At 44.6% G+C, this 71,467-nt stretch overlaps 1 protein-coding gene across 1 annotated transcript; it reads left to right on the top strand.

The window, feature by feature from the left end:
* Positions 1-12,458: 12,458 nt before the first annotated feature.
* On the top strand, positions 12,459-67,861 carry PRKCQ (protein kinase C theta). The gene is made up of 19 exons (XM_036401477.2): positions 12,459-12,545; positions 29,817-30,211; positions 31,342-31,467; positions 35,729-35,928; positions 37,123-37,183; positions 38,785-38,947; positions 39,580-39,611; positions 39,708-39,793; positions 40,844-40,973; positions 42,224-42,333; positions 42,468-42,585; positions 43,596-43,771; positions 46,858-47,031; positions 57,667-57,758; positions 59,169-59,231; positions 62,893-63,031; positions 65,667-65,855; positions 66,399-66,527; positions 67,501-67,861. The coding sequence occupies exons 2-19, from the start codon at positions 30,040-30,042 to the stop codon at positions 67,654-67,656; spliced, it is 2,316 nt and encodes a 771-aa protein (XP_036257370.1). The 5' UTR covers positions 12,459-12,545; positions 29,817-30,039; the 3' UTR covers positions 67,657-67,861.
* Positions 67,862-71,467: the final 3,606 nt, after the last annotated feature.

Below are 71,467 nucleotides of genomic sequence, written 5' to 3'. Positions count from 1 at the left end.
TGAAAATTGCTGCCCCAAAGAACTCAGAGATCCAGATCAAAAGAACTGGGGGAAGAAAGGCACACCACTGGAATGAAATTTCAAAATAGATGCATAGTCTGCATACCCAGTGCTAGGTGTGGTGACATTACCAAAAGTCAAGGCCCCCTGCACTTCATGACCTTCCAATTGCAGCACAGAGCTGATTCCCCATTACTGAACGTGCAAGGGCATAAGAAATAACAGGAATTAGGAGTTTGTGCAGTGACATTTTTAAACATTCACTGACTTTTAGGGAAAGCCCACAATGAATATTAAACAAACCCCTGCCTTTCCTAGGGCTGGTGGATAAGACCTGACTTTCTCAGTTATGTGAGGTGACCTTTCAAAATCATTTTTGTTGCTGCACCATTCCCCTGTTCCCCTGGCTCTGCAGCCTTATACACTCTGGGACTTCAAAGAATTAAGTCTCTTTTGCTGTTAATAAATGGAGCCCTGCATTCCCTCACCTGGAAAAGGACTTTTGATAAATGCTACTGTGCACAGAAGAGTGCTCACAAATTATAAGAGCATTTGAGTGGAAAGCAGAGGTACCAATATAAAGAATTGCTGGTTTCAATTGTTACATTTAGTGCTACAGCACCTTGATGCCTTACACAAGACCCAGATTAAGTCCAAATCTGCAAGGCTGTACTGGAAGATAAAACACAAAGCCTTCTTATCACCAAAGTCCCACTTGAGCCTTCAAAATAGATTTCAGGTACAACTGGAGTGCTGCACTCAGCTCCTGTGTGGGGGACCCTCTATAATGCAGTCATTTAATTTCAGGGCATGTTTGAGCTTTTTCTTATGCATCCTGAAGGAAATCATAGGATCAACCACTTGGGATGAGAAAGCAAAAAACAGATTGTAGTTTTGTTTTTGCTCTCCATCTTTTGTTTCTCCTCTCATTAGCAGGCAGTGCCAAGCAGACTTCCAGCCACCTAATCCTCTCTGAGAGCTCTCTCTAAGAATCAGACAAAGCTGGAGGTAAAAAATGATTCATACAGGGATGTGTTTGTCATTGTCTGGAAAGCAAATGTTCAAATCCACCAGAGACAAAAGAGCCTGAGCTGACACCCTGATGACCTACTTTTAATAACAAATGAAAGCTTCAGGACTGTGTGTTTGGGGTAAATGTGTGAGGCCCTAGAGCCCAGCTAGGAGATATCCTACAGGAAGGATACTCTGGGATATTTTCACCCTCCAGGTCCTGATCTTCTCCAGAAAGAGAAGATAATGCAGAAATACCATGGCTTTCATTTGTTACCAACATACAACAGGAGCACTGAGGGACAGAGAATCACAAAGGCTGGAAACAGCCTCCAAGATCATCAAGTCCAACTTTCAGTGAAGCAGCCCAGGATGTTTTTCATGCCAGAGGTCCAGAGTACTTGCAGCCAATTGTTAGGTTATCCCAAAGTTGCATTTCCATGGCTGTAGTGTCCATGTCCAAGGACAGTACATGTTATGAGTAGAAAAGTTGTCCATTTTTTTTAAAGGTTGCAGAGTTTACAAGTTAGACCAATTGCTGCCAAGCTGGAGTTCTAACTATTTGTTGTTAATAATTTCATGTTGTATTAAAGGAAAACTATTAACCTGTTGTTAATAGTTTTCCTTTAATTACCTGTTGTTAACAGTGAAAAATCCCCTTTATCCCCCTGCTGCTTCCTGGAAGATGGCACCTGGGACTGTGAGGAGGAGGTGACATCAGGGTTGGCATGCAAATGAGGAAACCCCTCACCAAATCTAGCAAGAAAAACCCCTAAAAACAACGAGCCACCATGGAATAAGGGATCAAAGTGATGTCTGGACGTGAGGAACAGAATCCAGTATCCGCTAAGACCCTTTTTACCCCTCACCCTAACCTAAATGATGTCGGCTGGAGAGAGGTTCATAAAAGTCAAACCAAAAAGTCAAACCAAAAAGTAAGGGAATCTCCTGATGCTTTTGTGAGGATAGAACTCCCAGCTCTGTCCACAGACCAGTGGACAAAGCTGCACTGTGCTTTCTTCTCCTGTGCCACTTCTGGGAGCAGCGGCAGTGTGAGCCTGGACCCGTTGGTTCTCCCCACCCGAGCTGATCACTTTTAATAAAGGCATTATTAAAAAGGAGAAAGGTCTCCTGCCCATGTTTATTTCAGCATACAAAGATTGTGATGCAATGCACAGGTACCAGTGATCAACCAGCCTTTCCTCCACATCTGTAGTGTCACAGAGCAGCTCCCTGAGCTGGTTTCTGCTGAGCTCAGGGATTTCTGCACTGCATTGAGGGCAGCAGCACCGGCATCCCCAAAACCACCCTGAGTGAGGTGACATCCTCTGTGTTCACACAGTGTCCCCACTGCGTGCTGCCCCAAACCCTCACCTCCTGACAGGAGCTCTGTGCCTCCCTCACAGCCCTCTGCTCTTCCCATGGCTTACACGGGGTGCTGGAGGTCACCTACAGCAATAATCTGTCCTTAATTTCTTTCCCTTTTTTGTCCCCCTGGTCTCCTAACAGGAGTGTGGAGGTTTCAGTGCTTCTGTCCCCCTTTGGGCAGAGTGGACATGAGTGTCACACCAAGATGAGTTAATGGAGTGGCCTTCAGCCATTTGTAGGAAAATAGAAACAGTGAGCACCACAGCCATGAAATGTCTGGAGATCTCCCATTTATTTTTACCTCTGCCAAAATCCCATTTCTACTGCAGCCAGCAATGCTGCAGATGCTTGGGCACCTAGGTGGGTTACAATCAGCTGTGGACAGTGACAGAGTGAGAGGATCATGGCTTTCTTTAACTTCAGGTACCTTCCTAAAGCTGGAATTGCTCAGGACATTGCCCCAGATGTCTCCTCCTGAGCCTAGGTGAGAACTCTGGAGCATCTACCTCTGCTGGTCTGAGGGCACTTGGTTTTCAGAGGGAAGGTGACGCATTTGACACCATCTTATTTTGTTCTTTTCCACACTGCTGAAAATTGAGTCCATCTTGTCTCTTTCTGTGTGTCCCAAAGCTGAGATCATTGATGGAAAAAGTATCCTGGACATCCAGTGTCTTCCAGGGAACTGAGGTTACTGTGGTGTGACCGTGTTCACAGGGGTCTCAGGTTGAGGGAAGAGACAAGGATTTGACTCCATGTTTCAGAAGGCTGATTTATTATTTTATGATATATATTATATTAAAACTATACTAAAAGAATAGAAGAAAGGATTTCTTCTGTCTCAGACAGAGAGTCCAAGCCAGCTGGGCTGTGATTGGCCATTAATTAGAAACAACATGGGCCAATCCCAGATGCACCTGTTGCATTCCACAGCAGCAGATAACCATTGTTTACATTTTGTTCCTGAGGCCTCTCAGCTTGTCAGGAGAAAAAATCCTAAGGAAAGAATTTTTCATAAAAGATGTCTGCAACACTGTGGCAAGTCATAATTTGGAGAATTTTACGGACATAATAGAAAGGATCACAGAATCACAGAACCACAGAACCACTTAGGTTGCAAAAGACCTCTGAGATCAAGTCCAACCTGTGACCACCAATCACCACCTTGTCAACACAGAACCCCAGAATCAATTAATGCAGGGTCACAGAATCGATTAAAATGTGTGGCAGTGATGTGACAATGGTTCCCTTAACCATTGTTCCCTGATGTGTTTCCACCAGCCAGCCCTGATGGTAAGTGCGCTCACATCAGAAATTTTTGTAGCACCGAGAAAACGTTTTGACCTTTCACCTTAACCACTAAGAAAAAGCAAGCCAGCAAACCCACTCCTCAGCCAAAATATTCACCACACAGAGATCAGGTCTGAAATGTTCCCGTCAGCAGCCTCTGCTCACCCTGACTTACATTAAGCCTGCAGCGGAGGGGGATGATTTCTGGGAAACTCAGAAGGAGCGTGTAGACAACAGCACCCAACTGAACAGCTCATTATTAGCACAATTTCACTGGGAAACAACAATCTGGCAGCACCTTTGTTTCTTGTGAACAGGGCACTCCACAAGAATTAATACGTGAGCTCATGTGAGAAACACAGAGAGAATTCAGAGAAATCAAACGAGCACCCTCCCAGATCATCTGTGGCTCTCAGCTGCCCGTGGTGGGTCACAGAGGAGGGGTAAAGCTCCCAGTAAGGGCTGGGCTTTGGCTGGCTGGTCCTAGAGAGGGGTGGCACTGGCAAAGCAAGCAGAGGGGGCAGATCAAAGCTCATTTTGCATCGCACAGAGGGGGAGCGGGATGGGAGTGGAGCAAGGGGCTGCTCAGCACCCTGGGTTGGGCTGGGGGAGGCAGAATGGGCTGAGTCAGGGTTAGCACCTTCCAAACTCTGTCAAAGTGTCAAAGACGCATTTCCTAAACTACTGATGAATTGTCTCAAAGCCTTTCTTGGAAAAAGCACTACTGAGAGTGTGAAGGCCTCTAAAAGCACCTGATACCATTTTGGTGAAGGGTTTGGTGCTTACATCTTCATCAGTGCTGTGTGCACAGCTACCAGCTCCTGATACATCTCCCCAAGCTTTTCCCTTGCTAAATCAGCTCTTCCTCTGCTGAAATCTTCACCATCTGCAGCAGTTTCCCTCATTCTTTAAGCAGAGGGTGGTGAGGCCCTGGCACAAGTTCCCAGAGAAGCTGTCCCATCCCTGAAAGTGTTCAAGGCCAGACTGGATGGGGCTTGGAGCAACCTGGGATAGTGGAAGGTGTCCCTGCCCATGGCAGAGGGCTTGGAAAGATCTTTAAGGTCCTTTCCAACCCAAACCATTCTGGGATTCTGTCATTAACTTATGCCACACCTCAGGAAAGATTCTCCAGTGGGACAAGTCTCCACCTTTCTCCTGTCAGGCCTGGCCTGTAAGTTCTCACCACGTGCCTTACAGATGTGTCCAAGTGCAGAAGACACATGGAAATCAAATTTAGCAATATACAGCAAAAAATTTAGCAAAAATACAGCAATAATCTGTCCCTTATTTCCTTCCCTTTTTTCTCCCCCTGGTCTCCTAACAGGAGTGTGGAGGTTTCAGTGCTTCCATCCACACTTCACTAAATTTTTTGCACCTTCCACTATCCCAGGCTGCTCCAAGCCCTGTCCCACCTGGCCTTGGACACTTTCAGGAATGGGACAGCTTCTCTGGGAACTTGTGCCAGGGCCTCACCACCCTCTGCTTAAAGAATGAGGGAAACTGCTGCAGATGGTGAAGATTTAGGCAAAGGAAGAGCTGATTTAGCAAGGGAAAAGCTTGGGGAGATGTATCAGGAGCTGGTAGCCATGCACACAGCACTGATGAAGATGTAAGCACCAAACTGACCTCTTCACCAAATTGTGCTGTCAGTTCTCACCACATGCTTTACAGACGTGTCCAAGTGCAAAAGACACCTGGAAATAAAATGTCCTGGGATTTTTATGTAATGTGCCTGATTGCCCAAGAGCTAGACATTGCCCTTCTGTGTCCCAAGGCTTCGATCTCTTGTCTATAAAGGAGGGGAGGCTGATCCTTTTCAGGAAAAGTAAGGATAAATGCATTAAAAACTAGGAAATAGTAATATAGTGGATGTGAAAACCTTTGGTCCTGCCTTAAACATCTTGCTCTCTCTGGCTTTCCCCATCCAGATTTTTTGCTGTCAGAAGCAAACAGCAATAACAAAAAAGTGTCCCTTTTAGGACTCAGCACAAGAGGTTTCTGTATTGGACACTCAGCACTTCCCAATTATGAGTGATAAACTGCTTTGATTTACTACAGTGTATAGCCCAGAATCAAAGTTATCAGGCAAAGCCTCCCGCCTCCTCACCATTACATGAGATGGGCAGGCATCTAAGATCCAAATTTGGTGTCTTACTGCTCTTTTTGGCAAACTCTTCCAACTGTTTTTCTGCTAAATTAGTACAGATTAAACAAAAAAAAATATTTTTGGATTCCCAGGAGGAGTTTTCAAACCTGCTGTGAGTGCACACTCACTATTTCAAATGCAAGAGCCCTTAACAGCTTTTAGTTTGAAGGAGGTGACTCCAAGAACCTCTGTCCCACCTCTGCAAGCATCAGCAGCATCCTCCAGCCATGATGTTCACTTCAGATTCCACATTCATTTCAGATTCAGATGCTGCAGATTCAATCTTGGTACAGACCTCAGTCATGACAGGACACCATGGCGTGAGCTGTTGGCAGAAAGGAACAAAATTCAGACATTCAAATCTAAAACTGAAAATGAAAAAAAAAAAAATCAGCCTCACAGTCATCTTGCCTTTAGAGTACCCTCTAGAGGGGTAAAAAGGATGATAAAGATAAATGTAAGCATACTGGAAATCTTGCTGTTCTCTTAACCTCTGTGACCTCCCTGGGCAATGCCTTCTACTGATTCCAAATGAAACCAACCAAAAGGTCTTTGAATTGGCAAGACAGAGGATGTATAAATACACAACAAAAGGATCCCAATGCCATTGAAATGGATTCTGCATTCCTGGAGGCAATCAGAAGCTGTCTGGACATGGTCCTGGACACTCAGGTCTCTGTGGCCCTGCTTGAGCAAAGAGGTTGGACAAGGTGACTTCCAGAGGTCCCTTTCCAGCTCAGAGGTTCTGTGTCTCTGTGATTTCTAAGCTGATTTTTGTCTGTTGATTTTGATTCAGGTTTCCCTGTGTTATTAATTAATGTCACCAAAAGAGACAGAAGTGGTCCTGCAGCCCTCCAGGACCAGGCACTTTGTCTCCAATTGTGGTCAAGAATAATATTTGGAGTGGCTTTGGAGTGGCTTTCCATGGTCCCCATTTCAGGGGGAATTATCAGGGGTGGTGCCTCTGTAGAAGTCTGAGGAGGGATATTATTTTCACACAAACAATGGGAGACTGTTCTCCAGGACAGCAGAGGAGCTCTCAATCACAAGTGACTTTGCATTTTCCCAGCAGTTCCAAAGCAGCTCACCTCTCGTGCAGTGTCACCTGGAGTGCATGCTCACCCACCACGAACCTTTTGTGGAGGTCCTCACTCACTCCCACCCCTCCACCTCTTTCCCCCCATCACTCTGATCACTCAAGTCCTTCATGTGGCCTTTTCCTGTGAAAATGATGCCTCTTACAGGCAAAGAGCAACCCCATTATTTTTTTGTTTTCTTTTCATTTGGTTTGTTGTTTTTTTTTTCCTTTTCAGTTTTGCTTTGCTTGTGTTTCTTACATGCAGGCAGTTGTGCTGCTCTGGCTGAGAGCACTGAGGTGATAGGTTGAGTCAGCAAAGTGAGGAAACCATAGCCTGGAGTGGCAGGAGACAAGCAGAGCGTGGAAACCAGAGGTGAAGGCAGGCAGAGGCTTTGCATCCCTCAGCCTGTGCCCTAAAATGCATTTTATACATCTCCTTAAATTGATTATCTTGAGTGCTGCTGACAAACCAGAGTACTGAGCCCAAAATGACTGATAAAAAGCTTTGAAACCTTACAAAATTAGAGATGAGCAAACTTTATGGGCTGGAAACACATTTAGCACCATATGCTCAGTTGATCCTTGGCGTGAGACTAACAACCTGAAGGATTGTTTAGCACCAGCACCACAGTTGATTTATTTCTCTTCATAGCTTGAAGGGGACAACACATATCTCCATTCAAGGAGTTCCAAGGAAGTCAAGTCAGGCTGGACCCTGTGGAAAGATTTACTCAACGTTTCCTGGTGAAGCCTGGCAGATGGGCATCGTCACACAGCATTTTGCAAGCGGTTTGATTTGCTCACTGCATTTCCTGTCCTCTTCTGGGCAGGCCAGGGAACTCCCCAGCTGGAATTGTGCAACCTCCAGCTGGGCAGACATCTGATGGGAACAGGGGATTTGGGAGCGCTGGACCTGCTGTACGGTAAAAGGGGTGAAGTGACCTCTCTGCTCCTTTCTAAGCAGTTTTGGTTTTTTGTCACTGCTAGAAGAGACTGAAATGTAAATTAAACCTCGTGGTAACATGCAGTGCACTCTTGTGGAAGAAGTAGAAACCTTTGAGGGTGAAAAGAAAAAAACCCAAAAATATAAAAATCTCTGAAAAAAACTTGACCTGCTATATTTTTTCTTTATTTTTCAAGCACATTAATTAATTCATTTCAATTCATTCAGAGCACAGACCAAGAAGAATATTATATCTGCTTTAACAGCAGTTATTAATTTGTTCCCTTATTATTTCCCTCACTTCCTCCTCTAAATTAACAATAAATTACAAACAACTACCCTTAAAAAACAAACAACAGAGCCCAAATATTTTGAGAATGAAACTCTTCAGAAAGGCCCACTGCCCAGGTGAAACGCTCAATCAGTTTTGGATTTATTTTTTTTTTCTTACTGAAAATGTGGGTGGTTTTCAAATACAGGAAAGAAAACACGATGGCTTGTGGTGATATTTTCCACCAGAAAGATGCAGCTTTAAGGGCTTTTGGTTTCCAGATACCTCCACCCACAGGAGTGGCCTCATCTGCTGTAGAACCTGATTAGTTGTAGAGTCGAGTTAAATGACAATAACAATGCTCAGCAGTTGTTGTGTGGTTCAGTGGAAGCTCTGTGTCAGCTAGGTAATTATCCTGAGTCTGGGTAATTAATATGGCAGCTGCCTCCCAGACCACAGAGCTTTAAATATGATAAAAAGCTGCTGTGGGGAAAAAAAAAAAAAAAAAAAAAAGGAGTGGAATGAAGTGGAGAATATGTTCTCTGTATCCCTGGTGGACAGGATGGAGTTGACCCTGTTTCTTGCAGGGGGTGTGGACTTGACAGCCTTTAAAGATCCTTTCCAGTCCAAACCATGCTCTGGTTCTGTGATCCCATAATGAGAAATGGGTTTAAATCCCAGCAAGGAAAGTTTAGGTTACACACGAAGGGCAGTGAAGGACAACTTTGGGACAGGCTGTGGCAGGCAGGTGTGGACCTCACCAGAGTGACAAGATGGGTGAATGTCCCTTCAGAAGGGGCTCATGTTGATTTATTTTCCCTTGCAGCAGGTGTTGGAATCCTTGGCTTGTCTTGCCAACAATTTTCCCTGACCTGAGATCTTGTTAAATGCTTTGCTGGGGGAAGATGCAGGCTCAAACCTTCTGCCAGATTGGAGGTGTGAAAAATGCATATTTTATGATTGGCTTTTTGCAAATATTCAAACGAGTATTATATATGTTATGTTAGAAAGTAATGCTGAATTAATTCTCTTAAGTAGTTTGGCAAATATAGTCTTGGGTTATAACAAAATGTTAAAATAGAAACTATGCTATGTAGGATACTTTTTTTCTAAAGAAAGGACTTGCAGCAGATAGCAGCCACAGGACACCTGAATCTTTCAGAGAAAGAGAATTTATTGCCCCATTATCAGAAGAAACAAACTTCTTCCCACCTCACTCAGCTCTGAAGACACTGTCAGGATTAGGAGGAAGAAGCTGACACTGCCCAGACAGAATCCTGTGTTTGAATGGAATTTATGCATCATGGATGAGGTGTATGAATATGCAACAGGTAATTGTTTTTAAGGGTTAATCCTCTGTTAACCTGGGTCCTTTTTTGGGCTTATATTGCCCAGAAAAGGTACCTGGGCATCCATAAGTCTTTGTTTCTATTGTCGCATATTGTCCTAATCCAAATTGTCCAAATGATTGTTACTCTAATTGTTATACTATTTTTATAGCCATTTTATTACTATTAAACTTTTAAAACTTTAAAAACAAGTGATTGGCATTTTTCACAGAGGTAAGTGGCCTGTGTGCCGTTTTGTGTGTGATACATGGACAGTAACCCTGAGCCTAAATATTTGCACATCTGCCAAGTTCCTATAGGCAAAGGCATCCCCATGGAGCCGCCTGCTGTGTCATGCTCTGACCCCCAGACACAGAATCACAGAATCCCAGGATGGTTTGGGTTGGAAAGGACATTAAAAACCATCTCATTCCTACCCCCTGCCATGGTCAGGGACACTTTCCGCTAGACCAGGTTACTCAGAGCCCCGTCCAGCCTGGTCCTCAACACTTCCAGGGATGGGATGTGACCCATGTGAGTGAAGCAATGGGGTCAGGGAGTGGGGGACAGACCATGGGGCTGCATCCCAGCTGGGGAAATGACAGTACACCACCCAAAGCTTGCACCCAGCCCAAGTGCAGGTAGATATGGTCCTCTAAACACCAGGTTCCTGTGCAAATTTCATCAACAGCATCAGCAACCAACAGAGCTGAAAACTGAAGCTTGGGATGGGAATACATGGAGTTTTGATTATCTACAGCTTGCCTTCAGCTGGGGTGAAAGAATCTATTCTTTTTATATACTTTTGGTATCAACAACCCAGTGTAATGGACTCTGATGCAGACAGGAAGGATGATGTGTTAGTTAATGGGGTGTGAGCAATTAAAAAGCAAAATCATCTGCCTCACTAAATGTCTTTTTCTCTCCTGCCAATGACAGGAATAGGTATTACAGACTAATTGTCTCAGAAAATAGGAAAGAACCACTCTTTGAAAGCAATTCATTTCCCCTCATTTCCAAAATCCCAGCAGCCTTTCCCTTTGCCTCACCTCCCTTTCTTATTTTAATGCATAATTTACATTTTAGAGACCAGCATCAAGGGCAAAATAATCACAATAATATAATCAAAGGGCCATCCCAGCCTGCTCTAAGTGAATACTTACAGGCCCTAAAATTTCTAAGCACCTCATTTGGGTGATCTCAAACAAAACATCTTTCACAGAACTGGCAGGTGTGGTGTTCTGTACATCAGCCTTTTAGAGAAACACTATCTGAGATTCTTCACTGGAGCTTTTGGAGCCACAGAAGGTGGCTGAACGTGATCTCATATTCTCTGTGGGTTTACCAGGGAGCTGAAGGACATCTTTAGGTCTCCTTGCTATAGCTGTCATCATGTTGATCTGTCTGCCACCAAAGCCCACAGGTCTCACAGAGCTGGTGTGGCCCTGGAGGATAGGGGAATTTCCCACTGTCTTCTCCAAAATCCCTTGCCACCACATTTCTGGGGTTTCCTTTCCTTCTCGTGGTTCTTCTCCCATGCTCCTGGGCCAGTTTCCTGCTCCAGATCCACCCATCCATGACCTCCAGCATCACATCTTTTCTGACAGCACAGGAGGAAACCACGATTCCTGTGGAGCTCAGAAGGTCTCCTAGGGAATATCCTGAGCAAAACTCACTTTTGACACCCTCAGCCCCTGAAAGGGGTGCACCAAACCAGTAACACCCATCCTTCTTCCACACAACAGTCTGAGGTTCCTAACAGAGCCAAGACATACACGGTGCAAGAGATGAATGAGGAGAGGACTTCTCTGCAGACACTCCCTCTGCACCCCTGTGGAAAACGTCAATCACCTGGTTTTAAATTTTAAAAGTTTAATAGTAATAAAATGGTTACAAAAATGGTAATACAATTAGAGTAATAATAATTTGGACAATTCGAATTAGGACAATATGAGACAATAAAAACAAAGAGTTATGGACAGTCTGGGTACCTTTTCTGGGCAACACGAGCCCGAAAAAGGACCCACGTTAACAGAGGATTAACTCTTAAAAACAATTACCTGTTGCATATACATACACCTCATCCATGATGCATAAATTCCATTCAAACACAGGGTTCTGTCTGGTTGGTGTCAGCTTCTTCCTCCTAATCCTGACGGTGTCATCCTAACTGAGTGAGGCGGGAAGAAGTTCATTTCTCCTGATTAATGGAGCAATAAATTCTCTTTCTCTGAAAGATTCAAGTGTCCTGTGGCTGCTATCTCAGTGTGAGTCCTTTCTTTAGGAAAAAAAAGTATCCTACATAGCATAGTTTCTATTTTAACATTTTGTTATAACCCAAAACTGTATTTGCCACACTACTTAAGAGAATTAACACAGCATAACTTTCTAAAACAACACATATAAAACTCATTTGAATATTTGCAAAAAGCCAATCATAAAATACGCATTTTTCACACTGGACAACAAAAAATCAGGTTGTCCTGTTTGATTATTTTGGGAGAGAGCTCCACTGCAGCCAGGGGCCCCGGCCCTAAGGGACACCGTGCCGAGCCCCGGCTCGGGATGCGCGGGGGCAAACGGAGAGGACACCGGGGACGGGGAGGGGCTGGTGCCGAGGGCGAGGAGGAGGAGGAGGAGGAGGAAGGGCGGCCAGGGCAGCCCCGGTGGTGGCTGCGGACGGCCCGGAGAGCGCTGCTTCCTTGCGGGGGCGGCGGGAGCGCTGAGCCGGGCTGGGCTGTGCCGGGCTGGGCTGTGCCGGGCGGAGCTCAGCAGAGCTGGGCTGAGCCGAGCTGGGCCGGGCGGAGCTCTGCAGAGCCGAGCTGGGCTGGGTTGGGCTGAGCCGAGCCGGGCTGTGCCGGGCGGAGCTCAGCAGAGCCGGACTGGGCTGAGCCGTGTTGTCCCGGGCGGAGCTCAGCAGAGCTTAGCTGGGCTGGGCTCTGCAGAGCTGAGTCTGTGCCGGGCTTAGCCGAGCCAAGCACAGCCAAGCCGGGCTGTGCGGGCGGGACTGGGCTCAAGCCAAGCCGAGCAGAACAGGACTGATCCGAGCCGAAAGGGACTGATCCGAGCCCAAAGGGGCTGATCCGAGCCGAGCCGCGCTGCGCGGGCAGCAGGTACCGCCGGCGGAGCGGGATGCGCGGGGATGCGCGGGGATGCGCGGGGGATGCGCGGGGATGCGCGGGGATGCGCGGGGGATGCGCGGGGATGCGCGGGCAGGGCCGGGCAGGGCAGGGCAGGGTGTCCCGCTGCAGGACAATGTGCCAGGGCCGGGTGGGACCTCCGAGGGTGAACCTGTGCAGCAGCCCCGGGAAAGTTGAAGGCACTGCTTGGTGCATTTCAGCGTCGCTTGCTCCGCTGTAGCCATCGGCGCCGCTGTTTCGGGGTTTTAAAGGTGATAACTTCGCGTTTGTCCGGAGAGTTGAGTTTTACTTGTCTTTTTACATTTAAATGAGAGTTTAAATTGCTTTCAGCTTCTCCACCTGATGTCTCTTGCGAGTGTTTGTGGTTTCGCCATCGCATTTTCCTGCCTTTAAAAGAGAGCGTTGTTTTCTCCCGCGTATCTTCGTGTAACAGTGAAAAGGGGGAAAGTGAGAAACATCATGAAACAACTACAATGAAACAACGACTACAAACAGTTTTAGTCAACAGAGTGAACAAACTGGGGAAGATAGAGAGGGAAAACCCTTTCTCCTGCTGGGCTCAGTGATGATTTGTAGGTTACAGCAGTATGTGATAGGACAGACAGACAGAAAATCGTTTCAGAGGCTTTGCTGCATCTCAGCGGCAGGGTATATCACTTTGGGGTCGAGTTTGTAATGTGCTAGGAAGAAGAGCTGCGGTAATTTTGGGCAGTTTAAGGGGAATGAACCCTCCATCCCTGCTCACTCCGCAGCGCTTCCTTTCGGAGGAGGGGACTGAAACCCCAGCCCGGCTGAATTCTCTGCTGCACATTGAGCTCGAGCACAGCTAAACTCTTGGGTGTAATCAGATCCTTTCTACAAGGCAAGTAACCAACTTCTCGCCTGTACTTTAATCTCCAGGAGCGTGATACTTTTCAGAGAAGAAAGTTGTTTTTTTTTTACAAGTTGTTTTATTTGGTTTTTTTTTCATTTGCACCGATGAAAGAACAGTAGCAAAGAAAAACCGACTTCAGCAGCTGAAAGCCACTGAATTGAGTCATGCTAACAGCAGATTATTTAGTAGGGTTACTAGGGCAGGAAGAGATAAAGTTTCACTCAACTTCTATTAAAAAAAAAAAAAAAAACAAAGGCGGGGGGAGCAGCAGAACTATTTGAACTATTTGCAGAGAAAAGGGCAATGTTCAAACTTTTGTATTCTTGAACAGCCAAGTCCTTGAGGCCCTGCACGTGTGGGTTTTTTTTTTGTATTTCTCTTTTTATCCTTTTTAATTGAAGAAAGGACCTCACATCCCTGTTGAGGCCACCAGGCATTGTGAGTGTCTGGGGAATGAGCTTTAGGAGCAGAGTTGAGGGACCAGCGAGGAGCACCTGCTCCAAGGAGGTTCTTGTCCCACCTGGATGTGGTGGAACAGGACTGCATCCAGCTGGAGGTACCAGGATGCTCCTAGGATGCTGCTTTCCTGGAGTTCACCAGGGAGCTGCCCTTGCCTGAACTCCTGGCATCAGAATTGAATCTGAATCCCAGTGTTGTTGCCTCTGTCTCTTTTTTGCTGTCTCAGCTGGACATGAGGCTTTGGTGTCTGCCAGACACCACTTTGGTGTCTCTTTACTTGCCAAGGCTCCCTGAGCCCTGCTGGACCCCTCATTTTCCTCATGTGACTCTTTACCTGTGTGGACATGAGATGAATTAAGCAAGTGATGCTCAGCCTGTGCAGAAGTTTTGGCCTGGAAAGAATCCCTGCCTTAAGATGATGCCACAGTTGCACTGGCACAGGCAATGCAGAGTTTAGTTGAGTTTCCCCTCACTTTTACATGTATTTTATGATTTGGTTTTTAAGGTCCTATTGAAGATTCAGATCTCCCTCCTGAACCTTATCCTGCAGCTCAGCAGCCCCCTGTGCCCAGGCTGGTTTTGTGCTCACGTTGCTACACTGGGGAAACCTTTTCATTTTCTTTTTCCACCCTGAGGAGAGCTGTGAGGGTTATTACACTGCCAGGGTGGAGCTAACTAAGCTCTTTTTTCCCTGCCTCAAGTGTGTTTCCTTTCAAAGAAAGTTACTTGGTTGACTCTCAGAGCTTCTCACAGGAGCAACATGTGCCTCAGTATCCCATCAGAGGTGGATGGAGACCTCAAAGGGAGGAGGGAGAGGTAAGAAAGGAGGGATGGATGGAACAAGAGAAGCAGCTTAGCTTTCCCAACATGCCAAATTTTTATTTTTCTTCCTTGGGATCTTTTGCAGCTTAGTCTCTGTTTCCATGTTGTTCTGAAGGAAGTGATATGGTGAATATAACTTCTGATGGCAACTTTTTGGTTTCTTCTCTTAATACCTGAGTTTAATTGCAAAGAGCTCTGCAGCAGCCTGGGAGGGAGGTGAAGTATGGAACACCTTCCAGGGCTTGGCCAGGAGAGCTGTTCTGCTCTTGGCTTTTTTAAGGCATGTGTTGGTGGATCCAAGTTAAAACACTTGGCTGCAACCTCTGCTGTTTCTTCCCATTTTGCAGAAGCCAGGATTTGTGTAAACAGCGTGTTGTTCTTTGCCTAAGCTTAGAGAAAGTGACTCTTAATCTAGAAAAGGAAGAGAAAGTCAATACAGGAGTATGAGCATCCTAAACCTGTGTGTGTGTGAAACCATGGAAAGGGTTAATCAGGGCCTTGAGCCTGCAGTCACAGGTGCCAGGAGCTGTGCACAGCTCCCTCCCAGGGCTGCTCACGTGCCTGTTCTCACACAGAAACGCTCCCCAGATCACTCTGGTGATTGACACTGGAAGCAGCCTGCAAACACTCACTGACAGTTTGTTTCCATCCCGTGCTGTTGTTCTCTGTTCGCCTCCTTGCCTCGCATCCAGCTCCTGCTTGGGAGGAAAACATTGGCAAAGGCAGCCCAAGCTGCAAACCCTTCTCTGTAGCCAATTGCACAGTGTTTTTATTGTATCATGGCTGGTTTGTGTCAGTTTTGTGATTTATCTGCATCGTTGCTTCCTTGTGTTAATATTGGTATTTATCGGGCTTGTTGGAGATTTTTCATCTCTCACACCCAGCAGCAGAGATAACATTTATTAACTGTGATAGTGAGAGTGGAAGGGACCCAAATTACTTTTCAAATCACACCCAGCTGTCTTAGCAATGGACAATTCCTCTGGTTGCTATCATACCTTTTAGTAACACCATTGCTTCTGAGTGATTTTCTGGGGCAGAGTGGTGAAATCCCTTTTGGGAGTATTTTTATTTCCACCTATGTGTAAGAACATGTGCTGTGTTTGGGGCAAAAATGCTGAGTGGAGTAAATGTACAGTTGTAAAGGATGTACCCAGGGTGAGGTGAAAAGAAGCTGGTGCAGCTTTCACTAAACTGTGCCTTGTCTCTGTCACCACATGTGTAGTGAGGATGTAGGGCTCAATTATCTCTCAAGTGAATTTCCTGATATTTGTCTGAGCTGAAGAGACCCATGAGATGTCAGGGGATGAGCTCAACATGATATCTTTCTGTTTTGTTTCTTTTTTAAATGGTCATTTCCACCTCACATTTGACCCATTTTGGGCTGGATTGTTTCTCAGCAATCAACTGCCTCAATTGTTACAGCATTTAATTTGCTTGGCATTCACTGTGAAGCAATGTATCCTCCTTTCCTGATCATCCCACTTATCTGCAGGAAATCAAAATGGAGTATTTGCATAGGAAATACCAGTGCTAAAAGACAAAAAAGTTTCTGGTTGATAAACAAATGAGGAGAGGGAGGTGATGAATCTTGGGCCCATGCATGGATGGTATTCAGCCTGATTCTGTTAGAATCATAGATCACAGAATGGTTGGGTCAGAAGGGACCCTAAAGATCATCCAGTTCCCCGCCCTGCCATGGGCAGGAACACCTTCCACTATCCCAGGTTGTTCCAAGCCCTGCTCAACCTGGCCTTGGACCCTTCCAGGGGTTCTTAATGAGAAATCTGCATTCATTTACCAAAATGTCACCTCCTGGCATAGGCAGGGAACCCAGAGTGATGAAGAAGATCAGTCTTCATACAAGGTTAGCAGACCATGGAGAGTTAAAGGAAAGTATTTGATGTGATGACTAGAGAGAAAGTTAGAACATCTTCCATGATACTTAAAGAAATCCAAAAATGGCATTAAAAAACTTTTTGTACTTATCACATGATAATTATCAACACATTTGTCAGTGGGAGGACTGTACCCATAATTAAAACTGCCCTGACAGGAGAGAGGGATGAGACCACAGATGAATCCATGAAAATAAGTTATTTCTATAAACATATATATATTCTTACCTACAGTGTGTATGAGTAAAAGCAAACTTAGTACAGATAATGGTGCATATGGAAGCAGAAAAGGTGAAAGAAGGAGATGGAAAGAAGGGGGAGGTGTTTCAGCCTTGTGTGTAGCAAAATTCCAGCTCTTCCTGGGCACACTGACCTGCTCCCTGGTGAAGGGCTCCAACAGCAGGATCTAAGCTGGAAGCATCAGGGTCTACAGGCTCAGATGGCTTTGGAGGACAAGAGAAATGGAGGAGTTTTCCTTTCCAAAGCACTGAAGATGGTCAGGGGTTTTTTAAAGTTTTTTAATGGAAAATATTTTGGTCCACAACAAAGATGTTTTGATTCTGAGCTGTTATTGTGTCTTGCAGGAATTTAGTTAAAGATGATGGGTGCATTTCCATTCAGTTGTTTCCTGCAAAGTGCAACATGACATCTTCATGTGGTGCAGAAAGGTGTTGGCTCTGTCTCCAGTGTCCATGGCAATAGTGATCAGGGAAGATGTGGATCTGTGGATAAATCTGGTTGGCAGAAAGAATGAGGATATGTGGGAACCTTAGGGATAAGTCATTATGATTCGTTTGCTTTATTAAAATATTTCAGACCCTGCAGCAAAACCCATCACTTTGCTTCAGAAAAATACCCATATTTTTTTGGTTGAAAGAAGATAATTCTTTATGCTTGCCAGAATTGTCTATGGCAACAAAAAGCACTTCTCACCACCTACTTCCAATGGGTTTCATCATTTAGAAAGGCAGGAAAATGATGTTTGGAAAGGTGATCCCAGACATTGGTTGTAACATGAGAGAAGGGTGTGAGTGTGCCTGCAGAAGTGGACCCTGAGCTGAGGAGGTAATATAGACCTCAGACTCATCAGGACTGCAATCTGAGGCAGGAAAACGCCTGAGTGGAAAAGAAAAAAAAAAAAAAAACAACTGAGAAAAAGATGGTAAGGACGTGGGTATAAAAGAAATCTGTGGTGAGAGGTGTGTGGGGCTGGAACAGCTCATACAAGCCTCCCTCCTGCAGGAGGATGAAGGTTTAAGGTATAGATTCAGCTGTGTTTATGTTGGAATTCAGGACATCCCTCTGGCTGTCCTGGACTGCCTAGCCCCTGCCAGGGGGCTCAGAGACCCTGGCACAGAGCCCAGGATGCCCCTGTGGTTTTGATTATGACCCATGGAGCAAATTACCAACCTTACATGCAGATCTGCAAGGCACAACTGTTTAAGTAGAATGATAGTGAATTTATCACAGGGTGAAAAATAGATTTTTGGGGTTTTTAGAATGGGGGTTCAGGGGGCAAGATGGAGGGATCTGGGCATGTCCAGCCTTTCTCCTTCTTCTTCTTGGCTTCCATCTTCTGCTGTGATGTTGGCACTTTTGGATTGGTTTAAGGTAGAAGCTCACTGTCTAACACAGGGGATAGGTATTGGGAAGATATTGTAAATATTGTACAGGTAGTTTTTAGTGTAAAAAGATAACACTGCCCTGAGGGTGGCCAGAGTGCCTCTGACTGTCCTGCTGAGTGGACCTCAGCTGGACAGGAGAAAGAATTTTATAGATAAGATACAACAAACAACCTTGAGACTGAGACTGAAGAGCTCTGACTCCTTCTTCAAGCACCAGGCTGGGAAGAGAGACTTTCTGACACATCTCAGGGTCACAGTGACCAGCAGAAGCCCCAAGATGTTCAGGTCTGGCATGTGTTACTGAAGGGCTTTGGTGGTAAAGGTCTGGCTGATGAAGCAGTGGGGGGATCAGAGCAATGTACAGGAGCAACCTGCTCTAGTCCAAAGTGTCCCTGCCCATGATCTTTAAGATCTTTTCCAACCCAAACCATTCTATGATTCTCTGACCTATGAGGCATTTGGAAGATCCAGGAAGAGTACAGCAGACAGCTTAAACCCTGAAGAACAGCTCTAAATCAAGCACAGATCCCTCCTCTGTCATCACACTGGGGTATTTTAGTGCAGAGCAGCCACCCACCCGGGCCAGGAAGTGCAATTCCTGCCCCAAATGTCATTGCACCACACAATTCTGGACAAGCAAATAAGCCCAGTCCATCCCAACAAGCAGCAGGGCTGTCCCACCACTGTAAATGCCCCCATTTGCTGAGAGTGTGGGTTTGGTGTAGCTCATCTCAGGGATACAGGGATTGAGTGTGGAAGAGGATTCTCAAAGCAGAATGGTTGGAGGGCTCTGCCTGAGTTGTTTTGTGAAGTTGTTCTGGGGGTTTTTTGTAAATAAAGAACCTTTCTGACAAATATACTCCTAGCTCTGGGCTGACAGCAAGGTTTTTCTTGGGTTTAGTAGGGGGATATTTTATCTCTGCCTGCCCTCATTGATGCAGTAACTCATCACTTTGTACTCAGTTCTTTCCTTGGGATCAAACACACAACAGAAGTTGCCTCACTTGGGCTAAATGACTGTTGGAGAGGCCCTAATCTATACAAACTACCCAGACATGTGGCCTTAATTTTATTTTTTAACCCAAAAAAAACCCCTGGAAAAGTAAAAGAGAGAGAATTGCTAGAGGGTGGCAGCAGAATTGTCACAGAATCATTGAATCACAGAATGGTTTGGCTTGGTAGGCTCCTGAGACTGTTCCAACCTCCCTGCCACGGTCAAGGACACCTTCCACTAGTCCAGGCTGCTCAGATCCTGGCCTGAACCCCTCCAGGGATGGGGAAGGAGATCACACACACTCACATAAAGGTGGAGTGACTTTCCTGAACCATGCAGGGGTGTCACAGCTTTGCCTTGGTACAAGCGAAGCCCTGATTCAGCTGGGTCTTTTAAAGACCTTTTAAATTATTTTGTAAATAGCAGATATATAAATATATATAAATAATATAACAATATATAAAAATATATAGATATAGATATAAATATATATATAGATATAGATATAAATATATATTTTTATATATTGTATATAAATAATATAACAATATATAAAAATATGTAGATATAGATATAAATATATATAGATATATATAGATATAGATATAAATATATATTTTTATATATTGTTATATTATTTATATATATTTATATATCTGCTATTTACAAAATATATAAATATATATAATATATAATATATAATATAATAATATATATTATTATATATAATAATATAATAAAATATATAATATATATATATAAATATAAATATATAAATATATAAATAATATAACAATTCCCAGGGATACTCAGGGACACCACAGCCAGCAGCAGGATGGCTGCCACCTTCCCATAGGGGCCAAAATTTGGGATCACCCAGTGCCATAAATCCCCAGGAACCTGGCTTCTGATTGTGCTGGGAGCAGAAGTTTAACTTCTATTTTGTTTCAAATCTAAACTTATACATGATTAATTTTTCACTTGGATCTGAGCATTTCCTTCTGAGGAGGTTTTTGATGTGGTGGTTTCACTTTGCTGTGCAGTTTCTGTGTGCTGGTGGGGCTGCTCCTCTTCCTCACCTAAATCAGGGACAGCTGAGGGTGGGAGGAGAGCCTGAGTGAGAGGGGAGGCATTTTGGGGCTGATATGTCAAGAACAGAAGGAGCAGCTGAGGCTTGTGGAGATCTGCTCTGACCTGTGAATGGGATTGGAAAAAGGTGATCCATGGAAAACAGAGACAAGTGCAGCTGTGGGAGTCCCTGCTGCTTGTCTTGCAGGACTGTGCATGTGCTGAGGGCTGAATTCACCCAGGTTTTCCCCTCCCACCCTTACAGTAACGCTTGCTATTTGTGTTTTGATTTACACCATGGGTGAAATAGTAAAAAATGTGCATCCTCCACCTTCCGTTTTCAGCTCCTCTGTCCCTCCTCCCCCTCATGCCAGGGGAGGGTGTCAGCTACAGACATTGTTATTAAAACTATTAAAACATTGGTTAAGTCAATAAAAACTCCAGAGAACAGCCCTTTTTCTCCCTGTCCCCCTCCATCAAAATGAGGTGATTCTCTGCAATGTGTTTTGTAGTGAAATTGGAAAGGATGGTGCTTTTACCAAATCTCTTCATTAGAAAATGCAATTCTACTGCTTCTGTCAGTTTTCCCAGTTCCTAGTTATTAGCATTGTCCTCCTGCCTTATTTATAGACCAGATTCAAACCCCATGGAAAGTAAATAAAGGTTTCAGTGCATTTTGGTTGTACTTAGGGAGAGCTGTAAACCATCCTGTCCTCAGCTGTTTTTTGTCTCTGTCTGCAATAGCCATGTTGGCTCCTGGGGGTTTCAATGCAGGAACAACACCCATGAGCTGATCTCTGAATTAACTGAGCTTCTGGCAGGTGAGAGCCATCCCCTCTGGTGTCAGAAGTGGGATTCTGTGTGAGGACACTCTCCTCCACCTGAACCAGGCTTCCCCCAGCCCTGGGGGAAGGAGGCATTTGAGGTCACCAAGCATTTGACCCGTTTCAGTCAGCAAGATGGAGATAATGGAAACTGAAAACCCAGCAGATCTCTCTTTCTGCTGTTTGTGGAGGGGCCTGGGGTGAACAGCCCACATGCAAATGGGTATGGAGGAGGTGGGAGAGTGAATGTCCAAAGGTGGGGGTCAGGAATTCGTTTGTTGGGGTGAAGAGGAGAGGGAAGGGACCTTCAGTGTGTCCCAGTTTGGGATTTTGTGAGTGTACCTGGATGTCTGGGTGTGTGAGTGAGCTTTTCTGTGGCCAGTGGTCTGTGAGGAGGAGCAGCACATTCCCTGTGCTCTGCACTGCTGAGGTGAAGCAGGTATTGTCTGCATGTCCATGATTTCCCTTTTCTCACAGTGGGAAGATGAACTCATGAAGGTTTGCTTAAGCAGCCATATGGTGATATAAAAAAACAAACAAACAAACAAAAAAAAAAAACCCAGAAACTAAATTAGAAACTAAAACAAAAACAAAACATCCCAAAAACCTGATTCTTGCTACTTTGGCCTAAAATTAATTTTCTCTGTGTTGTATATTTCATTCTTCATCCCACTGTGTGTGCTATATCCCTCCCAGTCAGGGACATAGCTAAGGGCAGAAGCACAGAAAGAAACTGGTGGGTAAATGATAAAGTTGATGTGAGTTCAATGGTGAGTGGAGTGGGAAGATATGGAGAGCTGGAAAGTCTCCCAGGAACTGATCTGGAGCTCTGACACTGAGAATAGGACACCAGACTATAAATGGGAAGAGGACTTTCAGCATAACTGGACTTTCAACATAAGCTTCTTTATTTAAGTAGAAGTGCAGTTTTAAATTTCAATTTAAATTGAATATGACTGAAGAAGAGGAAATGATATATCAGAGTTTATTTAAAGAGGTGGCTGGAGTCCAGTGGCATTGGGAGTGAGGAGGACACAGAAAGTGGAGTTGAGATGGTGCTGACAAGAGATGGCACAGATGTGGCACCTGAAATTGAGGGGAGCAACAACAACAACAACAACAACAAATTGGGGGTGATTGTGGTGAAGCCATGGCAGCAAAAATTGATGGAGCAGAGAATGGAGGCAGAGACTGTAGATCTGCCAACAGATCTACAGATCTCTTTCTGCTGTGCCAAAGAAAGATTTCTGATTCTGATATGTATTTATGTAATTATATATAGCAGAATAAACATGAAGTTTCAAAGGAGTGGAAGAGGCTGGATTACCTGAGTTACCCCGGTGCTGTTTGTTGTAAAATGTGAGCTGTGCCAGGTCACTGCAGAGTTCCTGGGAGGATTTCAGGCAAAGAGGAGGCAGCTGAGGGCTGTGGACCAGAGCTGGGCTCGTGGTGTTGGGGTGCCTAAAATGAAGGATCTGGATGGTCAAACATATTTTTGAAATTCCTATCTGCTGAACCTGTTAAAAAAACCATCCAGTGCTGCAGAGGAGTGAGGAGGAAACAATGGTTCTCTTTGAATGATGGTGCAAGCTCAGAGAAACACGGCACAGTCCTAGATCAAAATTAGTTTCCTAAAATACAAACAATTATAGAATGGTTTGGGTTGGGAGGGACCATCCCAACTCCACCCTAAAGATCATCTCATTCCAAGCCCCTGCCATGGCAGGGACACCTTCCACTATCCCAGGGTGCTCCAAGCCCCATCCAAGCCTGGCCTACATCTCCAAATTCCATTTTGTCACACAGAAATCAGGTGTGCATGCCCAATGTGGACTCCAGTTATGATCTGAGTCTCCTGAGACAAATTTGCCCATTTTTTGAGGAATGTGTGGTAACACCAAGTGCAGGAGAAGCTTCACTGCTGACAGATACCTCAGGGATGAGGTAGACACAGTCTGCTGGGTGGCAGAGGGGTGAATGAAATGCTCTTTTCCAGCCCAACATTTCTGTAATCCAGGGTCCAAATACCCTGAGCAGATTTCTGGATTAAACAGAGACCTTGAATACCTCCACTGCTGAGTTAGGTTCATCACAGCATGAAACTGTGCCTGCACAAGGAAGGATGTTCATAAGTCTGTACCCCTCTTTGGGATTTTTTTCTTTGTTTTTAAGAGAAAGAAAATAAAAAATAGGTGCAGATGCTGGCACTGGCAGGAAGTCAGTGCATTAAAAAACATCCTGGTACAAGATGGTGAAGTATTTAAGGAACACTCCACCTGTGTCATTAAAAAAAGCACCAAAAAACACCCAAAAGGCCAGAGCAAGAAATCTGTGAACCAGTGCCAAAATCATGCAGAAGTAGAGAAATTGCTGTGCTAATGAACAAGAGGAACAAAAGGAAAGGACATATTGTAGCTACATCTCAGTTTGGGATGTTTTTATTTCCCTCATTACATTGAAAAGCTCTTGAAAGAATTTGGTGTTCAGTGTTTTTAAACAGTGCTCTGCCACTTCTGGTTTGGTCAGTATTTGTTAGCAGACCACTAAAACCTGAAAATATAGTAATAAAAATTATAGATAAGTATGATAGGGATAATAATTTTGAAAACTTTTTTTTGAGCTTGTGTGGTCCAGTGTTACGGAAATGAAGCGATACAGGAAAATAAATTAACCAGGATTAATTAATTAACCAATTAATAAGTTTTCCAGGAAAATAAGGAAGCAAAATTGACAAGTTGCTCTTAATACACTGGACCCTAAAAATGCACAAAAAAAGATAAAAGTTTTACAAAGGAGAATAAACTGAATAGCTGGGCATTTTTCCAACAGTACAAGTGAGAAAGAGTGCTTTGTTTCAGGACCACACGTGACAAAAATTCATTAAATGTGGGGAAAAAAAAGGGATCTGACCTGGCTTGAGGGACAGGACCTGTAGAGGTTTCATCCAAATAAAGATTTGGTGGCTCTGCTCTGCTTCTCTTTCCAGTTTGCACAAATAACAAGGGTTTCAGCTTTAAACACCCTGCCAAGGTAGATAAATTCACATTGTCTGCTGGAAAACAAAAGGCATGTCTGAGAGAGATTCTCCTTCTGGTGTAAGAATTTGTATCCTCTATGAGCAAATCAAAAAGTGCTCAGGGCTGTTCCTGTGCACTGGGCCCTTTTTCCATTTCTAAGCACATTCCAGAGTGGATGGTTTTGGTGTGGGGTCCTCCCCCAGATGTTTTTCACTGTCTCTCCAAGCTGTCATCACTGCTAGACAGGAATGCATCAGCTCCTGGAGCAAACCCTAAAAGCTGGGTCCTTTTTCCCTGGGCAGCTGAACAGCAGTGCTAGAACTGACCTTGGCCATCTTTGTGGCAGAAACAGCAATTCCAGGGTGGGCTTGGCTTTGTTTGAAGTACCCTCTGTAGGATGGGAAGATGCACCCCTACAGAGGTTTGTATCCCTGTCCTGGGTGTCCTGGGAGCTGGGCTGGCAGCCCATGTGTGCAGTGCAGTTGTCTCTGTACATTCTTGTGAATCCACCCTTAATCTCTTCACAGGCAGCCAGGCCAGGATTTCCCAGCCTCTTTATCCCAAACAAAAGGCAGTTGCTGCACACCACCCCATCACCATCATCACCATCACCATCATCATCATCATCATCACCGCTCCTGCTTAGGACAGGCCCCACATCCCTGCATGCAGCTGCAAACTCACTGATCAAGCAGAGAAAAGAGAGGTTGCTTGTAGAGAAATCTGCTCTAAGGAGACCTCAGGCTGTGCTGGAGGAGATTGGGACGCTGCAGTGTGGCAGGGGGTGCAAAGCTGAACAAAATCCTTGGGCACAGCCTGTGTTCAGGTCAGGCTGAAGGAATTGTGGTGTGGAGACCCAAGGGGATAGCAAAGCACAAATTCCCTGGTTTTAAGGCCCAGCTACACATGTGTCCCTAGAAAGGTTGAGGACTCCATCCTAGGGTCCATGGATGAATGTAGCGACCACTGGCAGCAGCTATTCCTGCAATTCCCCAGTGGAAGGGACACCAAGCCTTCTACAGCTGTAAATCTGTTCACATGTGTTAACTCCACTGTGGTTCAATCATCTTTAAGATCTGAAGATAGACTTGAGGCTCTGTTCTTACCTTGTGCACCACAAATGCAACACAAGAAAACCCCTGAGCTCAGCAGTGTCCAGAATTTGCAGGGTGTATATAGGAGATAGATCTTGTTACCAATACACACCCCTCCCTCCAAACACAGCTCACAAGACATCCCAGAGGGTTTTAAACGAGAAATGTCCATCCCTGACACTGCTCCTAGAAAAGCCTGCAAACCTCATTTCCAGAGGGGAAAGAAATGCTTTGTCCAGGTCCTCTGTGTCTGCAAGGGATGGAAAAGCATCACTTTGATGCTCTGTGTCTGAAAGTGATGGGGAGCATCACCTCTGTTTTGAACTCAAGTGGTCCCAGGGAGTTTTGAGAGGCAACAAAAGAAAAGAACAAAAATGCAACAAAAGAAAACCTCTGAGCTCAGCAGACCCCAGACAGAGTTTGTAGGGTTTATATAGGACATAGATCCTGTTACCAACACACACCCCTCCCTCCAAACACAGCTCCACAAGACATCCCAGAGGGTTTTAAAGAGAAATGTCCTTCCCTGTGCCTGACACTGGCCTAGAAAAGCCTGCAAGCCTCATTTCCAGAGGGGAAAGAAATGCTTTGCCCAGGTCTTCTGTGTCTGCAAGTGATGGGAAAGGGTTTGTGTGGTTTCAAACCTCTGTTTGAAAGGGTTTGTTTTGATTTCAAACCTCTGTTTTGAAATCAAGTGGTCCCAGGAAGTTTTGGGAGGCTCTTCAGTTGCATGGAGTCTGATATTGTACCAATGCCATCAGAGACTGCTGGTCCTGGCTTGCCTCACTCTCCCTCCTCTGCCTTTGGGAGATGTTGAAGATGGGGTGGCTGAGAACAGAGAGAGGGAAAATCAAAGGGCTCTGCAGCTTCCCCTCCTTTCCCTCCTCTGATCCACATCCTTGTCAAAGGAAAGTGTGAGAAATGGCACCCAGAGGGGTTCTGAACTTCCTCCTTCATGGGCAGGCTGGTGTGATCTCCTTTGAAATAGCAGCTGATAGGGACACCTAAAATGAGTCACTCAGGGGACTCATTTTGGATCCCCATTCCCTCCTGTTTGCTCTGTGGGATATGAGGAGTCAGGGGATGGAGAAAGGGATTTCAGCCATCCCTGCTGGTGTTCAGGGTTGCTCTTGAAACCTGCAGAAGGCTTTGAGGTGTGTAATGCTCATGTGCAGGTCTCCACCAGCCTTACACACAGATCTCTGCAGGGTCAGGACCTGCCTGTTTGCTGGGAGATGCCTTGGAAAGGGGGTGAAAGAAAGTTCAGACCCTCCAACTATAACTCTTCTTTCCCTCTTAGTGATGCTGATCTGGAGATTATGAACTCGTTTTGCAAGCAGTTTTGCCTAAAAAAAAAAAGGAGAGAGAGTTGGAAATGTTCCCTCTGACCTTGAGAAAATGAGAGTTTGATGACATTAGGAAAGCAGCATCTCAAATCTAGAAATATTTCCCTTTTCAGTTGGCCCTTGTTCAGTAAATTGCCATGTTTACTGTGTCATACATGCATCCATTTTCAGTCAGTGAAAGGCAAAAGCACAAATCCCATCACAGGCAGCTGTCCTCCATCCAGATCTTCTGCTGACTGGGAGCAGGAACTCATTTCTTCCTCTCTGCTTAGCCACAATTGATTAAGGATGTTAAAGAGTTTATTACTTCCTAATATCATCTGGGAATGGATTCCATATGTTGTATTATTCTCCAGAGTGGGCAGAGCTGCTCCCCAGTGCCAGCACAGTGCGGTGCAGCATTGCTGAACCCAAATTAGGTTGTGTTTAAGGTTTCAGGAGGGGAAGGTTGCAGGTTGCCTCTCAGAGAAAGCTGCATTTCATCCTTGGTTTTCAGACACCTCACAGGATCCTTTCCACTGGGAAATTAAGCAGACACTCTCCATATCCAGTGCAGCTGTTTGTGGTGTTAAATTAAACTGCTGCTATTGCAGAGAGCCGTGCTGGAGCTGAGCTCTTGCTTAATCGCTTATGGCCATGGATGCCAGCCAAGCAGCAGTCCTGGAGTGGCAAACACTGGAAATCTGACCTGGAAAACAGATGTGTGGACCAAAGCCAAGGTGGTTTCAGGAAAGGCAGTGGGAGAAAAGAGAGGAAAGCAGGAAACCAGTTATCTGTCTGATTTATTGGGCAGCGTAAAGAAATCCACCCCAGAGCAGAGTGCTCACACGAGGCTGGTACAGCAGTAAACTCTGGTTTTAGCAAGCTTGAGCCAGCCTTTGCAAGGCTTAGGAGGGCAGCTGTTGGTTTATCAGTGCTGACTCTTGCTGTGCCAAACCCACTGTTTGCTTTGCAGCTGGTGGGAAGTTCTCACCTGTTTGCTGGAGGCTGCAGAGCATCTCCTGCAATAAACTGGTTTATGTCCCAGCACAGGTCTCTCAGATTTGATACATTGAAGGGATCCATTGAAATTTTAATGGTTTGAGGAATCTGATCAGCACCACATCTTGCAGTGAAGGTGCTTCATGTGAACAGAACGTCCCTAGATATTCACACTGGCTCTCACAAGAGGGAAATCTCACATTGGTGGTTCCAACTCAGGATCTCAGGGTGCCAATTTCCCTCTGTTCCTCTCTCAGGAGCCCAGAGGTCTGCCTGGCATGGGGATGCAGATGTTGCAGACATCTGGGTCTTGGTGAGATCTATCCCCCTGTGTCTCCACAGAACCTCTTGAGCTTTGAAGTGACCTCTTCTTGTCCCCCTTCTTGTCCCTCTTCTTGTCCCCCTGCTTGAGCTTTGAAGTGACCTCTTCTTGTCCCCTCTCCTGCCCAAGCAGGGACACCAGGAGCTGCCCTGGATCATGCCCAGATGGCTTTTGAATATTTCAAGAGTGAAGATTCCACGACATCTCTGGGGTACCTGATCAGGAGGTGCTTGATTGCAGAGAGCCAAAATGAAGAGTTGCACTGGAGGGGAGGGAGGGAGGGAACATCCAGCATTTAAGATGAAGGAAAATTTTAAATTACACTGCTCAGGGTGCTGATCCACAGACCTGAGCAGGTGTCTTGTAGCTCATCCAAGCTGTGATTTTTGGAGCAGTGATAGGAGTATTTAGCAGGACAAGAGCTTTCACAGTTCTACCTCTGTTGTGAATACATTGATTTAATTGAAGTGTGATGAATTGCAGCTCAAACATTTAGTCCTAATTTTGTTTCTTTAGTACCTGAGTCAATAGTGCCACCACATTTTACTGCTGAGGAGCCATCAAAAGATCTTTGGATTCTTTTAACAACACCCATGTGCTTAGATGCCCAACACACTGACTAATAATTCTGACTGCCACTCTGAGCTTTTAAAGGGGAATTTGGAAAGTCCTGGTAAGGGAATGCTTAACCCCTTGCCCTTCCTCCTGCTCCTGCTTGTGGAACAAGAGGTTCCTGAAGCCAGAGGTGTAGGAATTAGGGATTAGGAAGAGGATCATAATTTTTTCTTACCCAGCAGTGACCAGAAATGGTGGAGTATGGTAGAGGCAAAGAGGACATTTCTGTTCACAGCAATTAAGATGTTTGGGCTGTTGTTTTAGTCTTTGACCATCTTTAGCTTTCCACACTGATGCTACAGAATATACAGCTCCTTGGATTTCACCTCTGCTGCCAGAGACCCTTTGATTTGTTTTTCCTTTTGTCTTTAGACTTCATAGGCTTCTTGTGTTTTGAAACAAAGGAAATGTCTAAGTAATAATACATGTCTGCATTGCACAGAGAGAGAGAAAAAAATATATTAAAAATATATATATATATAATTTCTTTCCACCTGAAGAGATTTTTTTCCCTTCTTAATTTGATCAGGTTTCTCTGCTTCTGGCAGCTGAGGCAGAACTTTTAGCCTTTTCTTGCCATGGAGCACTCACAAAGCACTCACTGTACTTCTCTGCAGTGTCACAGGTCTCGCTGTGCTTGAGGATCTGTACAAATGCAAGTGACTCTCCAAGGCAGCTTCATCAGGCACTTGGCTAATGTGAAACCTCCTTCAGAGATGCTGCCCTCATCCAGAGGAGAACAGGATTGTCCTGATTGCCTGCACCCAGCCCCACTTGGTGCTTTGCCTTTCCCAGCTTCTGGGACTTTGGAGAAGCTCTGATGTTTTCCTGGTTGAGGGCAATCCCACATGCAGAGATCCATGACCTCTGCATTCCCAGAGATACACAACAGACACGAGTCACAGGACATTTTTCTCTTTCTCTGCCCCATCCTCTCTTCCCCCAAACTTCTGATGGTTTTCTTCTCTTTTGAGTGCAGTATTCAAGAGAGTTTTTGACTTTTTTGCTGTTTTCCTGAAAACTCAGCCTGGTTGTTGGCTAACACATCCAGGAGCTCAAACGGGAACGAGAGTCTTCAGATGCTGTTTATTGTATAAATTGGCCTGATGTAGAGTGGTAAATTTAGGGAAACCTTCTGGGAAGGCAAATTCTTTGTCAGAGAACACGGACAGTTGGCTTCATGAGCCATCTGTGTGAGAAAATGTTGGAATGTGAGTGCTCAGTGCTTGTGAATGCTCAGCCAGAAGATTTGGTGTTCCAGTCCCAGCAATAACTGCAGCAGTTTGTCTTTGTTTTATAAAACAGGAGGAAGGAGAAGATCTCATCAGATCAGGATACAAGTGGAATAACAACCTGCCACCTGGCCATCTGCTGACAAAAAGTTATTCTGGGATTCTGGGTTTTGTAGCAGCCCCAGACTTTTGTACGAGGGGCTGATGGAAACTCATCACTCCACACTGCTGGGGAAGAGAGAAGACGCTCAAGTAAAGGGCTACATCTTGGTTCCTCAAATTCTCCTCTCTCCTTGATGGTCTTGCCTCCTGTGTCCTTGAACAGAGAGCAGGTTTTGAAATCAGCCTGGCCAGAGGAGCAGATATTCATTCAGCTGAAAAAAACCTTTCCATGTGTCCACAATAGTGATGAAAAGAGAAGCCCCTCTCAGAGACTGAACTCATCTGTCAGGAAAATACCATTTGCAGGTAAGAAAATGCTATTCCCAGCAAACACAAGGAACTTCTTCCAAGTGAGGCTAGAGAAGCTTCCCTTCACAAAGATAATTTTTTATGTGTAAAATGCAGAAGAGACTTGGCTGCATCCCACACCACGAGTCATTCATCCTTTTGCTGTTGTGCTTGAACAATGTGTCCTTGTCAGTATATTTGACAGATAACAGCTGGTGATAGCTTTTAACTCTGGAGGTCCAAGACAGACATCTGCAGCTGAGTTCAAAGTGTCTCTTGCTCCCCATTGACTGGAAGAGAAGCCAGGAATGACAGGCTCAGACAATGAGACAAAAGTTGGGTGGTAAATCCCAGTTTTGGGCCCAGATGGTAAAATGATGGGCACTAGCTACAGCAGTTAGTAATTTCTGGTTTCAGTAAATCTTCTCTCTGAAGGCTTTGAAAGACCTTGCAGAGAAAGTTTTGTAGTTTTCAGCCCAAAGGTTTTGTAGTGTTTCCTGGCACCTTGATTATATTTGTTTCTGTTTTCAGCTGCTTAAAATAAATCCTGAGGTGCCGTCTTCTCTGGTGGGGTATTTTGTTTCACTGTCTATACAGTGTGGTTCATATGAGCTGAACTTTCTCTTTATAGCTTCACTTGTGAATATGGTTCAGCACCCAGGAATGCCTGAGCTCCTTCCCATGCCATATATAAATAGTGCACAGTTATTTCACAGTTTCATATTCAGCTTGCAGGCTTCCAACAGTATTCCCAAACCCCTCTCTACGCCCACAGCATTCAGGTTCTTGATGTGACTCAACATCAATTACAGCAGAGGTTCATCCCAGGCCAAGCAAGCTCCGATTTGTGACTCCTGTGCATTGTCATCCTCATTCCCAGCAGTCGGTGTGAAGTGCTCAGGGCTGCTCCTGTGGGTTTTCCCAGCCCTGTGATGAGTTCAGCTCCGTGGTTAAGCCAAGAGCTGAGTTCCAGTACCTTGGGCACGTCCAGCAGTGCTGGCTCAGTCCGTGGAAGGAAGTCAGAGAGGCTGCAGCTGGATGGATAACTAGCGGCCAGCGTCCGCTGCCCGACGGAGATAAGGGGTGCTCAAAACCAGGGGAAGTTTTAGACTCTGTCCCAAGTGTTGCCTGTCTCTTGTTTGGCACAGGACTTGTCATGTCTCCCTTCCTGAGGATTGGTTTGTCCAACTATGACAGTGGCCCTTACCTGCCATCCCAGGGGGAGGTGATTAACCCCTACTGCGCCGTGATGGTTAAAGAAGCCGTGGAGTCAGGTAGGTGGGAAGGGGTTGAGCATGGATGGGGGCTTCTATAATTCATGTCTGTGCTTTTCTGTGTCATTTCTTCTGTGTGGGCAACTAGAATGAACCATAAAATAGGTTGGCTTGGAAGAGACCTCAGAGATCATCCATTTCCAACCCCACTTTATAAAGATTGGTGAAGCACTTTGTGCATCCCAGCACAGCGCAAGTTTGGGTTTGGTGTGGTCTGCAAGGCAATCTGATTTTAAGATGGTGCCAAGCAAATCTGTATCTCCAATTTGAGGATATTACCAGCTGCATTACAAGCCCCAGCATGTGACAGAGCAGATGAGCCGAGCTGTATTTGGTTTCACCCTTCCAAGACCAGTTGTTGGTTTGTCAGTGGGACTCCAGACGGGTGAAATCTGAGTGCGCTAAAATATTCTGGCAGGGCCATCTTTGTTAATCACTTTTTTGGGGGAAACTGACAGACCCAGCCACTTCCATAATTAAAAAAAAAAAAGGTACTCAGCCCAGTCTCTGCAGAAATACTTAATTTATCTGTGTAATTGCTGTGCTGTATAAAAGGTTTGAAAATGAAACCTCCTGAGAAGCTGTTTGCTGTGTCTGGATCTATGGATTGTTGCACATTTATCCTAATTGAGCAACACTGATGAGTCCTCCTTTGGAAAACATTTATTCTATGTCTTATGCATGAAAATAATTCCAGTGAAAGGACGAAAAGTTCTCCAGTTGTGCTTTTGAAGAATCATGAAGAGCAGGACCTTCAGTGTTAAGGAGTTACTCATATTGGCTGATATTTAGCTTAAATCTTTGATAAATTTCTAATTTGACTGCTGTGATTCTTTGAAAAATAAAATCCACTCAGAAATCCCTATTTATTGAGAATCCCCATGACTGTAATCCCCAGAGGATCTTAAAGTAGTTTTAAAAAATTAGAATTTTAAAATAGTTCAGTATTTCACTGGGGTTCATTTTTTGTTTAAGAGTCAGCATTTATCACATTGAACTTTGTCTTGCCTTAAATGATACTTCAAATAATAATGGAAGATGTGGTGAATAGTAAATTCAAAAGGAAAGAAAATACTGCATGACAAGATATCCCTAAGATCTCACTTTTATCAGAAAATACATTCTATTTTAGTTCTGTGCAGAGCTTGGCTGTTTGCTTTAATGAGGCTTTTGAAAGCCATAACTCAAATTGAAATCTGTGTCAGTTTAAAAGTGAATAAAATCAACTTGGTCAGAACAGACCTATATTTATTTGTCTGACACAGAACTGAAAGTGTTTTCTGGTATCCGACAAACACAAAAGTATTTTCTAAGGGATATAATTTTACTGCTCCTCAGAGTCAGTAATCATTATAGCAATTATATTTATTTTAATTATTACTGTAATAATTATAACTAATTTTTATATTATTATTATTATAATAAATCCTCTACCAACAAGAAATAAAAAATTGTGTTTGACGGAACTTTTCTCCATTACTGAGGACTGAGTGCAGGAAAGTGACTTTCTGCTATTAGGAGATTTCTGTGTGCTGGGATGTAATTTCATCTGGTGATGGCTCAGAGCATGGTGGGACAGCCAGAGGCACTCATCTCATCAGTGAACCTCCTGGGACTGCGTCACCTCACCCTCCCCTCCCACGGTGGGCTGAAGCACCTGTGGGAGGTGTTAATCTGCTGGAGGGTGTTTAAATGTGTGGATGGACACCTTTACCTTAAGGGCACTGAGGAAAGTGAGGCCACCATGGAATCCATGCACCCTATAATTCCCAGGTAGTGATGTGTGAGCAATCCCAGCCTGAGGAACACATCCATGAGGAGTGTGGTGAATCACACCCTGGAAAAGCTCCCCCCTGACCACACAGACCACTCAGAGGTCTCTGTCTGACGTGCAGGGAGATGAGCCTGACTCCAAATTCCAGGAATGCTCACCATCCCAAGGAGCTGTCATGCTCTAACAGGCTCCAAGAAGGCAAAAGGTCTCCAGACAACCATTAACTACGTATATTTGAGGTAGAATCATGGAATCATTAAGATGGGGAAAGACCTCCAATAATTAATTAGCTGTTAATCCAATGCTGCCAGTTCCACCACTGAACTGTGTCTTACCCCTGCTTCATGATCATTTTTCTTTTGGTCATAATTTGCTCTCCAGCTCCTTGGTTTGACAAAGCACTTGCTATTCATTTGTAATGGGTTAAAAAATAACACATATATATATATATATATATATATATATATATATATACCTGATATACAAATTTTGGCTAAAATTTTGGCATGACCAAGGAGTAGGAGTGGACCAGCTGCACAGCCAGTGAGAGATGCAAATCATCCTGGCCTTGTGCGCTGACACTTGGCCATGAAAATTTTTTTAAGGGCAGAAATGATTGCTGAGCAGGGCAGGACATGCCTACATGTTCAAGGCCAAGGAACAGCCTGGTCTAGTGGAAGTTGTCCCTGCGCATGGCAGGGCGATGGAACTGGAGAGTTTTTTAAGGTCTCTTCCAACCTAAACCATTCCGTGGTTCTATGTTTAGCACTGGCAAATTGTGGGGTTTTTTGGTTTTGGTTTTGTTTGGTTGGTTGGCTGGGTTTTTACAAACAGAACAGTGGTAGATGATAAATGTGTTTCCAAAAACAGGGAATTTGGGAGTTTGGGTTCATGCCAAAGGCTGTCCCTTGTCAACCAGCCATAATAAAAAGGTCATTGGTCCCCAGGAATCTGAGAGTGTTGAACATCCTCTGTGGACACAGGGATGTCGCAACAAGACCTCAGTGAAGAATTTCAGAAGTTCTGGATAGATCTTGGGCAGCCTGTTACATTTTTCCACTTGCTTATTTTGTAAAAGAACCTTGTCACATTATAATGCAATCTGAAAAAACAAAAGCAACCAAAAAAAACCTGAAAAACAAACCACACCTCCATACAGTTGGAGGTGCTACAGCAATTTATAACTGATGACAAAATATTTCAGAAATTATGTGTGCCTCTGAGATATAAAAAGAGTCTGCCCTTTAAAAGTGGCTTCTGCCTTCACAAGCCACCTGGCCAGGTGCCATTTTGCCACCTGCCTTGGTGACATTTGCTTCATGAAGGCTCCTGCTCCGTGTTTGAACTCAGCAAAGCCTCCAGGAAAAGCTCTCCCAGCCACAGTGGAAGCTGCTCCCCGGGAAAGACAGTTGCAATTTCATTTTTCAGGAGCCTGGGGTTAGATTAATCCCTGGCAGAATTCCACAGCCGTCAGCGGGACGCACCAGGGGTGACTGTCTGATCCCGTATATTGGGCAGTTCATTCACATTCCAGGGCTTGTTTATTTAAGCCTGGTGTCCTGGAGTGCAACACAAATGAAAGCACTTGTTTTGCAAGTGCTGTGTTTCACATCTGTGGCTTTTTCACTGATGCAGCAAAGAAATGATGGTCCTTTACTGGGATTTCTGTTTTCCAGGATGCTGGAAAGTTTATGTCTCATTTTTGTCTCAGATTTTTTGTGAATTAGTCCTCTCATTTAGGGAAAATTTTTCTTCAGCATGTGTTACCTTCCAGCTGAATGTTTTTTTCTATCTGGAATTATTGGAAATAGCAGCAGGGTCTTTAGACAGGGGTCAGGTCTGCTGCTTTTTTCCTCTTATTCCTTCAGCTTCAGCATTTGATGGGTTGAATATTTGCAAAGAGTAAGTGTGATAGAGAATTTACCTTGAGTAAGCATCCAAGACTTTTACAGGGCTGTATGAAGTAAAACTGGCTCTGTGAGATAAATAAATCTGGCTGAGACTCTTTTCAGAGAGACCAGTTAGGGAGAACCCTCTGCAAACCTCAGAGATACCCATTTTTTTACCCATCGCCATATTAAGATGCTGTGAAGGAAGAGGAATTAAAGCATTAGGGAAAGTTTGTTTCATTGAAAACTCTACATCCCTGTGGGATAGTTACAGGTCTGCAAGACTGTTCATGCTTTAACATCCCTTAGCTGGCTACTGGGCTGGACATTAATCCCAAAGAGCACCCAGATTTTGGGGGCTTTGAAGCAAACCTGTCTCATTTTGCAATGCCCTGGGACAGGTGATAAACAAAGTAGTTGTGTGGGATGGGATTCACCTGATTAGAAGAGGGTGTTTATGGTGTTGGGGTCAGCATTAGAGATCTCCCCAGCAGAACTGGTGGGGTCAAGGGTGGGAATTACATTTTTAGGGTAAATGTCTGTATTTGGTCTCATGAACTGCCCTCACTGCATGGATTTGTGTTCTCCCTCTTGACAGAGAATGGCCAAGTGTATGTGCAGAAGAAGCCCACCATGTACCCACCCTGGAACAGCACTTTTGATGCCCACATCAACAATGGCCGGGTCATGCACATCGTGGTCAAGGACAAAAGTGCTGAAATGGTCTCAGAGACCACAGTGGAGCTCAAGGTGCTGGCAGAGAGGTGCAAAAAGAGCAATGGGAAGACAGAGATATGGGTGAGCATCACTCTCTTCTCCTGCAGGATGTGCTGGGGAGCTGCTGCAGGGTAAGGGGAGGTGTCCTTGTGTCCATGCCACGCAGCACAGTGGGGACTGGCTGGAATAATGTTTGGAGGCTACTTGGGTGTGACTTGAGGGAGAGACTTGTCAGAAAAGAAGAGCTTGGCACTTTTATTTTAATTGAAACCTGCCCTATGCTAGTGAGGATCCTGCTTCAGGTGAGCTGTGCCCACGTATTAATCTTTGCTGAGGAAACCCACTGGGAACAAATGTTAGTATGACTGGCTGAACATGAGTTATTTTATGTTCTCTGGGGAAACAGCTTTAAAAATTTTATCTGATATCAAGCAGCTGATTCACAGCTGCCTGAGTTCAGAGTTATGTCAGAGCAACTCCTTAAAAATCACTGAAGTTATGGTGGCGTAAATTTGAAGAGTCTTCACAAGAATGCTGAATGAGGGGTTCTGTTCCCTGCTAGTCCAAGCAAGAAAGATCCTGGCAGAAATCTTTAAAATACAGTATCCATCTTATACATAGTCCAGTGGATTCAGATTTCCAAAGGCACTTATGGATGATGAGTCAGGTAGGTAGGAATTGTCAAGTCCAGATGGAAGGCCCCAAAAAATGCCTGAATCACACAGAATGACTGGGTTGGAAGAGACCTTCAGGATCATCGAGTCCAACCCAGCCCCAACACCTCAACTGGACCATGGCACCACAATAATGAGCTTGTAGCATCCCTCAGGTTGACTGTAAAGGAGTTAGACTTGCAGAACTGAGTGCCTAAAACATTTCAGCATCACCTGTCTGAAGCTGGCTGGGTTTTTTGAACTGCTTCCACTTTCCCCTTGCAGGATCCATTGGGAGCAAGTTTTCTCTGTAGATAGTGGTGGTCCTAATTTGGTGTCAAAAAAGATGCCTACATCTTCTGTGGTTTAATCACATTCATCTTTCCTATCATGCTTCTCTGAATGTTTGATATGAGGTGATCCAGCCTCCTCTCTCTGTAGCTGCTCCTACTCTACCTTGCTGCCTCACATGGGTATGAGCAACCTGAAAATTAGCATTCATTGCTATTCATCAGTTGCCAGTGGGAAAAGGAGATCACTTGAAAGTCATCTGAAAAGATTTTTCCTTCTCTGAGTGACTGTTTAATGGACTTTTTTCTTGTTTTTCACTTATCTCAACCAGCTAGAACTGAAGCCTCAAGGGCGAATGCTGATGAATGCAAGATACTTCCTGGAAATAAGTGGCAAGTGATTCTGTTTGTTAATTTATGGCTGTGATTCCTGGGCTCTGGGGCAGACATGGTGCCTTCATTAAAAGCAATGCCTATGTTATTACTGACTGATCCATGACAACAAACATTAACTGCTTGAAACGAAAACTCCAGAAAAGTGATTTTTTATTGTGTGGTGACTATTCTTCTGTGATTTGCAAGGCATATTTTTTGGCTGGTTTACCACTAAATGGCAGATATTCCCATTATGCTAAACAAGACAGAACAGAGACATAAGGAGGCAGCTCCCTCTGAAATAATTCTGCTTTATGTACTGCAAGAAATTCATGGAGGGGCTGGAGCATGTCCAGAGAAGGGAACAGAGCTGGGGAAGGGGCTGGAGCCCCAGGAGGGGCTGAGGGAGCTGGGAAGGGGCTCAGCCTGGAGAAAAGGAGGCTCAGGGGGGACCTTGTGGCTCTGCACAAGTCCCTGCCAGGAGGAGACAGCCAGGGGGTGTCAGGCTCTGCTCCCAGGGAACAGGGACAGGAGGAGAGGGAATGGCCTCAGGGAACAGCCTCAGGTTGGCTATTAAGGAAAAATTCTTGTAGAAAAGGGCTGCATGCTTCTCTGTTGAAGGAAATGGGTTTAATTCAAATGCTTGGTCTTATTCTCCCATCTTTGTTGCCAGAATTCTCATACCCTCAGGTGCAGGGTGTAGCTGTGACGTGCAGATATCTGGAAGGCTCTTCCAATCATAGAAACAGAGAATCACTGAAAGCAGCCGTGGCCATGCTGATATTTTCTTAACCATCCCTACCTTTAATGTGGACTGGACTGCTGTTTGTGTGTTAAAAGGGGGTTAGGAATGCCAAGCATAGAAAATGCAAGTTGTGCTTCTGTAACAAATATCAAGATCAGCATCAGATCACACAGGGAGCCAGTTCCTACAGGTTACCTGTGTGACTCACTGTGCAGTGCAGGAGTGAAACTAAGCAGAGATTGATTTTCTATGTGAATTTCAGATTTGTAGGCACAAGCACATGTAGAAGTGCACGTGAAGTCAGAGTTGGTTTGTTTGCTGTCCTAAAAAGTTTAAATAACTGTGAGTAACAGCAAGGGCACAGCAAACAGCAAGGCAAGTGTTGGCATGGAAAAATAACAAGAAGAATATCCTGGGACATAAATATCTGCTTACTGACAAATGTATATGCACACAGAAAAGATTCTGTTAAATACCCATAAATATATATATATACAGACATGTGTTTGTGTCCATATATCAGTAATTATTTTATGTAATCCTTTTACGGCATGCTTCTTCAGTGCTGTACAAAGTCAAAGTTTTATGTTTAAATTGCCTCTCCTTGGGAAATTTTTGTTCTAGGTTTCAAGAGCAGTGCTATGAATACTCAAGAGAGCTCAGTATCCCAAGTCTAAAGTCATTCAGTGTAGGAATGGTGGATAAAAGCCATCCAAATGAGACTTTTGTGGGTTTCATAAAATGATATTTCTTGGAGCATTCGTTACCATGAGTGAATCATTAGCTTCAGTCATGTAGTATTTGGGCAATTTGCATTTTCTGAAGGCACCTGATCAGGACAGGGTACACTTAAATACCTTCCCTCTCCTCCCAGATGCAAAGGACCTGGCTGACTGTGAGACTGAAAGCTTCTTCTCCTTGCACCAGCGCAGGGGAGCCATCAAACAGGCCAAAATCCACAACGTCAAGTGCCACGAGTTCACAGCCACCTTCTTTCCACAGCCCACCTTCTGCTCTGTGTGCCACGAGTTTGTCTGGTAAATGGAAAAGGATCTGGGCTTCTTCTCCTTTTAACCCCAGGAACCCTTTCTGGTGTCACTGGGCACTTGGGAATGTGGCTTAGTGTTGGACATAGAAATGGGCAACATTTGGGCAACTTGGGCAAGATCTGGGTTAATGGTTGGACTGGATGATTTCAAAGGTCTTTTCTGGATGATTTTAAAGGTCTTTTCCAACCTCAAAGTTTCCATGATTCCCTGTTAAGTATCTGTGCTCCTCCTGTAAGACCCTTGGCATTTTACGTGTGGAGTTATTGCGTCACTTTAAGGATGTGGTTTGCAGTTGTAATTCCAGCTGTAAAAAATTCCCCTCACTTTTTAATTTATTTTTTTACAAATATTTTTGGGTTTGGCAAAATGCACAGGTATTTCTCATCGGTCCAGTTTTCTGTTTGGGATATCATGAAATTCAGGATGTGGATGTGTGCTGAAAAGGCTGTGAGCACCATAGAGAATCACTCCCCCATTAGATTAAATACGGATAATGAAATTAAATAATCTCTACAAAGAGTGATAAAAAGCAAAGCTCCTTCTTTGATAATTATTGCTCTCCTTTCTTCTACTGAGGCTTTCAGACAACTCAGGATTAACCACTGCTCTGTTCATTTCAGGGGTCTGAATAAACAAGGCTATCAATGCAGACGTAAGAAACTTTCTTTTGTTTTCTTATTGTCATTATTTACTTAATCTTTTCTTAAGAAATTTCTTTATTAACACCATGACACCCTTGCTGTTGCAGAATGTAACGCTGCCATTCATAAGAAGTGCATTGATAAAGTAATAGCCAAGTGTACAGGATCAGCAATCAATAGCAGAGAAACGATGGTAGGTCGCATTACTATTATTATTTGTTATTTTATTTTATTTTATTATTATGATTCCCTTTAAAAAGTCTTGAGTGTCATTCAGATCTCTCCTACACCACTGCAAAGCAACTTCTGATGAAGCAAAAGGACCTACTGAGCTAAGGACTCTGTGACCTCATCTGTGCCCTTTGCTTTTTATGTTCCCAGTGATTTCATTACCTCCTACTTAAGATTTACTCAAATGCAGCTGCAGAATAAGCAGTTGCTGAATCAGAACTGACATTTTTCTAATGCATAAAGTATAAGTCAGAGTGAAGTCATGGACACAAGGTGGAGATTTACTGGAGAAAACTCTTCACTATCCAGTGTTAGGTTGGACATGAGGCTGAATTTTCAGATTTGTGCCTGAACAAATCTGTGCTTTTGTTATCTGAAACAGTCAGTGGGAGATCTGATGTCTCTGCTGTTATTTGCTTTGTTTTTCTCATGCCAGTTTATTCTAAAATTTTCTTTTTGGTCGGCAAAACCAGATCTTAAACTCCTGATAGGACTATTCCCTTTACTTTGTAAACAAGATCTGTTTACTCTCAGTCCCACCCTGGCTCCTGTTCTCCTACAATTTTTATAGATGAGATTGCTCTCCCTTCTCTTCTGACATCTCCAGGGTAGATGTAACCAACTTTGTCATCACCTTTCGTACTAAAAGAATTACAACAGGCTCTTCCAAGGAGTGATTCATGACAACAAATGTAGACATCCATTGCAGGATGTGGTGAATGATTTTTAAAAGTACCAATGTTTTCCCACTGAGCATTAGGGGAGGCTGGGAATGTTAACGAGGCACAAGCTGTTTTTTGGTCAAGGCCAGGGGTGAAATCACCCAATTCCCTCTGAATTGCAGTCACTATGTATCAAAATTTGTGTGCCTGACAAACAATTTCTGCTTGGCAGTCACACCAAGGATAAAAGAGCAGTAGACAAACCAACTTCTGTGGCACACATTTGGTTTTCCACATGGAGCCGAGGTGGAAATGAGGAGTGGATTTTCAGCCTGGCTTTTGTCTTGCAGTTCCACAAGGAGAGGTTCAAGATCGACATGCCCCACCGCTTCAAAGTGTACAACTACAAGAGCCCCACCTTCTGTGAGCACTGTGGCACCCTCCTCTGGGGGCTGGCACGGCAGGGGCTGAAGTGTGACGGTGAGTCCCCGGCCAAGGTGGCACCAGCTGAGCGTGGCAGGGGTCGTTGTCTTTGGAGGGTGGCAGTCTGAAAATCCAAACTTCGTTTATCGCCCTTCTCTGCAAAACCAGTATGAGGTGACACCCTCTCGGGTTTCTGTGGTTGAGATGACCCCTGAGGTATTAAAAGTCTTGTTTCCCAGCCCCGTGACCGAAGAAGAAGTTGAGATTCCTCATCTCTGCTTTTCAGGGTTTTTATTTTCTCTTATCTATGACATTCTTTCTCTGACCTGCTGAGGTCTGTCCAGCAGGTTGGGTTGTGGCACTGTCCCTGCCCTTGGGGTGGTGTTGGCTTTTTGTACCAAGAACTACCTGTACTTTATTTACAATAATTTTCCAATACCTATCACCTATGTTAGACAGTCTGGCTCTACTCTAAACCAATCCAGAAGTGTCACCATCACAGCAGAAGATGGAGGACAAGAAGAAGAAGAAGAAGGAGAAGAAGGACAGGACATGCCCAGATTCCTCCATCTTGCCTCTTGAACTCCCATTCTAAAAACCCCAAAATTCTACTTTTTCACCCTGTGATAAATTCACTATCATCCTATTCAAACCCTTGTGGCTTGTAAATCCTCACACAAAGTTGGTAATTGTTTCCATGGGCTAAAATCAAAGGCACAGGTGTTTTTGACTCTGTTCCAAGGTCTCTGAGCCCCCTGCCAGGTTCTGGAATCACCCAGGGCAGCCAGAGCAATGTCCTGGGTTCTGACAGCACCCAGGAGGGTGAAGGAGTGGTCTACAGGACTGTCCTTCAAGGAGGATCATTCTTCAAGAGTGAGGACAGCTGTCCATGTGCTGAGAGATATTTGATCCATCAGGATGATGATTTGCTTCCCAAAGAGACAAAGAGCATCACAGTGACACTGTTCATCCCCCCAAATCACCCCCAGTATGAACCTGCAAGCTCTATTTCCACTGTCAGACCCAAGACATTTCACTGTCTTCATCATCCCAAACCAATGGGAGGATCCTGTTTATCTCTGAGATGATGGCTTGTAGTTTCAGTAGCCTGTACCTGCAGAGGCTGATGGATGTGGAAATGCAACCCCTGGCCAGAGGAAAATACTAAAATATTCTCCATAGGGAACAAAAAAACTACCTGAGTACCATCTCAAGGACTCTTCAGGTGGCTGATCTCTGTCCCTGGCCAACACCTGCTCCTGCCCACCCCTTTACAGCCTTCATTGTCCTTGTGTTCTCTCTTTCAGCATGTGGCATGAACGTCCACCACAAGTGCCAGGCAAAAGTAGCAAATCTTTGTGGAGTGAACCAGAAACTGATGGCTGAAGCTCTGGCAATGATAGAGAGCGCTCAGCAGGTAAATAGTTGAAGCATTTTTAGATGCTCTTCTAGATTTTGGCTTTTGTGAGTCACACTCAAGAAGTCACAGGTGCTGTTCATAAGCTTGGCACGTGATTTTGGCTCAAAAATTTGCTGGTTTCTGTGCCCCAGGCTCGCTGCCAGCGCGACAGTGAACAGATCTCCAGGGATGGACCTCTGGAAATTGGCTTCCCTGTTCCTGTGAAGGATGTGACACCACTTCAGGCCTTGTCAGCATCAGGGAAAAAAGGTAATTCCTCCTGGTGATACAGGGCAGAGCTTTGTTGTTGTTTGGTTGGTACCTGGTGAGTTGGAGGTGACACGAGTGGGGAATTTATTGCCAAGTTCTAAACAGGATATTTGGAATCCTTCTGATGGCCATGGCCAATTTTCTTTCTGATTTCATATTTCTGGGTGGAGGTTGAATTCCAGTAGCTTTGAAAAGCACTGGTAGACCTCCACTTCACTCACCAGGAGCTGATCTAGGTGTCACAGCCCTCTGTGGTACAAGAACAGATGTTTAGGAGGTAAATGAGAGACTGACTGTGCCCTTTGGACCCCAAGGAGAAATAAATGATGTCCCCATCTGTGTTTATTTGTGTTCTGTTCTGCAAGTAGAACTGGCTGTGCTGATGTGAAACAGTAAAGCCTCAGGTGGTTTCACATCTGTTTCACATGTGGGTCAGTTTGCTGAGTAGTGTTCAGTGTTTTAGAGCAGTTACAGCAACAGGATAAATCCAGAGGGACAAAATCTCTTACAAGTTCTTATAAATTCAGGTCAGTGGAGTATTGGAAAAAGCTCAGAGTGATTCCACTCCAGGCTGGCTGGAATGGTTGATCTGGAATGCTTCACATCCAGAGCAGGAGCACAGTATGAAAATGCCACCCCACCTTTTCATCTAGCTTTGCCTAGGGTTTTGAAGAGACCTTGAAAAATGAAACTGCGTCATAATGGCAAGCAGCAAGATGGACTGGAGAAGACAAGTGGCCAGAAATTAAGGATTTTGTGCCATAAAACAGAAAGATGAAGGAGTTTGTAAATTTTAAAAAGCTACTGAAGAAGATGCAGCTTCCTCTGGAGTAAAGTTTCCTCTGGAGAGAAAGCAGTGTGGGAGCAGAGCCAGCTACTCAGAGATGGCCACCACACTTCCATTTGTTTAAAATACCCTTTTAAACCTCTAAGCAGAATACCTGTGAGTGTTCTGGGGATTTTCTGCTCCTGTCCAGGGGTTTATTTGAGTGCTTTGATGTGTGTTGCAGAGCCACAAGGCATCTCCTGGGAGACTCCAGTGGAGGGCACAGTGAAGGGAGAATCTCTCATAGAGTCAGACTTGGGAGAACAGTCCCAGGAACAGCAGGAGCACCAAGTGCAGTTAAAACTGACCATTGAAGATTTTGTCCTGCACAAGATGCTGGGGAAGGGCAGTTTTGGCAAGGTAAGCATTGGCACTGGGACACCACTGTGTGCATTTGCATTTAGTGCTTTGTGTGGCACTAAATAACATCTGCTTTGAAGGGACACTTAGGGAAAAACATGGAATGGAATCATTTGGTTGGAATGAATGGAATCATTTAGGTTGGAAAAGACCCCCAAGGTTTTTGCATCCAACTGCTAACCCAGCACTGCCAAGTCCACCACTGTGTCCCCAGGTGCCACATCCACGTGTTTTTTGAACATTTTCAGGGATGGTGACTCCACCACTTCCTTGGGCAGCCCCTTCCAATGCCTGAGCACTCTTCCAGTGAAGAAACTTTTTCCAATATCCCATCTCAACCTCCCCTGGAACAACTTGAGGCCATTTCCTCTTGTCCTGTCCCTGTTCCCTGGGGTCAGAGCCTGACCCTCCCCGGCTGTCCCCTCCTGTCAGGAGTTGTGCAGAGCCACAAGGTTCCCCCTGAGCCTCCTTTTCTCTAGGCTGAGCCCCTTCCCAGCTCCCTCAGCCCCTTCTGGTGTTCCAGCCCCTTCCCCAGCTCTGTTCCCTTCTCTGGACACACTCCAGCCCCTCAGTGTCTTTCTTGTAGTGATGGACCCAGAACTGAATACAGGATTTGAGGTGTGGCCTCACCAGTGCCCAGTACAGGTCACTGCCCTGGTCCTGCTGCCACACAATGGTTGTTAAATCTCCAAGTCTTCAAAGAATCCTTGCCCTGGCATGGCTGAATCCTGAACTCCATCTTCTCCTCACCTTGTCCTTCTCCCTGTCCCACTAGTTGCTCTCTCATGACAGGACAGGAATGCCCCAGGCAGGGTTTCAATTTCCCCTTCTGTGCAGGTTGATGGATCCAGGATATCCCCAGAGAGCTGGTGGGAGAGGTCTGTGTGCTCTCCCTCTTCACAGGGAGGTGGAAGCATGAGCTGGGAAGCTGAGTGTGGATCAGCTCTGCTCTCCAGAGCAGCAGGTCCCAGCTGGGAACAGTAGCTGCTCTTTCCAGCTCTGATCTGTGCTGCAGCCCAAAGCAAATTTTGCAGCAGCCAAGAATTTGTGCTTTTGAAACAAGAGCCACCTGTTTTCAGTGGGTTCTTTAATTCTGGTGAATTGTGGATTGTTCTTCCCCATTGCAGGGGACTCGTGTTACTCAGTGCCAGCACAGAGCTGAGAGAAGCAATTTCAGAGGGACTCCCCATTGTGTTTTCACAGCCAATAAGGAGGAGTATGGATCACATTGCCCCCATCCCACATCTTTCCAAGGGGGGAAACTGTGCCTTGACAAAGGGCTGCTTTTTGTCTGCTAAAAGATCTGGAGCAATTGCTGCAGCCAGTTCCTCAACTGGTGAAATATTTCCTGTGTTGGCCTTTCATACTAAAAAGTAATAGAATCATAGAATGGTTTGGGTTGAAAGGGACCTTAAAGACCATCTAGTTCCAACTCAATGGACAGGAAAATTTTCCACTAGAAAGTGTTGTGTCCACTTGTCGTGTCCACAGTTTGCATGGGAGCCAGAGCTGAGGCATCTCACAGCTAAACCAGAGTACCCCAAACCAACATTCCAGACTAACCTGAAATCAAGAGTGTGGGTATAATATAGAAACATTTTTATTGGAAAGAAAGGATCTGTGGAGGTCTTCTTATCTAAACCATTCCTCAAAACAGGTCTCATGAGATGAGGTTGCTCAGGTGCTCATCTATTCAAGTCCTGAATGCCTCCATTGAAGCACATTCTGTACCTTGTTCTAACCCTCATGCTGACATGGACTCTGCAGGTTTCTGCATCTCTCTGAAGTGCACACTGTGGGTGTGGAGAGGATGGGCCATTTTGTGCCTTTCTGCAACAAAAACTCACCCACGAGTTTCCTGTGCTGGTGTCGCTCCTGGTGCCCTCATTTGCTTGGAGAGAGATTCACTTCCCCATAGAGGGGACAGGGTGTGCACATCTCAGTGCCTGAGGGGTCTCTCCAGCTCTGTGTGATCCTGGGAGGCTGAGGGGCAGATCCATGAGGAGATCTCCCGCCACCCTCTCTGGATGTGGTCTGGCATCGCTTCCCTGCTCCTTGGAAGCCACAGCACAGGTCACAAATGCAGCACATTCATTCCCCAGGAGAGCAGTGCCCAGCACAAACATGAGGGTAAAAAGGGTGCCTGCAGCATCAGCACTGTGAGCATTTCTGTCATTCAGTGCAGAGACAGAGGGAGGCTCTACTCTCTGTCTGGTGCTACAAAGTGAAATGCAGCAGTAGCCAAAAGGGTAAGTAAAACTTTTGTCAGGGCTAAAACATGTCTGAGCTTACTCAGTAAATAGTGTCTGGCAGAGAACTTCAAAGACCTCTTTGAAGAGGTCTTTAAATAAATCTTACACATTTATTCAGTCTATAGAAACAGGGTCAGCAGGCTGTTAGTGTGAAGATCAGGAGTGTCACTGCCTTCCAGGAGAGACTTCTTTGCTCTGTGGTCTCTAGAAAACCCTTCTCTACTGCTCTGGGTTTCATTTTCCCTGCCTATAAAAATAGACAGAGGTTGTAACTCCTCTGAGAGGTGTTTTCCTATTCCCAGGGAAGAACTCCTGCAAAAGCACAGGGGACCCAGCCTGTGTGCTCAGACCTGAAAACTGAGAGGAGGGAGAGAAAGACATCTGATACAAAGCCAGTCTAATTACTGGTGGACATCTTTTTCCACCTGCTGAAGATCTGGTGCAGGGTATTTGCATTTCAAATGCTGACAAAGCAATATTCTGTGTTTTATTATTTGAAGTCAGAAAACAGGAAATGTATCTCAGGAGCATTTGCATGAGGATGGTTTCTGTCATCAGAGGTGTTTGGCTCTCTGGCATGTCCTGTCCATCCAGGCATGTAGGACCCTTCCTCTGTAATTGCCAAGAACTTCCCATCCTTCTCCAGGACTCAACTTCATAAAACTATTCTGGGTGTGGGGAGCAAACTCAAAGTCCCTAATGGCAGAATGGGGCCTTAAGCATCAAGGGTTTTAAGGTGTACGCCAGTGAATTCCCAGGAGCTCAGCTCCCATCCTCACATGGCTGTTCTGAGAGGAGATAATCCCTCTTCCTGAGCAGCTGTTTCCATTTCAGGTGTTCCTGGCTGAGCTGAAGAGCACAGACCAGTATTTTGCTGTGAAAGCCCTGAAGAAGGACGTGGTGCTGATGGATGATGACGTTGAGTGCACGATGGTGGAGAAGAGAGTCCTCTCCTTGGCTTGGGAGCACCCATTCCTCACTCATGTCTTCTGCACGTTCCAGACCAAGGTAAGACAAGCATCTGCCACCTTCTTCCACAGGCTGAGGATGCTTTACTGAAATACAGATGCTTGGTGAAGGGCTTGAGCCTGCTGGGGTCCACTTGGGACATGAAGTGGTGCTCAGGGAAGGGATCTTCAGATTAAGCACTTGGTAAATGGCTCCAGGAATTTAATCTATTTTCCCCATATCATTCTGGGGATAGGATGGTGTATTTGAGGATTATGGCATCCAAGAGTCATTGAGGTAAAATCTGCTGTTAAAATCTGGTACCCTGGGCCAAGGATGTGCCAAGGCCACAGCCAGGGTAAGGATGTGTCCACACTGATGTGTTATCTGAACCTCTTGGCCCATGGAGCCTGGTGCTGCAGCTAGCCTGGATCAAAGCCAACTCAAGAAACCCTGGTTTTGGAGGATAAACCTGCTGTCATTCACTTATTTACCCCTAGATGTTGGTAAATGGCAACAGACACTGATGGTTCTGCAGTTCAGAGTTCCTGAAATCTCACTGAAGTGACATTTAAGTAATCCACATATTTCCATGGTCCTACATGCCAGCAACTGCTCAGCTTCCCAGAGCCACAACCAATAGCCTTAACACCAAAGCACACACAAGGCATAGAAAGAAACCATGGAAGTTTGGGGGTTTGTCTTTGTCCTACCTACTCAAACCATTCCTGAGAGATGGTTGATATCTCTTAGCTCAAATTCAGAGCAGCACTGGCTCATGGCTGCTTGTTCAGGGTTTTGTTTGGATGCTCCCAGTCCCTGCTCAGCTGCCAGATTTGGTGGCACAAGGCCCTGCTCAGTAGGAGATTCTTCTGCAGGGTCAGGAGAAACAAATACAACCTCTGTGGTACATCCCAGTCATCTGTGGGATGTGGCACCTCTTTAAAGACAGGTTAAATTTATAACAGAGAACGTCTGGGAACTGCTGTAGGTGATGTGACACTGAGCCCAGGCATTCATGTTTAACCCCTTGAGGACTGACAGTGGAATAATGTGTCCTGGGATGGGATCCTCGCCTGGCAAGGAAAGGAATTAACTCCCTACTTGAGGAGGGCTGGTTTTCAGAGGAAAATATAAATGCCACAACTCCAAAAGCAAAGATCAAGATTTAATTGAAGAGATAAAACATTCACAACAATCACAGCTCTGTGAGGGAGCTTTTACTCCAGGGATTGCTGCCTGTATCTCCAGAGGGATGCTGACTGAAGCCAGCAGCAGAACCATGTTGTCTGTGCTCCAGCCTGGTCTGGGAGCTGGAGGTTGTGATGGTGTTCACAGGGGTCTTAGGATGAGGGAAGAGACGAGGATCTGACTCCATGTTTCAGAAGGCTGATTTATTATTTTATGATATATATTATATTAAAACTATACTAAAAGAATAGAAGAAAGGATTTCATCAGAAGGCTGGCTGAGAATAGAATAGGAATGAATAACAAAGGCTTGTGGCTGACCAAGACAGTCCTGACCTGCTGGCTGTGATTGGCCATTAATTAGAAACAACCCCATGAGACCAATGACAACTGCACCTGTTGCATTCCACAGCAGCAGATAACCATTGTTTACATTTTGTTCCTGAGGCCTCTCAGCCTCTCAGGAGGAAAAATCCTAAGGAAAGAATTTTTCATAAAACATGTCTGCAACAGTAGGTCAGGTTCAGGACGGTACAGCAGGGACAGTCTGCAGCTCTGGGCTCAGGCAATGCAGGCATGCAAGTGTCCCCTTCCCTCATGAGACCACGGGCAGAAGAGGAGAGGCCAAATGGAGTCATGTCAGGATCCAGGTGGGATTTACTGACTGTTTAAGGGGAAAAAGTGAAGGATGGGAAAGCAATGAGCGCCTGAAAAATTCATGTGTTCCAGGCTCGAAAAGCCAGATGATTTTTTTTCAACACTTCAGGGCAGCAGCACAGAATTGCCCTCCTGTCATGGAGAAAGAGTCCCCATCCAATCTCATCCCAAGCCATCACTGCCTCTTTAGGTCCTGTGTGATCTCCCCATCCTGGCTCCACAGAGACAGGAGCTGGGATGGGGCTGCCCAGGCCAAAGCTGCTCTGGGCTCGGGTTGATTTTCAGCTCCTGTATTTTCTCCCCTGACCTTTGCAAGCCAGCAGGGATCACTCAGGGCAGGAAAGTCACCCAGAGCTGGGAGCTGTGACAACCTTGGATGGTCCTCCAGGGCTCAAAGCACTGTGGCTGTCAGAATGTCTTTTATGGCAATCATTTTAGGATCATGGAATGGTTTGGCTTGGAAGGGACCTAAAAATTACTTATTTCCAACCCTCCCTACCATGGGCAGAAGCCACAGCACCTCTGTGTAGAGTCCCTCTATGGATATTAATATTGAAAATATGACATTTTTTCATTTCTTGGAGTTTCACTGGATAGATAAGTAGTTTCAAACAGAAACACATGTGCCAATGCCTTCCTGAATCCCTCATGCTTTGGCTTACCTGAGCTGCTCCAGGTGCTGAATGTCTCTGCAAAAGACAGCAAAAACAGGAATATTCCTGCACCAAAACAAGGACCTCAATAGTCCACATGTTTCTAGAGGGGAGAAAAAAGTCCTTTAATCTGTTGGCAGCTCTCTGAGCTCTGGGATGAGTTTCTTTCTCACCTCCACCCAGATAATGAGTGACTGCTCAATTATATAAATCTGGATGGCTCTTCAGACACGTTTTAGATGGCACCAGGCACTTAATGCTCCTCTCTGTTCCAGTAGAGTCTGAATGGTCAATGCTTTCAAAGCTCAGAACACTTTTCTTGTGTTATTGCATGAGAATAAACGCAAGCCCACAGTGTTTGGGGGTTTTTTTTGTCCAATCTCTTTTTGAATTTTTCTGTTTTATTTTATTGCTGTAATCTTTGTGTCCAGATATTCAGCTGTCATAATTACATACTCTGAATTTTAACAATAAACTCAAAGAGCTATTCTGCTGTATTAGATTTAAAGGGATGCTGTTATGTTAAAGAGGAGGAAAAACATGTTTATAACTCTGTGAAATCCCAGAATCAGTAATGCCAAAAGAGTGATTAGGCATCCCAGAACTTATGTTTTATTCTTTTTTGCATCTCACTGATCTTCTGCCATGAAAATCGGCTTCCCCTTTTTGAAAGTCACTTTTATTTCTGTTTCTTTACTTCATTGACCAAGTTTTATTAACACCCTTTACCTAAATGCAAATTAAATCTTGAGGCATTTTGACTTGCAGCACAAAATAGCAACAGAGAAGATTATCTCACCCCAAAAGAGAAGTAATCGTTACTGCAATTTAAAAGAAAATATTACAGAAATGTTTATTTTCTGCTTTACATATGTATTATATGTTTTCTCTGGTGGTGAGCCTTTTTCACATCCTCTGTTGCCCTTGTGTGCGTAATACTGACTGAAAAATCTCTTACACTGGCAGGAAGGAGAAAAGAATTGCAAACCAGGAGTGTGATCCTGATTTGAAAATTCTTTGTTTTCCATGGGTATTTTCAGATTCTCATTAAAATATCTCCTCAGAGGTTACTTAAATTCCTGATTTTTTTTTTTTCCAAGCATGATTTCAGTTTTCTTCTCTCTCTGACTGGCTCTTGAGGGGCAGGGCTGATTTCTTTGCCCTGAATAATGAGCATGGGGTTGGCATGGGGACATTTCACACCCTTTGGATGTTCAGCTCCTCTGCCTGGTGGTGCCAGGGCCCTCCTGAACAGCCCCAGCTCCATCCTCCTACTTTTTCTTGGACACATCTGTCCATCCCTGTAGTATTCAGAGTACTTTGAGCTTGGAAAAAAAAATCTGATTCAAGGCCAAATTTGAAGCAGCTGATGGGAAATTTCAGGAAAGCTTTGAGGATTTTGCCTCTTGCAACCAACAGGCAGGAAAACTGGCAAGGTCTCGTGGATCCTGGCCAAAATTTCAACGTGGTTTAGCAGAAACAGCAACATCTCAGCAGAGCTTTGGGATTCCTGCAAGGTTGTGCCAGAGGAGGTGTGAGCAGCTGTAATTATAACATCAAATGTATGAAGTTTTTGTAAGACATTTCTAGGTGATGTCAGCCCATGTGGTGTGAACTGGGGGAAGGCATTGGCCTGGAAAAGAGGAGGACAGCTCAGCAGTGGGGTTTTTGAAGTAGAAGATGATTGCCATACTCGATACACATATTATCATTGCCTCCCTATTGTCCAGCCTGAGGGAAATCAGCCCAAAATGCATTCAGCTTTGCCTGAGATTTCTAAAAATCTGCAGTCTAGCTGAACTTTATCCTGAAAAAAAATTACTTCCTAAAATAAAAACATTTTTTTTCTGTTTGTCAACTGCTAAAACATTTACTTTTCATGGATTTGGCTACTTTTTGTTTTGGTTTTGGTCTGGTGATTTTTATTTTTTTTTAATCCACAAATCTTTCTCTAGCCTTGAGAAAATCAGTCTCTCTGCAAGATTCTGCTGGACTCTGATAGGGAAAACCACTTCCTATTGCAAGACCTGGGCTGATGGTGCCTCAGTTTATCAGTGAGTGATGGGCTCTGTCTGCTCTGAGTGTGAGTAAAGGTCTTGGGATCTCAGAGCTCAAGTGGAAGCCAAGCCTGCACCTTCCTCTCTGCAAATGTGTTTTATTTATGTGTATAAATATATCCCTGTGCTTTGTACCAAGCAGATGGGCACACCTCGCTGAGCATCCCAAATGAGCAGCTCAAACAGCCAGGAATGCTGAGAGTGCAAGGATTAGAACAAGGAATAAACACTGAGAGAAAAGGCTGGACTGGATTACTGGGCAGCTGTAAGAAATGCTGCCATCTCCAGAAGATAGGCTGATATTACACAAGAGAGGGCGGGGAAAGTATTTAAACCTGAGAACAGAATCAAAGCTTGGATTGCTCTGGTGCAAATTCCAGTGCAGGTGAAGGAGTAACCCTGTGTTAACTGTTCCTCGTGACAGTGGACACAGAGAGGACTGCATTGCCCTCTTTCCCACTGGATGGGATGCTCTGATGGGATTGCAGCACTCAGTGACGTGGTGGAAAAGGCTTGAGAGGCTTTTGGGTGCCAGCTATCCCATGAAATAAAACAGATCCAAGGTGTGGATCAGCACCCAGACTATGCTGACCTGTATGAAAAGGTGAGACCAGAGCCAGCTGCAGGAATTGCATCATGTCCAGCCTTTCCCTTGGCCAGGGACAGGCTAGCTCAGTGGGAATGCAGGAGGATTAGGTCACTTGATCTGGAGCCTTCTCCACATGAAGACATTTGTTAAGTTAACTAATCTAAACACAGGTAAAGCCACACTGTCCTGCAGCATTAATTATTCTGACATTCATCCTCCTGGAATCCCTGGGAAGAAGAATTTTTGCTCCTCAGTAAATGATGTTAAATTGTGTATTTGTATGTATGCGAGCACTTTCAAAATGCAAAGAAAACAAAAATCTGAAAATCTCTGCAGAAAAGTGCTCTGGAGGGCTTCCAGCTGGTTAAAGGATTTTAAGAGCCTGTTAAAGGATGTACCTTCAAAAGATCAATTTAAATGCTGCCTGCTTTATGCTCATTGTTTATAAAGCTGAAAGCAGCTCTGATAGTGCCTATTCATTCTCCCAGCGGTGCAGCAGAGCAGAAGCAGGTTGGTTTAACCCCATCCCTGCCACGTCCTGGAGAGGCAGAGGGAGCAGGTGGTTCTGTGGGGAGGAGCTCAGCACAGGCACGGAGGGACTGAAAGGGCAGGAAAGTGAGTTCCTGCAGTGATCCAGGCTCTCAGCACCTAGCAGGAGTGGCTGGGCTGGGGAGCAGTGTTATTTTGTGTGTAGGAGCTGTGTTATGCTGTGCAGGACACTGCTGCCATGTCCGTGTGTTGTACAACCTCGTGTTGTAGGGCTCTGTCTGCTGCAGGAGAAGTATTTCACCCTCCCACAGAAGGATTTGTGCTGTTCCCAGTGCTGCAGTGGAGAAAGCCCCTGAGAGATGGTCTAGAAGTAGGGAATGGCTGATTATCTTGGTTTGGAAGGACAGGTATCTGCTAAGGAAGGCAGGAGCCTCCCCTAAAATGGAAAATGTAAGCCCTCCCCACCCCTCCAAATTGCTATAGATTTTAAATTAAGGGGCTCTCAGGAAAAAATATGGGAGCAGGAAATAACAGTTCTTTAATAGGGAAGAAAAATAAAATGATAAAATAAACAATGCAGTACACTAGAACAACACTGACAGAGTCAGAACCCAACCTGACACCCTGTGGGTCAGGGTGTTGGCAGCAGTCCCATTGGAATTGTGGCTCAGCCCTCCTGCAGTGTCAGGGGTGGTTCCGCTGGAGCAGGGATCCTGGAGAAGGGTGCAGTCTGCCTCTGAAGATCCAGTGGAAGGAGAGGCAGCTGCTGTTCCTCTGGGCAATCCAGTGGAGAAGCTGTGCTGGTGTTCCAGAATCTCCAGATTATATCCAGGTAGGAATGCTTGGCTCCTCCCCCTGGGCTCACATCTCCCAATGGGATGCTGTAGTTCTTATCAGCCATGCAGTGACGTTCAATAGCTGTTATCAGCAGATGGCCCGTCCCGAGGGAGGAGTGGGTGTGGTCACTCAAAGAGAGAGAGATAAGGCAAATTGCCCACCTGACAAAAGATAATCTGCCATAGAGATGGCAATAGAAAACATCTTGCATTGCAATCTGGAACACTGATACATGGATATTTGTTGTCATCTTATTGCAGGGGTTCCATTCTGTTACCTCCTATCAAAAAAGTTTCACACCTCCTTGGTGTTTCTTGTGGGCATCTCCTCAGAGCACTGACTCTTTCTCCTTCACAAAGCAGCCAACTGACTCCAGTGCCCTTCTCACCCCGCCACCCCACTCTTTTATAGCATCTTCTTCTCACTGGTCACAGCTGTGGCCTGTTGAAGTCAGGCCTGTTCCTAATCTTTGATAATTGGCCCAGCTGCAGCTCCTTAGGGGTAAGATTACTTTCTACACTGTCTTTATTTTCTTATATTCTATGCCCCTACAGATATTCTTAAGACAACTGGTGTTAAATACGTCAGGAAATCTTTGGACAATGCTCTCAGACACATGGTGTGATTCTCAGGGGTGTCCTGTGCAGGGCCAGGAGTTGGACTTTGATGATCCTTGTTGGTCCCTTCCAGCTCAGAATTTCTGATTTTATAATTCACCTGGTGCAGTGTCCATCCCTGAGTGCAGGAAGGGCCTTTACAATCCTCCTTGAGCTCTGTGGTCGCTAAAAATGGTCATGAGGTCTGCAATGAGACCAAAATTTTTCTGTTGTGTGAAAAGAAAAGTTTGGCTTGAGAATTTGCTATCCAGGGATGCTCCCACAGGTGGTCAGCAAGTTATCTGTCACCTGCCTGCAGGGCAGAGGGGCTGGACACTCTGTCCAAGCCTCCTGCAGAGCTGTGTGGGTCTCACCACTGAGGAACAACATTCCTGCTTGTTTGCTCAACATCCACAGGCAGGACTGTTGAATTTGCAGGCAACTCCAACATGGGAAGAGACGAGAACCTTGACTCCATGTTTCAGAAGGCTGATTTATTATTTTATGATGTATATTATGTAAAAAGAAAATGATATATTAAAACTATACTAAAAGAATAGAAGAAAGGATTTCATCAGAAAGCTGGAATGGAATGGAATAGAATGATAATAAAATCTTGTGACTGACGAAGAAAGTCCGAGATAGCCGGACTGTGATTGGCCATTAACTAAAAACAACCACATGAGACCAATAACAGATCCACCTGTTGCATTCCACAGCAGCAGATAATTATTGTTTACATTTCATTTCTGAGGCCTCTCAGCTTCTCAGGAGAAAGGATCCTAGCAAAAGGATTTTTCATAAAATATGTCTGTGACACAGGACCACTGCAGGGGATAAGGGCATGGCAGAGCCTTGAGAATCAGAGAATGGTTTGGGTTAGAAAGGACCTTTTAAAGGTCATCTAGTCCAGCTGCCCTGCAGTGAGCAGGGACATTTTCAACCAGACAAAACCCCCCTGCCTGCTCCAACTGCTGACAGGCTCCAGAGCCTCCCAGCAGCAGGCAGGAGCCACCAGCCAACTTTCCCAGGACAAGGGGAAGTGAAGCCGGAGCCTGTGTGCAAGAACGTCCCCCGCACCACTCCGACCCTTTGACCTCCATGTCTCCCTTGACTTTTCAGTGGTTTCAAGAATGGGTTTTGCCACTTCCCATATTTAATGTGTTCTGTGGCTCTGCAGATCCCAGAGCTAGGAAGCTGACTGCAGCAAGTTGTTGCACTTGGCCTTTCTTGGTTACACCTCACCACTCACAATGACGTAGGGCTGATGTCAACCAGTTCTCCTCCACGAGCTGTTCCAGGAATCTGCACTTCTTAAGAAGCAAGGGGAACTTCCAAGCCCTAGAGCAGGAAAGCCAGAATGATCCTGACTGTTTTCAACAGGATTTAAGTACCACTCTATAGCACCTGATATATCATAAACTTCAGTACTAAACATTCCTAAGTTTGTATTCTCCAGCTCCATAGCTTAAGGAGCAACAGAGTTTGTGTATGTGGATGTAAATTAATCTGAAGGGTTGCTCCACCTTTTCTTCCCTCAAGGATGCTGCCAGAGTCCCCAGTTTCCAGTCAGAGTCCCTGGGTTCAGTTAAACAGATACATCAGATGGTTGCTCAAGTTCCATGAACAAGCAGAGCGTGACTGCTCATTCTGCTGGATAAATGTTGATTTCAGGTTACAGTTACAGATGTGTGATGAGGTGTAGCCAAAATCAGTGGACTTTGCAGGAGAACTGAGAGGTTTTCTGCTTCCCAGCCCACTAAAGCTGAGTCTGGCCCATTTCAAGACCCATGAGGTTTCTTCAGTCCCAGCAGGACACACGTGGTTGCTGGTGTGTTGTTGGCTAAACCCCATCACCTCCCTGTGTACCTTCCCAAAGAGCATCTGTTCAAGTATTTTCCTGAATGGGCTGCTGAGCTCATGTTGCTTCCAAGATTTATACATTTCTTCACTAAATTTCCCACCTTCCTCTGGCCTTTTTTGCTTGCTGAAACTCATTTATGTGCACAGCCCCCTGCAGATGCAAGAAACACTGAAAACCTGCACCCATTTGGTTTAGTGATGGAATTTGTATTCTTTCCCCAGGAGGCCAGTTCTGGCTTTGAGCTTGTTGGATGACAGGTGGGGTTTCCAGTGAGTCCATTTAAATAGGAGTGCTGTAATTAAGAGGATCTGGCTAAAGAAATTGCACAAATTAGAGCAGACAGCTGTTGTTTGAAAGGAACAAGCACTTTTGTGGTTTTTTAACATAGCCAGCTCTTGGCTTGCTGCCAGAGATACTTACATTAGATCTTATGGATAAAAACCTTCAACTGTTAAAAATATAACTGAAAATAACTCTATTTCCCCCCCCCCCCCAGAAAAAATGTAATGGGCAATAGGCAACACAAGGAAAATATTCATAAACTTTATAGCATAGCCTAGAGATGACTGACTTCAGGTGTGTACAGAACAGAGAGAGGCTTTTGAGGGGAAAAATACCACATCCATTTTGTTTTATTCCTGCACTTTTGCACAAAAGGTGAGATTCCCAAAACAGAAGTTTAAACTGGGACCATAGCTCAGTGTGCAGATCCTTTTCCTTCAGAAAAAAGGTGTCCTTTCTGCTCTGTAGAGACAATTCAGTGTGGAAAGGATCAATCCATGCCAGCTTCTGCAGGGTTCTGGTGGTGAGTTTTGGCTGATGAAGCTGTGAGAGATCAGTGTCGTGTACATGAGCAACCTGGTCCAGTGGGAGGTGTGGACTAGTGGGCTGGTCTGGAGAGGGTTGGAATTTTAGGGGTCTTTAAGGTCCCTTCCCACCCAAACCGTTCAGTGATTCCATGATTCTGTATCAAGGACTGGAAAAGAAACCTCAGTGATCAGTTCTGCTTTTTATATAGAGAGAGATTCTATAATTTCTATGTGCCAGGAGTAGAGTTTTTCACTGCCCTGGTTGAACAACTGATGGATGGTTGCAACTGGGGACAAGAACTCGTCCATGCAGGTGCTCAATGGGTATCTAGAAATATGATTAATTCATTACTTTCCCCACCAGCAAGTTACATAGAGCAGCTTTCAGGGTTAAAATCAAGCATGTGCTTAAAACAAATTGCTGTGTCTGGCTGGTGTCTCTGATGACTTGAAAAAGTCAGACCCAGGTGCCTCCACAGAAGCTGTGCAGGAATGCAGGTGACACCAGCTTGAAGTCACTCCATTGGATGGGTCCTGAACTGGGATGAGGACCAGAGGAGAGCTGGGAGGGATTTTTTCCTTTTCCACCAGAAGCTTGTCCATCTGTCCTTCTGCTGTACAGGCACTGTGAAGTCACTGACCCCTTCCTGTGAGCCTGGAGCTCTGCTGGTAAAAATCCACAGCCCCAGCTGGTTGTGAAGTGGCTTTGCAGTGTTTGCTAATGGTGTTTATAGAAATCAGAGCAGGGAGTGTGAGTATGGGCTTAGGGAACCAAGAGGAGAAATGAGGAATCTAAAAAAGGAGCTGCTTTTCTTTCCAAAACCCTCACAGTAACACTTTCCTTCCTCTTTTTGAGTGCTTTCTGAGCAGTTTGATTTTTTTTTTTTTAATATTTAAACTTTTCCCTTGCTCCTCAGCACCCTTTATTTATTCTCACCTTGTCTCCTTCCCTAGGAAAACCTCTTTTTTGTGATGGAATACCTCAATGGAGGAGACCTCATGTTCCACATCCAGAGCTGCCACAAGTTCGACCTCCCCAGAGCAACGTAAGACATTTACCATTGCCTTTGGGCCTGACCTGATTTCATTCCCAGCTCTGCCACTGCCCTGCAGAGGAAATCTTGGGCAGATTATTTGACCTCTCTTCACCTTGCCCAGCTGAAAAGTGGAGATGATGCTTGTGCTGGAAGCCTCTCTATCCCAGCTGTCTCCAAACCCAACAAAACCATGCAGGACATCCTCCCAGCTCAGTGAGGGACTGGAGTGAGTCACTTCCCATCCTCTTTTCCCTCCCACAGAAGACTTTTAGACTCCATCCACACAGCTGGCTTCACTCAGACATGACCTTGCTTCTTTACAACACTCTGTAGCCAAGCTGCAGGATCTGCTTAAGCTGAGGCTCCCAGCCCGGTGGTCAGAGATGAAGCTGTTGTTTGTTAGAAGTAATGGGATTTTCCTTTTTTTTCCCCCATAAAGTTCAAGGGGATGGGGTGAAAACCTATCAAAAGCACAAAAGGTAAATTTAAACAAAAAATTAATATACCAGCAGAGAATTAAATATGTATTTAGTTTTGATTAAAGTAAATAGAAGAATTAGAATAAATGAAAGGTGCTTTTGATCCTTCTGCAAGCAAAAGGTATTTTGAGAGTCAATGTTTAAACCACTATAGGAATTACGTTTATTTAATAATTTAATAATAAAAACCCCACACCGTCTTTTAAATCAGTGTTTGATGATATTTTTCAAATGCACTTGAATGTCCAGAATTAAGGGCTAATGCATTGAAGACTGAAGGAGCAGAGCTGTGCCGCACTGGAGGGGCATATGATCCTCTGGTTTCATTCCCTTCTGGGACAGCACTTTCATTCTTCACACTGATGCTGCCGCTTTGACCTTTGGGTCAAAATGTGCTGAGAACAACAACTTCAAGCTCAAAACAAACTCCAGAGAAAGGCCACCAGCCTGCTGGATAGCCCATATTATGGATAAGCTTTCAAAATCAGAAAAAAATTTCTTCCCTGAAAGCGTGGTCAGTCATTGGAACAGGCTGTCCAGGGAAGTGGTGGGATCACTGTCCCTGGGAGTGTTCAAGAAGTGTGGATGTGGCACTTGGGGATGTGGTTTTGGCAGTGCTGGGTTAATGGTTGGACTCGATGCTAGAGGGGTTTTCCAGCCTAAATAATTCCAGAATTCCAGGATTCATTTGAAAAGCAGGTCATAAATCTGGGCAGGGAGCGTGTCTGTGCTCCCCGTCCCAGATTCCCCCCTGCTTTTCGGAATCTCACGTCACCCATCAGTAAAACACAATCACCCCAACCCTTCTGGAGACACTCCAAACCTTCTGGGAACATCATAAAATTTTGGCTCTTGTGGGGACAAGGTTTCCTTCTTTTTGGGTCTAGTTGTAAAAACCTTTGGGAAGCTCCTGTTCTGACCTGTGCCTTCTGTCATTCAGGTTTTATGCTGCTGAAATCATTTGTGGGCTCCAGTTCCTCCACTCCAAGGGCATCATATACAGGTAATTTAACCCTGTAGTGTAATTAATATTCTAAATGCTAAACCTTTTCTGCTTTTCCCTGCAAGCACCAATGGCAGCTGAGAGGCTGTTCCTTGGCTGTACTTACTGGCATTGCAACTCCCTGCAGATTTCCCTTCTACATAGTTTGGGTGTTTTATTTTGAAGAGAGACTGTACAAAAGGCAGTTTTGATCCTTCTTTCAGAATCCAGTTCTATTTCAGTTAACATTAAAACAAACCCTGGGATTTATTTTTTACATTTTGCATTTATAGAGCCATTCACACAGCACCCACTGTAGGCACCTGGTTTAAGCTTTCAACATATCAAGGTCAAGTCAGACACAACAAATTTGGTACATCTGCTGTGCTGGTTACCTTGGGACAGTGGTGACAAGCTCAACCCAAGTAACAAAAGCAGGGAGACAGTGATATATCTTAATTTTGGATTAATTTTGTGCACAGTAGGGAGATGAGATTCATCTCACCATCATGAATCTGAGTTGTCTGTTAAGTTCTTCTTGTAGTAAGCAGAGAGCAGAGGGAATTTTTAGGTTCATCAGGCCTGTGTTAAAATGTGTATGGGAAGTGCCCAGTTCTACCAGAAATTAGGCCACTGTCTGATTTCCCATGGCCAAAAGGAGGAACTGAATTTCTGGGGAGTTCTGGTGAAACTCAACTTCGTGGCAAAATTCAGTTACTACATTGCAGCCTTCTTTAAAGGAGAAAACAAATAACTTGTCACAAATAAATGAGCAAGCTCCCTACAGCAATGATGTTTTGCTGAGCCCAAAATGAGCTCATTTCAGTGTTTGTCATGTAGCATGAACATTAGAGCAAATGCTGAAAGTGGATGACTTGCTCACAATCCATTCTCCCTTTAAAACACGAGTTTTGATTCTTATTAGTACTCATGTGGGAGCCATTTATAGTCTTTATTGACCAGTGATGGTGATTGCATAAACATGAGATCAATATCAGTGGCATTAAGCTAAGATGATCTCTGGGGCCTCAGCAACTTTTCTGTCTCTAATTATTATTCTCCATGAGTGAAGGGAAAAAATTTCTGAAGTGCACAAATCACTTGGCCATGTCTGTTATTTTTAGTCAGTCTTCTCAGAAAATCTGATTAAAAATATCTGCAGGACATGGTGACTTTATGGCAGAGCTAATGTTGACATTTTATCTATAATTCACATTTTTATTTGGAATCACTGTGCCAGTGCTGTGTCCCAAATGGGGTTTGGGACCCATTTCCTCCTGAAAGGAGAGGGGTGCTCAGAGTCTGGAGCCTTGGGAATTGAGGGAAAATTGGCACATCTGGGCACTGGTAGCATGTGGATAGGAAAAATATCTCGTTCCCAGGAGTTGGTGATATTGCTTTGGGTATCAAGCATTGAGAGAAAAGGTTTAACCAGTCCTACTCTCTTCCCTTTTTCACTGAAAACAATGACAACAAGGTCAGCTGAGAACACAGAATCATCAGTATCTCTGTCAGAGCAGACAAAGCACTTAGGAAAGTGAATAGAAATAATTTTTGAAGCTACATCTCTTGTGATGTTGTAAGAATAATGAATCCAGCTGTTCTGTCTCAGGCACCCACGTTTGGAAACGTTGGCTTAAATTTTAACGAATGAGCCGAGGTGTTTTTTGGCAGAAACTCCAGTCCCTGGAGCCAATGAGTTTGAGACTCATCAAAATAATGAAAGGGAACTGTAGGTGATGGGTTTTTTTGTTTTGCTTCGATCTACCAGATGAATAAAAGCAGTGCTGGCAGCCCGAGATTGATCTCAACGTTGTAACTAAAATAAGTCATTCCAGCTGGAAATTGTGACAACATGAGTGTCTGCCACTTGGAAGGCAAATGTCTCTCAGTTTTCTCTGTATTTCTCTTTGATTGATGACTCCCATTTTGTCTGGGGCCATATTCTTGCAGCGGTGAACAATTGCCCCATGACAACAATTTAGTGTGTAAACACTGCAATGTCCCTCACCCTGATGGGGACCTGGCCCAAGCAGGACAAGGAGCTTTTGCACAGAGGGATTCTGAAGAATCATCTTCCCTGCAATTTCAGGCCATTATCCCAGGAGCATCAAGCACTGGAAATTACCTTCTTTGAGGAACATTTCTGAAAAAGCCCACGTTGTAAAGCAGTTGTCAGAGGGAGGGTGTCCCTGCAGTAGCCTCATTGTTAGGCCTCTTGCCTGAGATGTGGAAAAATCACAGAATCACAGATTCCCAGAGTGGTTTGGGTTGGAATGAACCCTAAAGATCACCAGCCCCCTCACCATGGGCAGGGATGCCATCCACAGGATCAGGCCCCATCCAGCTTAGCCTTTTGGCCAAAATATGTGTAGGTCATGAATTAGTGGGAAAAATAACAATTACACCCTCAGCTGTGGGTGTAATTGTTATTTTTATTTATTATTTTTATACATTATATTTTTATATTATATTAATATACAATAATGTTTATTATTTATTTATTATTTTTATATATTATAAGACACACAAATGTGTCTGGGTGCTTTGGGAGCCCTGAGAAGGAGCAGTGATTGCTAGCACAAACCAGGCAGTGCAGGAATGTCTGTGCTCATAGACCAGGTGACCCAAATTCTACCCACATCCCCACTTAAGTGCAGCATCACTGATCCAAAATTTTACCTGGGTCATTATCTCAAATCAAAACAAAACCTTTAGGAAAGATTTAAGAAGATTAACATGGAAACCATGCCAGCCTTCCTTTCTTTCTGCCTCTTTAAAACTTTTCTCTCCTTTCAGAGTTAGTTCCCACTTGAAGACCTCTTTGTTCTCCACCAATGGTCATGATTCATCTGCTTGTTTGCTTGTATTTCCTTCTCTGTCCTTTTCTGTTCTCTTCCTCTCTCTGGGCTCTTTGCTTCCCAGAGTAGCTCAGAGCCTGAAAACTCAGACAGCAGCTTAGCAGCTGAGTGTGAAAGGTTCTGTAAATCCTGGGGTTCAGATGGTGCAGCCCAGCAGTGGTGGGGGCTCTGAGATTATTCTGGGATTGTTCTGGGATTATTCTGGGGTTATTCTGACCCTCTGCAGGGCTTGTGGGTTCTTACCTCTTGTGGCATTTGTAGAGTCAGCACTGCAAGGCAGCAGCTTCAGAGAGAATATTGAGATTCCCAGGGGAGGAGAGAGTGAGAATTAGCTGCTCTCATTCTCCAGGTTGTGTTAGGGCAGAAGCAGCAGCTGGCACAAAGCCCTTCTTAGCTTCATTACTGTGTATCCTTGAAGGAAACAGCTTTTAGAAGATGCCTTGGGTGATGTGATCCCTGGAAGTGTCCAAGGCCAGGTTGGAGGGGGTTTGGAGCAACCTGGGATAGTGGAAGCTGTCCCTGCCCATGGCAGGGGATTGGAACTCAGGGATTTTTAAGGTCCCTTCCAAATCAAACCATTCTGAGATTTCATGATTCTGTGTCCTCTCCAGCAGATAAATCAGTGCTGCAACAAGAGAAATGCAGAAGAGGGATGCTGAGACCCAAGAGAGCAGTTCCTCATTTATCCCTCAGCCTTCCTTTGTATTTCCAGCATGTAGGCACTGCACAGAGGCAGAGAATGAGTGCAATAGGTGTAACCTCCTAAAATAACTAGTGTGCTTCACACTTTGAAGAAATTGTTTCCTTCTCTTCCTCCACAGAGACTTGAAGCTGGACAATGTCCTCCTGGACAATGAGGGGCACATCAAAATTGCTGACTTTGGGATGTGCAAGGAGAACATGTTTGGAGATGCAAAGACAAGCACTTTCTGTGGAACTCCTGACTATATTGCCCCTGAGGTAGGTGTGGGGCACAGGGAGTTCTGTGGGACAGGAAACATCTCCAGAAGTGACTGTTATGCAGTGGTGGAGGTTACAAAGAGTAATAACCTGGTTTGGAGCAATTCCAGGCCAAAAACTGGATTTCAGCACAGCTCAAAGTCTGTGTTGCTGTTTGGCATTGCTTATTTTTGTGGCTAATTCATTTTTTGGTGCAAGTGGAACTTGGCTTAAACCAAGAAAGAGAATGCTTAATGGAAATTCTTTTTGGACCATGGCAGAAGAAACTCCAAGAGGTCCTACAATTGAGGGACAGACACAGCCTGAGGAATGCTGACTGTGCCCTTTCCCTTATTTCAATTTTTAACCAGACAGAAACTTGTTCTCTTTTTTTCCCCTAGAAAATTTAGGTGTTTTGAACTAGATCTCTACAGAAAAGAAAAAGTTTTCTTAACTTGATGACTTCACACAATGATAGATCTTACTATGGAGAGGCTTTGACTAATTAGGTGGACAAAGAAAATATTTTTTTAGCTCAGAGAAAAACCTACAAGTCATCCATGCATCATGTCTGACATCGGTCTGAAATCCATTTATTTACCTTTCAAGATCCCATTTTGTAATTTTCGTGTTTTCATGATGGATATTGGTATTTTCCAAAGAGTTGTCAAAGCCTTTCGGGTTTTTTTTCCCTCTGCTGTAATTCATTGGTCCTTCACTGTGCACTAAGGGCTCGAGTCTGGCTGAGGTTACACCACTGCTGGCTCAAGGGTCTCTTCAAATCAATTGGATTTCTGTTGCCTAAGAATGGGTGTAAGTGTGCTCTGCAATCAAGCTGCAATTGTCTTTTATTCCACTTCAGTATGCCTTTATTTAAGAAAAAAAAAAGGTTTTTTTTTTTTGCTCCTAAAAAAAAAAAAATAGCCAAGAGTTGATCCATTATCTGTGATTTTATTTTATAGAAAAAAACTGAAATAGCTCAGAGTTTTATTTCTACGCTATGTTTATTTTAGGGATTCAATGAGTGCCTGTAAAACATTTTATCTCTAAATTGAAAGCACTTCTGGAGTTTATGGATCATCTCTCCTGCCACAGGCAGGAGCACTGGACTCTGTCAGTATTTCACTGAAGCTGCTGCCACTGTAATTTTTTACAGACCCAGAACCTTGGCCACAGTCATGCAAATAAGGGGGGTATGGGTCAGTAGACAAACAATTTTTTTCATTTCAAAAAAATCTGACCAGAAAAAAGACAGCCTGAAATTAAATTAATGAGTTTATTTTTGTCCCAGAGAATTTCAAACAAAATACATCTTTTTATTTCTGAGTGCCATAAACCACTCCAATTTCAATTTCCAGATACTTTAGACTTTTAAAGATAAAGCCTTATAAAAATAATTTCTTTTTTCGGAAGGAAAGGTTAGGATGATTTTGTTTGTAAGTGATTCAGAAAAAATATATTAAGGGGTCTTGCTGATTTTTTTTTTTTTGGCTCTGAGTGGAATTGTATATATTACAGCATATTGTATATATTACAGCTCATTGTATATATTACAGCATATATTCAAATCTAGTTTTTGTCCTTTTGGCATCTCCTCTTCTGGAGACAGATGGAGTATAGAGCATCCCACTGCAACCAAGACGTGGGCTCAAGAGTAAAGATTGTGCTTCAAAATTAAATTTTCCCCTCTACAGATCTAAACTTCTGCTAAGGATCCTACACACCACAGTCATCATGTGAACCCTTAGGTATCTGCAATGTAAAAATCTATATATGAGCAAGTTTTTGAGGCTCTTTGAGAGCCAAAGGAGACAAACAGGGGTTGTATTTTACAGCAGGTAGATATTTAATTAGATGTTTAAAACTGGAATTCCCTTCCTTGGCTATAAAAGGAGCTAGTGATAAATGGTCCAGCTCCAGATATCTCCACAACAGATATCTAAAGGCAGGTGAGATTAATTTGCTTCTCCAGAGAGGAAGTTTGAGAACTTGGTGATGGTCCTTTAGACCCTGGAAAAGTCATCATTCCAGCTGGATGTCACTTTATAAGTAACACTGAAAGGCACAAACCATGGGACTGACTGAGGACAAATTCCCATTCCTCCATCTAAACCCAGTTGGTCTCTCAAGAGGACAGATCAGCAATGCCTTTCATGTTTTTCCTGGGGAAGATTTTGCTGGGGTTGAGTCACACCCTTTTAAGTGACTGATAGTCCTGAAGTACCTTTAAGCTGCCACATCTGTAATTTTAAAACTCTGCTTGTGTCACTGGAATCAATCCCAAGATGCTGATTCCTGACCATTTGTCCTCTTGGACTTCACAAGCCTGATTTGAACCCTTGGAGAGCAGGCTAAAGATGACTTCTGTCCTCTTTTATAGTTGAGATCTCTCTGGTAGCCAAGGATTTGTTCAATTAATGTAAGAGTTAGATGCAGCCTGTTGTCTGTAGTGCCAGGGACTGTTCTGGCACCCAGGTGTGGCTGTGCCTCTTTGCTCCAGATTTCCACTGGCAGAATTCTGGCTCCTGCTGCAGGCAGGGGGAAGCATCTCTGATAGAGCAGCTGTTGCAAGGCCATGCTCTGGCCACCCTCCTGAAGTTGAAAAACTCATGTCAGACATTTTACTTCTGCCTTTGTGGCTCCTCTTTCTGGGCAGATACTGCTGGGGCAGAAGTACAACACCTCTGTGGACTGGTGGTCCTTTGGTGTCCTCCTGTACGAGATGCTCATTGGCCAATCCCCTTTCCATGGCCAAGATGAGGAGGAGCTTTTCCAGTCCATCCGCATGGACAACCCCTTCTACCCTCGCTGGCTGGACAAGGATGCAAAGGACATTTTGGTGAAGGTAAGAATCACCACCCATCAAATGAAAGCCTTTCTGCCAGAATTACTGTCTTCAGTTTGTTTATCTTCAGCTGTTGTAGAGAGGAACAGATGTAGTTTAGTCATTGTCTTTCCTGTACCACACCTCTCCCATAAGGAGATTTGGGTGTACTCTTCTCCTGATTTGTGATGGTGGCTCCTCACAGACACCAGCAGAGATCAGTTTATTTGCAGAGCAGTCCCTAAGGTGCAAAGCTCATTAACTCCTGGGAAAAATACTTCAAACTAAGGGTTACATCAGACTGAGATGCTGAACATCTCTTTTTGGGGCACATGCTGCCATCTTTCTGCCCAAACACCCTGTACTTCTGTCAGGATTAGAGATAGGAATCATCTTAATACCAATCAGTAAACTTCCTTGTTTGGAAAAAAAAAAAAAATCCCAACATTTTCTCCATTATGGCCTCTTCTCATTGCACTGACTCTGGATAATTACACATTCCACCCTGCTTTATGCCTGTGTTATTATCACTAGAGAATTTAACCTATGGGATCAACATTCCAGCTTTTTGTAAGAGAGCCCGAGAGGAGACTGGGGGCGAGAGGGAACATCCGCCAGCACGCCTTCTTCCGGGAAATCAACTGGGAAGCTTTGGAAGAGAGAAGGATGGAGCCTCCTTTCAAACCAAGAGTGGTAAGGATGGATCTTCTTTCACTTCCACCCATCTCAGGTCTTCTAAACTGTGCATTTCTACTGGCTGATCCTCACAGTACTGCTTGGTGGTGGCTGCGAGCCCAGGTCTGACACGCCAACACCTGGGAAACCATAAATTACTCATTGCTTTCCCAGTTACTGCAGCAGGGTAACACCTTCCCTTCACCTCAGAACTACAGCCCATTCTGAAGGGATTTATAGTAGAGGTGGCCTTTGAGTCCTAGAAAAATGCATGTATTGGACTTGAATATCTGTATAGAGGCTTTGCCCAGGAGGTCCCAATTGTCCTTGCTGGGCTGCAGCTGCGATGTCCTTAACTGGGCTGCAGCTGTGACCAATGAGGATAACTGGGATAAAAGGGGGTGGGTTAGCCAGTCAGGGAGAGCCTTGAAGGAGCTCTGAACTATGAAAGAGCAATATGCAGAAGAAGGAGTCTGTGCTGTGAAGATCTGCAGCCACGAGAACACACCAAGGAGGTATGGGACTTTAGAAATCTGATAACAACAGTATGGGACTCTAGAAATAGAACCACAACAGGGATTGCCTCTCATTGCACTGCAGAAGGTAAAACAGTTCAGGAACCAAGTGTTTGGCTACATCAGAATAATCCTGACTATTAATAACAGTCTTGTTAAATTATTAAAGTCCTGCTAATAACAATAATAGAATTTAATTTGACAAGCACATCATACTTTCATTTTACAGTCTTCCACAACTGTTATGCAATTGGTGAGTTCAGTCTGCCATGTTACAAAACTGTACCACCCCTGCCTGGCAGAATTCCTGGATCACAGGCTCAGCGCCTCCTTTATAATATTTATATTTACTGGCTCCCAACTGAAGGTTGAGCTGAGCCCGTAGGAAGCAGCCTGATAGGGCCAGTACCATGGGAATAAAGATCTGACTATTAGTGGTTTGACATATCTTTTTTTTTTTTTTCCTTTTCTTGAAGAAATCTCCAAGTGACTGTAGCAACTTCGACAAGGAATTCCTAAATGAAAAACCCAGACTGTCCTGTGCTGACAGAGCACTGATTAACAGCATGGACCAAAATATGTTCAGCAACTTCTCTTTTGTGAACCCTAAAATGGAGAAAATATTTTCCTGAGATCTACCTTACTGAAGGAATTCTCTGTAATGATTTGAGTAGCACTTTGTCAGCTGAAGACTGTGCATGGTTGTTTTTATCAAGAACCCTCCAGAAAGAAACCACCTCAGTGAAAGTTTGTACCATTCCTGGAGGCTTCTGACTTTTTCCAGGCCATAGCAGATGCCAGCCCACTCTTCATTGATGATAAAGTTTCTTTGTGGTATCTTTTGGTCTCTCTTCTCTCTCTTCCCAATGTTCTTGAAGTAGAAAGCATTTGAAAATGAGGAGGTGCCAAAACCTTGTACACCCACCCAACGGGTTTCTCTGTAAGGACAAATGAGTATATTTGAGCATTCTGGTGATGTCAGTGCCCACTTCTGCAACTGTGACCCAGACCCACCTTCTTGTGAAGGAAAAGTGGTTTGCTCAAGGCCTGAGGGTATCAGGGAAGACTCAGGTTGGATGCTTTGGTAACTTCCACTTGTACATGTGCAGAATTGCCAAAGTATACACAGCTTTGAAGAAAGAAATTTGCTTCCTACACCCTTTAAAAATGCTTTTCACATGTGTTAGGACTTAATTTTTCTCCATGGGACAAAGAGACTTTTTTCAGGTGCCCATTCCACATCTCAATGGATTGTTACCAAAGGGAGTGCCAAGATTGGTACAGAAAACCAGAGGTTTACACTTAGTGCCTGAGCAGGAAAGATGGGAAGTTGCAGAATGTCTCAAGAACCCTGTTCTAAAGCTTTAAGTGTCTTCTGACACACCAGACTCAGGGCAAGACCCCCGTGGGGCTTTCTGACATTTTACCCTAAAACCACGTAAGAAAAATGCAACGTTTCCTCAAACCATTGTTTAAGCATTGCAAAAGTGGCCTTCCAGTCACAGAATTGGGGTATTTAAGTTGAAAGGTGCTAACTGGTCCTGCAAAGGCTGATTTACTTTCTATTTCTCTAAATGATGTCCCAGCTCTTGGGCACAGGTCAATGAGCTGCACAGGATGGTCACAGGGAAGGAGGCACATCAGGTGAGGGTGGCCCTCACCCCCACCTTGTGACATTTTGCTGTGTGTGCCATCCCTTTGCAGTCTGTGGGAATGTGGGTGGGTTTAAAAAAAAAAGTATTTTCCGTGATCCTTTCATCATGGGATCCTTTTAAATAAAGGTGCACTATTTTCTGAGGTTGGAGATGTGTGAAACCACCCAGTTACTGCTTGTCACTGAGATACCTGTGCAAAGCTGGGTCAAAATCAAGTCAGAGCCTAAAAAGAAGATTTTGTAACAACTTGGGCTTAGGCAGTCTCTCCGGTTGGTGTTGGGATCTATTTGAAGAACATACATTTGGAGCTTTGTTGCATCAGCCTCCAGTCCATGGAGAAGAAAAGCTCTGGCAGGTGAGTTATCCCAAAATCAGGTTCCCTTCAGAGGTTCTGCTGGTCCAGGCTGTCAATTTGGAGCTCCCAACAGGATGAGTGCAGCCTTGCAGGCAGTGCTGGGATATTGCTGGCAGTGACTGCAGGCACAGAATCCAGCAGGAGCAGGGGCTGAAGTGCCTGAAGTCAACAAGAAGAGCAGAACACCCTGAGAAGGGTTTCAGTCCAGTGACTCTGATGCAATCCTTGTTTGTGCTGTGTGAAATACAGGAGGGGGCAGCTGTGCTCACAGTTTGTGGAGGTGATCATCATGTTTAATCAGAACGGTTAACATGAATTTTTTAAATGCCAATGCTGTTTGTACAGTTTAATAAAATGTTGTGTATAATTGGGAAATGGGCATTGAAGTGATTCAACAAGGACAAAGAACAGAGGTGCTTAGAAAAGCCATTAAAATGGCTCTGTGCTGTCTGGGGAACATTACCCAGGGGAATTTTAACCCATAAATACACAGCAGCAGCAAGCTACTTGAACAACTGTAACTACTCCACAGGGCAATATCTAAACCAAGGATTTGATGCTCTGCAAAGGTACCCAGGAAGAGAGTGAAATGTTCCCTTTTACTACCAAAAGGTGACACAGCTCTGAATGGGGTCTGGTATCTCAGAGGGGTTGCAGAGGAGATGTACAAAGGTTTTTATTAAAAGAGGGTGACTTAGGACATCTTCCTTTGACACCCAAATGAGGGTCAGTCAAGTCATATGAGGGCCTGAGTGTGTCCATGACTCTGATGGAGTCTGGCCAGCCTCATCCAGACCAGAGACTGCATTTCTAAGCATTTGAAGACTGGCAGTATCCCTGAAGGACTTTTAGGGATGTTCTCTTCGCTGCAGCAGAGCATTTTGGTCTTTACACCAATGCAGGGACAACCCAAGAGCATAGACTAAGGGAGGAGGGTGCTGGTTCACCTCTTGTGCTTAAGTCACTGAAGAGAAACAGGTTTTAACACCTCTCTGATCAGAAGGAAGGCTCTCTGCACTCCAGCTGTGGTCCCATAAAACCACAAGCATGACTTGTGAAGGAACTGCTTGAGTAACTGCTAGAGCAGGCCCAGCATGAGGATTAGTGTGAAGCTTTTGATGCAAACCACAAGAAGCAGCACCCGCTTCTCTATGCGAGGCACCTTCAGCTTGAAAACCCCATGAACCCACTGAGGATGGGGGCAGGGACAGGGGCGAGGTGGGTACAGTGCACCACAACTGTGCTCACTGTGTGTCCCAGCTGTGCCTGGGGGTGTGAAGAGTGACGCGGGAAGCAGCAAACACTTTCCTGTGGTGACAGTGATTGAGAGATACCAGCCAGGGAGGGCTGAAAGCACCCACACAGAAATGAGCCCAGGTACCCACAGAGATGCTCCTTTGCCTTACCTGAACCTGGCACCTCCATTTCCACCTTATTTCTCTTTTTTCTCTCCCCTCCTCCATGAAATTTTCATTTTATGGCATAGTAGATTGTCACAGACATGTTTTATGAAAAATCCTTTCCTTGGGATTTTTTCTCCTGACAAGCTGAGAGGCCTCAGGAACAAAATGTAAACAATGGTTATCTGCTGCTGTGGAATGCAACAGGGGCATCTGGGACTGGTCTCATTTGGTTGTTTCTAATTAATGGCCAATCACAGTCAGCTGGCTCAGACTCTCTGTCTGAGCCACAAACCTTTGTTATTCATTCTTTCTTTCTTTTTCTATTCTCAGCCAGCCTTCTGATGAAATCCTTTCTTCTATTCTTTTAGTATAGTTTTAATGTAATATATATCATAAAATAATAAATCAAACATAGAGTCAAATCCTCATCTCTTCCCTCATCGTCGGACCCCTGTGAACACTGTCACAGTAGATGGGGCTTGACAGGTTTGGTTATTTGTTTGCTGAAGGCTCAATCCTGTTCTGGAGCCCTGTGGGATCACAGCACTACTGCAGGACCACGGCACCAGCAAACATCAGGGCCTGACCTCCAGCACCACCTGCTTCAAGTCAGGTTTTGGGAGCCCCCAGCAACCAAATGCTCCTTTCTCAGTCTTGCTGCCTCACCTGATGGACGTATGGATTCCTACTTGTTGGCACCCACCAAATCAGGATGAGTGGGAGTCACCTGTCAATGACAGCCCTGATTTCAGCACTCCTGCAAAGACCTCCAAGAGGGGCTGGGTTGGTCTCACAGCCCCTCAGCATTCAGAAGAGAAAACCAAGCTCTGTCCTGCACCCCACCACGCTCTTTGCAGCCTGTGCTGAAAGGAAAGACCACTTTGCCCAGTTGTTACAAGACACTCTTGCAGTACAGAGGTGTCATCAAAATTCCCTGTCCAACAACACAACTCCAAAGAGGGGGTCCTGGCAGTTGAAATGCTCCTCTCTTTGTAATTTTTTTTGTACCTTGGACATCAAAACCCACATT

Source organism: Molothrus ater, chromosome 5, assembly GCF_012460135.2.
Source record: "Molothrus ater isolate BHLD 08-10-18 breed brown headed cowbird chromosome 5, BPBGC_Mater_1.1, whole genome shotgun sequence".
Taxonomy (NCBI): Eukaryota; Metazoa; Chordata; class Aves; order Passeriformes; family Icteridae; genus Molothrus; species Molothrus ater.
This window is presented reverse-complemented; position numbering and strand designations above follow the sequence as displayed.

What these genes read in the sequence shown, in the direction of transcription:
- PRKCQ (XM_036401477.2), top strand. Translation starts at nt 30,040, where the DNA reads ATGGTCTTGCCTCCTGTGTCCTTGAACAGAGAGCAGGTTTTGAAATCA. An exon ending in GTCAGCATCAGGGAAAAAAG is followed by an intron (nt 42,586 to 43,595) that starts GTAATTCCTCCT and finishes TGTGTGTTGCAG; the next exon opens with AGCCACAAGGCATCTCCTGG. An exon ending in CAAAGGACATTTTGGTGAAG is followed by an intron (nt 65,856 to 66,398) that starts GTAAGAATCACC and finishes TCAACATTCCAG; the next exon opens with CTTTTTGTAAGAGAGCCCGA.